This window comes from Gopherus flavomarginatus, chromosome 2, assembly GCF_025201925.1.
Source record: "Gopherus flavomarginatus isolate rGopFla2 chromosome 2, rGopFla2.mat.asm, whole genome shotgun sequence".
Lineage (NCBI taxonomy): Eukaryota > Metazoa > Chordata > Testudines > Testudinidae > Gopherus > Gopherus flavomarginatus.
The window spans coordinates 262,484,276-262,556,364 of record NC_066618.1 but is presented as its reverse complement, the minus strand read 5'-3'; the positions used below and the strand labels follow the sequence as shown (position 1 = coordinate 262,556,364).

The 72,089-nt window shown below is 43.4% G+C and overlaps 1 protein-coding gene across 4 annotated transcripts; it reads left to right on the top strand.

The window, feature by feature from the left end:
• The first annotated feature begins 34,019 nt into the window (after window positions 1–34,019).
• YWHAZ (tyrosine 3-monooxygenase/tryptophan 5-monooxygenase activation protein zeta) lies at window positions 34,020–66,552 on the top strand. 4 transcript variants are annotated; one of them, XM_050941254.1, is made up of 6 exons: window positions 34,020–34,109; window positions 38,552–38,855; window positions 60,777–60,900; window positions 63,117–63,280; window positions 63,370–63,465; window positions 65,503–66,552. In XM_050941254.1, the coding sequence occupies exons 2-6, from the start codon at window positions 38,562–38,564 to the stop codon at window positions 65,560–65,562; spliced, it is 738 nt and encodes a 245-aa protein (XP_050797211.1). In that variant the 5' UTR covers window positions 34,020–34,109; window positions 38,552–38,561; the 3' UTR covers window positions 65,563–66,552. The 4 variants fall into 4 exon arrangements, with proteins under 4 accessions (XP_050797211.1, XP_050797213.1, XP_050797214.1 ...); XM_050941256.1 differs by having other exon boundaries at window positions 34,044–34,170; XM_050941257.1 differs by lacking the exon at window positions 34,020–34,109 and adding an exon at window positions 34,890–34,987.
• Window positions 66,553–72,089: the final 5,537 nt, after the last annotated feature.

The following is a 72,089-nucleotide window of genomic DNA, read 5'->3' as shown; positions in this document are numbered from 1 at the left end:
GGATTCACTGGACGGGTGACCACTGCCAGTGGATTAAGCAGCTCAAGACTAACTACCAGAAACACAATGGATGAAAACTGCACCTCTGGGAACTCACTATTATCCTGCCACTTTTACAAGGAGTTTGATGAGGTGCTGGATACTGCACCCAGCGCCAGGCTAACAGTGCTTCACACTGGCCTGATCAGTGGACCCCCATATCCAGAAATAGTACCAGAGGGGAGTCAGTAGGTGCCCCACTGAACCAGGTGCCCGAGGAGGCTTTGCCGTTGGAGCAGCTGCAGCTTATCCCAGGACCTTTACTTGGAGGAGCTTTTGATACCCCTCTACCCATCAAGGATGGCCTGCCAAAGAAATAGCAGCAGAAACAGAAGACAACTTGCCCTGGATCCTGGTAAGTTGCTGGCTGAATGTTTTGTTTTTATTAATATAGGAATGGGAGGGATTTCTGGGTTATGAACCAATGCAAAAATTACAAGCCACGGGCAGCAGCAGGTATACACTAATGGCAAACTGCACGCCAGCACCTTGGCACTCCCCCATCTCCCACCAGATGGCACTTACAATGGAGACCAGTAAGTGTGAACAGTGAAACAAGCATTTTAAAATGCTTTACTAGAAACTTGTGCATTCTTGCTAAGATGTGTCGGTGTTTTAAAAATAAAATTTAAGTTACACCACTCTGTACTAATGCAACTTGTAATGAGACACTTGTAAACAGTGAACTGTTGGGGGTGGAAGAGACTGAAATGTAGTCCATTTACAGATGTAGTCCATTAAAGCTAAATAGAGTCATTGGGTTACAAAAATCATTTGTCCAAAACACAGCTGGAGTGGGGGAAGGGGTTGTATGAAGTCCAGAAATGTGCTGGAGGCGGCATGGGTGTGGCTGTGGTATTCGCATGTGTCTGCATGCAGTCATAAAAGGCTGAAGTGGAAGTCATGGGGAGGCAGTAATCCATGTGGATGCTAATAGCATCCTTTTGATTCCCTCATGAATTTTGACTGAATTCTCAGTGCTGAAAGCTGCAAACTTTTCCTATACCAGAAACTGCAGATAGGCAGCCACATTTTGGGTCAGGGTGTATTTTCCAGGGCTACCTCAGTAGTTGACCAGCCCACTCCACATGTAAGTGTGTTGTTCAATCATCATAAATTTGAATACTTTGGTGACATACATCGCTGGCTTGCCACTGGAAACTTGGAATAGAATCTCTTTGCCAGTCAGGAACCCCAAAAATTGTTATGGCCTCCAAAATACAGTGTGCGACAGCCACTCCCTTACCCCCAAAGACTCAGTTGGTCTGCATTTAAAAAAAAGTTTTTTTAACTTATCCTTCTCTGCATACTCTTTTCACCACTACTAACCCAGTTGTGTCCATGGAGCTTCTAGGATCTGAAGCATTTATCACATACTACGTTGAATTTCAGTTTTTACAAAGTACCCTGTTTTGCCCTTGAAATTGCACAAGGATTTATTCTGTGCCCATGCACTGAACCATGTATGAATCACTGAGAAAATAATGCAGCTTTGTATCTGCTTGCAGGCACCTCTAAGCAGAAGCCTGGGTCTCCCTACCCTCATGAACCATTCCAAGAGGAAGCATTTCCATGAACAACTTATGGTGACATTCTGTACAGGGCCAACAGGCAGTGCCAGTACCAAAGAGAGAAAGATTCATGGCAGGCAGAAAGGCACAGCAAGTCCTACACAGTACACCCTGAGGACAGAACTGCAGAGCAGAAGCGAACACTTGCATCACAATTCCTGGAACAGAAACATTGGTTGAGGGACGTTAGAGAGCACAGCAGAAAGACCTGTTTGAGCAGCTGCTTTCGCTAATGGCCAAAAGAGTGCACGCTCATGCTGTGCCTATGCTGGGACCTGAGTCCCCTCCATGAGCCCATATGCTGCATACCAGGAACACTTTAGACAATTTCATGGTTGAGTGGCCAATGCAACTGTGACTTGACTTAGCAGCTGGGCAGGGCAAATCTACTCCTAGCAGCACATTTCAACCTCCATGGTGCTCACCCCTCCCACCCCCACCACACCACCACCACCACTGCATGCAGTGAGCCCTGCACAGACCCCCTGCACCTTGGACTCTGCTACAGCCCTGTAGGCTCCTGTTCAGTGGCGACAAGCCTGTGCTAACTGCACAAGAAAGGGAAAGGAGGACATGCAACATTGGGTTTTTCTTTGATGGCACTGTTTGGATTGTTCAGTGTTTGGCTTAAGCACGTTGTTTTATTAGCGGTTGTGGTGTTGGTTTTTATTACTGCTTCAATGTTTTAGTGGCAGCTGGCCTTCCTGGCAATATTTTAATATGGTTATTTTTGTAAGACAAATAAAGGCTTTTATTTTACTAAGAAACTTTATTGCCATCACATCTTATAATGTGTATTTTGAATAATAAAGATAAACAGGATAAGGTACAGTAGACAAGTTATAACTAAATAATTTCAGTATATCTATGTACATCAATAATGTAAATACATAATCCCCCCATTACATTAACAGTTATGTCATCCAAAATAAAAATTAATGACAATCAATGCCTCCTCTCATTCATTGTGTATGACAGTACCCACTCCCATTGCACCCTGTGATGTGATAGTACCTCATTCACTGTACACACTGCTGTACAAAAAGTCAGAAATGTGCTATTCTCCTTTCTCCATAGGCCTGTGTAAGTCCATAATGTAGCAGCACAGAGCAGCCTTGATTTCTGTTGCCCAGGAACATCCTGTGCTGTGATTGGTGCACTGTCTGGTTGAGCATATTGGTTCAACAGTCCAATACTGTCATAGGTCCATTCAAGGGCAAATGGCTCATTTTTGGCTTCTTAAAGATTGTGGCTTGCTGTGCTCTTCGCAATAGTACAGAAAGTGTTGATGACACTGGAATCCAAATGCATCTATAGAGTGAAATCCTACTCGTGCTGTCTGCCAAATGCACATTCAGCCACCATTCTACAGCTGCTAAGAATGTAAATAAACCTTTTGTGGGGCCCTCTGAGATCTGGATGTGGTTTCATAAGCCAAGACAAAGAATGTAGGGTCCCCCAGAATGACAGTGAGGACAGTTACTCCATTTATGACAATGTCAATTGGTGGGAATAGTGTCCCAGCCTATCCATAAAAGTAGGCTTCTGACCGACGGAAAACCCTTGCATCATGAACCTTTTGACTACATCACATCTTGAGGTCCATAAATTGGCCTCTGTGGTCCACAAGGGCCTGCATAAACAATGGAGTACTGCTCTTTGTGGTTTATGTACTCATTTGCTCCCTGAGGAGTGCAAACTGTGGACATGAATCCCATCAATAGCCCCAGCACAGTTCGCTGGTTTTGAGAGAAAGAGCTTTCCAATCACCTCAGAAATATTGTTTACACCCACCACCACTGGGTAAATCTTACATCTGATAGCCTCAGAAACTTTCGCCACCACTTTACTCACAGTTGACTTTCCAACACTAAACTGGTTAGCAACAGATCTGTAGCAGTCTGGGGTAGCCACCTTCCAGACTGTTATAGCAAACTGCTTCAGGACTAATATGGCTGTCCTTGTACATGTGTCATGACACCAGAGGGTCAGGGCACGCTGCTCACAAAACTCCCCCCAAAACATGTAGTTTTCTTCATGTAAAAGTTCTGCAGCCACTGCTGGTCATCCCAGGTCTGCGTGATGATGTGACACCACCAGTCTGCATTTGTGGCCCTGCTCAAGAAGCACCAGTCTACATGGAGGGCATCAGCAGCTATACCAAGAGTTATGAGCAGAAGCTGCCAGTCTGAGTCTTCTATCTCTGTACTGTCACCCTCCTGCTCTGTCAGGTGCCTTTACTGGGTCAAAAAAGGCCACTGAAATGTCCACCAGCACCTCATGGAAGCCTTGCCTCTTTCCTGAAATGGGAGCAAAAGCCCAAGCAAAATAAGTTCTTCAAACTTGCCATGTTGCTGACTCTGGTTGCAGAGAGTATGCAGACCAAAATGATGGCTCAGCAGGATATGCTGGCAGGCTGCCACAACTTCCTGCAACATGCAGGGTGGAAAGTCAAGTTTTCCCACACTGCACCATGAACAAAGGGCTAAAGTGGCCACATTTCAGGAGGGTGAAATATAGTCTGTGATATGTTTGAACAAACTCAGGTCTGCATACTGCAGTCTGGATGTTGGAGTCCTGATCTGGGGTCCAAGCTCAGAAATTCATAACCCAGGATCAGCAATGAGTGTGGACATAAGCTCTAGGTTTTCATACCAAAAGCCTGTGGACCCTGGGCTTACACTGCAGTGTAGACAAACCCTAAGACAGCCACCTGGACTAGGGCTGAAATCCAGGCTACAGTGATGTCAATTGGAGCTTTGCCACTGATTTTAAATAGGCCATAGTTTTCCCACTGATTTATTTTTAGAAAATGGCTCTAAACTGAGTGAGGTAGAAGGAGGAGAGTTTGGTCATTGCTCAGGTGGAATTGATGTAACCTGAAACTATATAATTTGCACTCAGATACTAAATGAATAGACACATATTAGGAGGCTAGCTGGTTCTAGAGCAAGTTCCACTTCACAAACTTTACCACTTCACAAACTGTTTTTTTTAATTTATTAAAAATATAATGTAGAAATGAGTTTGTAAATGTTTATCATAGTTTATTATGTTGACTGATTCCCCCCATCCCATGTCAATTTTCTATTTATAAATATCCTAACCCACTGAAGACGTTCTATGCCAACATCTATTTAATATACTATCACATAGAAATATCACCTCCAGATATATTGTGATAAATAAATTGCATAGGCATGTGAAAAATACATTTCTCACATGCCTATATATTCTATTTCATGCAGTTTATCCCATACATATGTTTATAGCTCCTCCCACTAACCCAAATCCCTGGGAATGAGTCTCACATGCCAACCCCCCAAGGAACTTCAGAGAGCTGCCATTTTTAAAAAAATGTAATTATATATGTATCCTCCTTCTCCCCCTCCCCCAAGTTATGCCCATTTGAAATATTTAAAACTAACAGAAGAATCCTTCTAATTCACACCAGTAACGGGAAACCTGCTGATAGTGTTTAAATTTGTAAACGATCCAACACATTAAAATAGTGAGGCTAATGCATCACAGAATGTACTGTATTTATTTTGACAATTGCAGTTTAGTGTCAATTATTTATGACAGCATTATTTCCTAATGTACTAGTACAGGCTTTGTAGTGTTCTTTGTAAAAAGAATGAGACTTCACTACAGCACTATTTTTGTGTGCAAATTATAAAGTGTGTAGATTAGCAATGTGAGGATTGTTACGTTTCTGTTGTATTTATCTTGCAGCACCAAGGTAGCAGTAAGACCCCTGGCACATCATATAAATAGCAAAACACTTCTTAACTCCATCACAAAAGAAAAGAAAATGATCTTACATGAAAAAGTCTACATTCCAGCACATTCTTGACATTTTCATCTTTGTTGGAAAAAACGCACTCATTGTTTCCCCTCCCCCTTCCCCATAAAAACATTCCCCTCGGAATTCTAAATGTGTGAGGCATGCTGCTTAGCTGACATTAATGGCCATGTGTTCAAAGGAAGACACAACAGGTGTGCACACAAAAAGAGCATGTGCACTTGTTCCAGCAAAACCTTCCATATGACAACGTAAATGAATAATTTCCACGAGTGGTGCATTACTTACAAATGCTGGTTTTTGCATGAGCAATGAGTGAACATTTTCATAAACTCAGAGTCCAACCTCCCCTGTTTTCTTGCCTAGGAGAAATAACTGAAAGAGGAGTAGAAAGGGGAAGACAAAAAAATCTAATAAATACAGTATTTAAATTGTAAGATATCTTTTTCAAAGCCTGTAACATATGTACTTAAAAAGGCTATACTGTATACATGATAGAAGAATTTCCGCAAATTAGGCTATCCCAAGTACAACACACATACTCCCCTTTAGGCAGAAAAATTTTAAAAAATTGAATTTTCCTCCAAAGATAATATCGTTTTAAGCTACAGGGGTGGGAAAGGACCATGAACTTGAACTAGTTTTCAAGCCCTGAGAACCTAAAAAGTCATTTGAGAAGTTTACAATTTCCCAGACTTCATGAAATTCACTCATCTCTAATACCAATACCTACGGGAGGTTCAGATACTTTGTTCTTTGTTACATTGTCAATGAAGTAGCAGAGCTCAAAGGACACAGAGCTGTCTGGTGGTATAAATCATACCCCAGCAGCCACAGTGTCAGGATTCATGTTCGATGGGCCACAAATCAATGGGGGCCCTGCCTAGGTTATTGCTGCCATGGGAGGAATAGTTAGGCTCCAAAGTGAAAAGTGCAAAATTCCTAGGCATGGAGTAGGGCCAGGCAGAAGTGGAAACAAGCCACAGGAACTGGAATACATGGGGAGGAGGATGGTGGGAGAAGTGTAGCATACATAGTTTGATTGGGTGACAAAAGAAGCAGGGCATGGGAATGGTGCACTTCAATACTGTGCACACACCTGCTTTCTGTCTGGAAACTTTCTGAATATTGCTATATCCCTGGAGCTACTTTGTCTCATTGATTTGGAGCTTATCTACACAGCAAATTAGTACACAGCAAGCCAAGGTGTGAACCAGCTTAAAGCGCAGTTTACTACGCCACACTCTGGAACTTTCACTGTGCTGTAACATTGTCCACATGGTGAGACAGCGTAACACTGACAGACCCTCGTCATCAGCAGGCAGGATCGAACCTGGGGCCTCCGGAGCTTAATACATGAGTCACTACTGCATGTAGGGTGACCAGATGTCCCGATTTTATAGGGACAGTCCCGATTTTTGGGTCTTTTTCTTATATAGGCTCCCATTACCCCCCACCCCTGTCCCCATTTTTCACATTTGCTATCTGGTCACCCTAACTGCATGAGCTAAAAGCCATATGGCTGTTAGCTAAGGCTGTAGAGCACAGTTGCCAACTTTCACATGGTAAATAAGTGCCCTGCCTTTCACAATAAGCCAAAATCAAGCTAATCTCATTTCAAAACAAGGCCAAAACAAGCCAATCCCTGAGAACCCCAACACTCTATGTGACTATATCCCCCTGGCATGCAGTCTGGGACTGTGGTGGGCCTGCTGTGCACCCCTGACCCTCTCTCCTGCTTGCCAGGAGCCGATCCAAAAAAAAAAAGAAAAAAAACCAAGCTACAACAAGCAACAAGCTGAAAGGCAAAAACTAGCCAACGAGCAACTCAAAAGCCAATTAAGCCAAAAACAAGCCTGATTTCTGTATTTTTTCACAGGTTTGGCACGTTTGCTGTAGAGTAGACTCATTAATCTCTCTAAGTGGTGAGGGTACATCTACAGTACCCGCCGGATCAGCGGGTAGTGATCATTCTATCGGGGATCGATTTATCACATATAGTGTAGATGTGATAAAATTGATCCCCGATTGCGCTGCTGTTGACTCCGGAATGCCACTGTGGCGAGATACAGAAGCGGAGTTGACGGGGGAGTGGAAGCTGTTGACTCGCCGCTGTCCTCACGGCCAGGTAAATCGACCTAAGACACGCCGACTTCAGCTACTGTGTATTTTAGGTCGAAACCCCCCAATGTAGACCTAACCTGAGTGCCACTAGATAGGACGGAACACCATACCCAGAAGGTGTGTGGGTTACAGTAGCACACGGCAAGCTGGTGCACTGTAGATTTATACCCTGGCTTACGTGCACTAACTTATAGTGTAGACAACTACACTAATGGGTAGACAAACCTGAGAGAGTTGGCATTTTGGAACTAAAAGGTTCTGTGGAAGCTGGGAAAGAGGTCATGAATTGCATGAGCAGGAAGGTAGAGTGTGCCCAGCTACCACCCAAGTGTTCCTAGGAGCACCACACTGTACAAGTGTCAATAAAGGTTTTTCCTAGTTACATCTGAGCCATAGGCTCCGGGGCTGGTGCACCCATGGAAAAAAATTGCTGAGCACCCACCAGCAGCTCCACGCCCCACCTCCCTGCTCCAGCTTACCTTCACCTCCACCTTCTCCACGAGCGTGCCGCCATGTCCTGCTTCTCCCCCTTCCCTCCCAGTACTTGCCTTGCGACATGAAACAGCTGATTCATGGGGCAAAGGAGGAGGGGGAATGCAGTGTGCTGGGGGAAGAGGCGGGGCCTGGGTGGGGATTTGGGGAGGGATCCAATAGGGGCAGGGAGGGGTGGGGTCAGGACGGGGACTTTGGGGATGTGGTTGGAATGGGGTAGGGCCAGGGGTGGGGAAAGGGTGGAGTCAGGGCAGGGCTAGGGGCGGTGAAAGAGGGCGGGGGGGCACAGGCACCCACTGGTGCTGGAGAAAGTTGGCACCTATGATCTGAGTCTCTGTGTCTGATAATGTTTAATGTACACCTCTACCCTGATATAACGCAACCCGATATAACACAAATTTGGATATAACGCGGTAAAGCAGTGCTTCGGAGGGGCAAGGGGGGCTGCGCACTCTGGCGGATCAAAGCAATTTCGATATAATGCAGTTTCACCTATAACCCTATAAGATTTTTTGGCTCCTGAGGACAGCGTTATATCGGGGTAGAAGTGTAGTTTGTTTCTGGGAAATCTGAAAGGAGAGACAAACTAATCTAGTTTTGTTCCTACCTGTTGTAAGGAGCAACTTTTGTGTTTTTAAACAAGTGCATGTGCACTTAAAGTTTAAAACTCAAGGGCTTCAGAGAAATTTGATGGGGTGATCCACTCACTTCTCTGCGGAACTTCCTTGTGACTTATCTGGAGAATTAGCTCTGCCACCTGGTCAAACATTCCTTCCTGCAGTTACTCAGTCCATCATTTCACTCACTAACTCCGTAGCCTCTAATGCGCTGTTAGCAACAGCAACATCCTCTTCATAGCTTAGCCCTCCGGCCAAATCACGTTAAAGTTCTTCCCACTTCTGGGGTATCACAAGCCCTTTGAGGCCAACTGTCCCAGGTAGTCTGCTTCCCATTGCCTGGTCTGTGCCATTCCCTCAGTGGCTAGTAGAGAAACCCAGGCACACCCTCTACACCTGATTCCACTCCAGGGACCCTCAACCCAGCAACTATAGGCTTTTACTCTCCCAACCCTTACTGTTCCTTCCCTGGACCACTTCCTGCTCTTTCCCCTTGTATCAGGGAGTGCAACTTTCTCTCTTGATAGATCCTGACCAGCTCCTCCCCCAAGCTGGATTTCATCTGTAATTAGGCCATAGCATGCCCTAGGTTTCCTCCAGGTGCAGCCTAAGGTTAATTGACCTAATTTACCCCTTCAGGCTTTGTGGGGGACAGATACCCCACCAGAAGAAGCTAATAATTAGCCTTGCCTTTTCATAACTACTGCCTGGATGAGGGGGATCAGAAAACAATGATTCTGGATAGCACTGAAAAGAGAGCATGACTCTACATTACCATTCAATTCTAGCACATATCCTCCATGGAGTTCAGTGCATACTAACACATACTCTTTGCTTGAGTATCAACCATGGATTTAGTTGAAGATTTGAAAAATCTCCACCTTGTCATCTGAATTGTACATAAAAATATTCATCTCATCCTCAGAAATATCCACTGGCTTTCTAATCATTTCAGAATCCAGTACAAAAATCTCTCTCTCTCTTCACAACCCTCCATGGACTTGCATCACACATCCAATTGCTTCCTTTTCTCTAACCCAATTTCCAGCTGCTCAAACATCAGACTTCTTTTTGACCTTTTCCTGTCTCTTCATGGTGAATAGTAGAGTACTCTCTACATCTATGGCTTTTCTCTTCAGATCCTGTCCCAACACTTCACTTCTCTTTGGCCTGTAACTCCCAACTGTCTCTAGCAAAACTACTAATCCCTGGTCTTTAAGCTCCCAGTTTTCCTGAGCTCAGGCATCATCCCCAAACCTTGGCCTTTGTACTCTTTTTAAAATCATACCGCCATCATGTCTTCCTGCATGTTACATTGATATCTTCACACATTGTTCGTATTTGCATATATGGACTGTAATTGGCTATGTATCGTGTTGTGATCCTTTTGTATGAATGAGGTACACTAAAGACTGTGTTGTATAAATACTCTGGATCATCTGACTGACAGTTCTACCTGTGAAGTACAGAGACACTTTTTATTTAGAAAATAATTTACTGCTCTTATTTTCTCTTGCATATTGCTTATCAGTTGCAGTGATCCTATGATTACTAGCTATTTGTGCTCTAACTAGCCTAGCCTGAATCGTGCCAACTTTAACTTATTTGAAAAGAAATAAATGTTTAACCGAGAAGTGAGTCATTAACTATTTGAGAGGTAATAGTGCCCATAAGCATGTTAGTCTCCTCCAATAGCTTAATTTTCATCCCCTTTAAAACTGTTTCAGGTTGAAACATGAAGCACTGCCAGTAGAAGCCAGAAGTTAGAAAAGAAAGAGCACTAGCCCAGTGAGTTGCAGCCTACAGTTCTTACTCCAAAAATCTGCCACTAATCTCTGGGTCTTGAAAATCTGTCCCAGAAGAATTATCTAGGGAGTCATATGGTAAAGATGCTTTTGCGTTTAAGGCACTGAACTGGAACCTACAGAATCATGGGCAATTCCTGGCTCTGTCACATATTTTCGGTGTGACATGGGCAAGTCACTTAGATCTTGTTTACTATGAGGCTTAATTCTCCTCCTTGTCCCCTCAAGAACAGGAGCATAGGTGTAGCTGTCAGTCTGCTGCTGAACTTCAAATTCTAAAAAAAAGTAAAATTGTAACATGGTGACACTGCATACATTCCCACTAATTTCATACTTTCCGTGGCTTTATCATACAGAGACATATTCAGCTGGCTGGGAGGAGGTGGGAGACCAGATTTTGACGTTCTTGGCATGATGGTATTCATGTATTCCTTATTTTGACTTCATCTCTTCCCAGCTGATCTACTCCTGAATTCAAGGCCTGGAGACGGCACCCATAAGAACACCACTGTAGGATAAACTGTTCAACCTTATTGAGGATCCCACAGCCAAAAGTAAGTAATTTCTTTGTGTGTTCCACTAGTAAACTCACTTGCAAAAAAACAAAAACAAAAAAACAAAACCAACAACTCAGATATTATTTAAAAGCAATAAAGATGACACTTCCAGACAATTCTAAATCTCCACTCCATATAAGATTCTGAAGATTTCCTTATCTTGTGGTGAAACTAACAGTTTTAAAATTTGTACATAGATTAACAAATCCATTATTCTCATTGATACCTACAATCCGCCAAATTAGAGCCACCAATACTCCCAACCATATCACTAAAATACCAGAGGACTAAGGGGGACATGATAAGAGTCCACAAATATTTGATGAGTGTAACTAGTGAAGAAGGAGATTTAGGGTGGGACTGGGGGCTATAACAACTAGAAATGAACACTGACAATATGAAGCCACATTCTAATGGGTCAGTTGAACCTTTCTGATAATGAATGGCTATAACACTGGCTCCCAACAGTGCACTGCTGGGATCTCCTTACTAAATTACATGAACAAAATCCCTACTCCCAATATGTTCAATGGATTGGTACAGGGCTGGAAGATGTTAGCAGGGGAGAACAAAGGATAAGATGCTCTGTGGGGAGGAAGGAATGAAGAGAGGTTGTTTGGGTTGAGAGGAAAGAATGAGGGGCTGAAGGGAGGGGGAAATGATAGTTTTAAATTTCTGTTGCTCTTCAAGCCTGTAGCGGCTTTAACATTTCAGCACCAGTTTGTGGCCCTGAAAGTGTTGTTCCACTCACAATCAGCTATATAAGCTAAACTGGGAATGGCTCAATATACCAAATTTCATCTGTATATAGGAGTCAAAATTGGCTGCTGGCCTACAAACTGATATCAAACAGCAGCTGAGTTTCAATAGGTAAGGGTGTGTGGTAGCAGAGCAAACAAACAAATAAAAGACACCCACAAACAAACCAAGAGAGAGAGATTGACAGAAAGGGATTGAAAAAAAATATTAAACAAGAAATATTCAAAAAAGTAGTGATGGGTACTTAGCGTCCCCACCCACACCACCACTAGTTTCTCTTATACTGACACTATGAAAAAACGTTCTAATAAAGAATGCGACTGTACACGTGTGGGTGCCGGGGCTCGACCCTCTCCGGGGAGGAGGGGAGCCACGCCGGCCCACTCTGCTCCAGTTGGCCCGGGAAGTTAGCCCGGCAGTCCTCGCGGTACTTGCCCGCCAGGCAGGCAAGGGGCTCAGGCCCTCCGGCAGGGCTGAGCCGTAACAGTCGTGAGGCTGCTGGTTCCTACGTCAGGGCAGATAGCAACACAGAGTCAGTAGGCTCAGGCCTGAGTCAGGGCTGAGCAACAGTAATAGCTTAAGGCCCAACCCTTGGTCAGGGTCGGGCAGAAAAACACTGAGTCAATAGGCTCAGGCCTTTGGTCAGGGCTGAGCAACAGTAACAGTTTAGAGGCCCAGCCCTTGGGCAGGGCGGGGCAGCAAACGCTGGCTCAGTAGGCCCTGGCCTTTGGTCAGGGGGAGGGGGAGTCTGCCACTCCTGAGTGGGGTGGCAGGGGGTACGCAGGCCCTCCCACTCCACTGCGACCAAGCCTGGGGCCCTAACAGCGGCTGTCACTCCGCTGGTCCGTCAGTGGGGATCCTGGCCGCAACACAGTGATGTAGGCTCCGGCATCTCCGCAGTCTGACTGCGGTTGGCTGCCCCCGGGCTGCTTCCATACTCCCCCTCAGGACCTACCTGCGTCCTAACGTCGGCCTCAGCGGGGTCCAGGAGCATAGGCTCATCACGACGGGGACTGGGTGGTGGGTCCGGGAGTTCCTCGGGATACTCGGGCCACGGTAGCGCCAGCGGCTCCTCCGGGTAGCAGCAGGCGCGGGGAAGCTCAGGCGGCTCCTCCTGCTAGCGAGTGCGGGGAAGCTCCAGCCAGTCCGAGCGGCTCCCCTGGGTTGCTGGAGTCTCCCGGTTTCAAGCTCCCAGAGGGACGTCTGTTCTCTCCGGCTGCTGGGGCCTCACTGAGCTCTGAGGGTCGGCTCTTATAGTTCCAGGTTGCCGCCTGACCCTTTGAGGGGAGGGCTCAGGGCTCTGTAGCTCCACCCATTCTGGCCTCTGCCGGGGCTCGACCCTCTCCGGGGAGGAGGGGAGCCACGCCAGCCCACTACAGCAACATACATTCCAAAAACTGCTTAAGAGGGCTTTTTTTAAAAAAAGGAAAATAGCAATAAGCTATGCCAAAGGTGTTCACCAATCACTCACTAGTGCAGAGCTTGTGGATTTTTGCAGCAGTAGGGGGAATGAAATTAAGAGAGAGAAAAATTAGGGCACCTATTTAGGATACATTTCATGACAGATCAATTTGGCTGTGGAACAGACTCTCAAAAGAAGTGGAGAAAGCCCCATCACTAAGAACATTTTAAATGTGACTGGATAAAACCCTAGAAAAAGTACTGTAGAGAATAATTCTTTATTGTTAGGGAAATGGAGTGGATTAGTGTGGTTATGGACACTGGTTGCTTGAAGTCATATTCTGAGGCCAGCAGGTCTTTTCTGATTATGTCACACCCATGCACCAGCCTTAGTGATGCACAATTGGGATCAATGTAATTTTCCACAACAATATTTCTGAATAAATTCTTAAGATACTATGTCAGTGCATAGGAACTGACAGATTGGATCAGACTTCAGGTCCATCTAATCTAGTATCTTTTCTCTGCCAGCGGCCTGGAGCAGATGCTTCACAGAAAGGTGTAAGAGCCCTGCATTAGGCATCTGGAGTCTAATCTGCCCTCCACTTTAGATTTCATCCTAATCTTTAATAGCTAAAGATTAAACACTGAAGCATGAGCTTTAACAGTCACTCCAAATTTTTTGTTATCATTAGCTATTATAACTGGAGATATTCTTGTTACCCATGTAAATGTCTGATTCCTATTTGAATTTTACTAAATCCTAGGCCTCAAGGCCTTTCCTGGCAATGAATTCCACCATTTAATTAGGTGTTGTATGAAAAAGTGTTTATCAGGTTTGAAATTCCTCCTTTTTCATTTAATTGAAATTATGTTCTTGTATTATGAGACACAGAGAACCCAATATATCTTCTTTAGACCATTCAATTTATATACCTTTAACATGTTCCCTCTGATTCATTTCTTTTCTGAGGTAAACAATCCCAATCTTTTCCATTTCTCTTCATATGAGAATTTCCCAGACCCCTAATCATTCTCAGCACCCTTCTCTGAACCCTCTGTGATATTAGCAGACCAACTCTTGCCAAAGTTCCCATGTGTCCACTGAACATGGACAAATACATAGGTGGAAGCAATCTGGCTGGTGTGTTAAGTATTGTTAAAATAGATATTAGAATTATACGAACGTGTTTAGACTTTACTGAATGCTTGTGAGTTGCTGCATGCATTAATCTCACTTATAACATCTGTATCCCAAACTGCAAGGCAATATTTAATTGGTTGTACTGTGAGCATCTGTGATGGTATAAGTCACAGACAGGACAGAGACATAAACTAGTCTGAAGTGCAGATCTCCAAACGAAGGTGTTATGTCCTGCCCAATGAGAAAAGTCCATTGACACCAAATGGTCTACGGTCGGTCATTGAAGAAGACCTCTATGTGAAGATGAGTCATGCAAGTGGATTCCTCCCACCAGCTGAGTTTACAGCTCAGAGCATAAGGAAAGAGGGGGATGGAAACTCCTAATAAGAAGGAACTGGATCTCTGTGCTGCTTTGACTCAGGGGAGAAGGGCAAGGTTTCCTAGGCATAAGAAAGAGATTCCCCAGCTGCCTAACCTGGGTTAGCCCTAATGGACATGTACAGATTACTTATTATAGAAACTTCTATTACCTTTTGAAATTTAAGATTGTAACTCGTGTATATTTTTACCTGCTTTAACCTTGCAAAGAACTTGTTTCCTTTTCCTATTTAATAAATCTTTATATAGTTAATTATAGGATTGGCTACAAGCATTGTCTTTCGTGTGAGATCTAAGGTGCAATTGATCTGGGGTGACTGGTTCTTTGGGACTGAGAGTAACCGGAATATCGCTGTGATTCTTGGTGTAAGGGACCAGCTATCACCAAGGTACACTAACCTGGGTGCTAAGATAGATCAGAGTACCCAAGTGTACATAATCTGTGACTATGTTTAGACAGTTCAAGTACTTGAGGAGTTTACAATTGATAGTTGGTTAGTGAAATCTAAGTATAGAACTCACAACCTGTTTGGGATTTGTGCCCTGGTTCTTAACAGTCTGCCCAGAGGTTGGTACTCAGGCTATTGAGTCACTGAAGGCAGCATTATACCCGATATAATTGTAGAATATCCTTTTGGAGATGGGATGACTGCACACAGTACTCCGAAAGAGGCCACGCCTTTGATTTTATATGATGCCATTATACTATTCTCCATCTTATTCTCATCCCCTTCTGTTTGCATCCTAACATCTTGTTTGTGTTTTTTTTTTTTTTAGCATAGTTGCACATTAAGCAGTCTTCATTGAGCTGTAGACAGTGATGCCTAGGATCCTTTCCTGAGCTGATATGTTCATTTAAAACTCTAATGTGTACAAGTAGTTTACTTTTTTCCTTCCAAAGTGCATTACTTTGTATTTATTAACAATGAACACTGAACAAGTCCAAGTTCCAAATTCCTAATGCTTTTTCTTCTTAGAAACAATAGGCAAGAGTTCATCTTCAGTTACTAAATCCAGAGATATTTCACTGGAGTATAATGGAAGATGGAATGAATGCACCATTAGGTTCTCAGATCTGTATACTACTCACTTACGCTGTAGGGACTCATGTTTTCAGTTCTGGAGGTCCCTGGTCCAAACCTTGGTGTCAGCTACCAGGATGGCCATCACACCTTCATAGATGATAGGACATTGTATGTCATCTTCAAAAGCAGTGAAAAACCACACGTTTCCTCCTGTGGGGAGAAATGGAGAAGGAATTTCATGTGACACATGTTAGTATTTGTTTTACGTATCTTTGGAGGACATAGATATAACAGTGATAGGCCTGGTGTAAGAACCAGAAGAGAATAAAAGAGTATGATTGAAGTGATACATAGGCCTCATGCTGGTTCCTACACAGGGATATGATCTATTCTAGACACATGTTTTCAAACATTACAGCTTAGATCACCAGTAAATTACTGGAAGCCTATTTTATGACTGGCAGGTCTATTATATGACTTCTTGATGGTTCCAGTGGTAACAGTACCCACCCCAAATCCAGTTCTTCGTTTACACCCCAAAGTGGCCTAATTAGTTTAGTCAATCTAATTCTAGAGAGAGAACTTTGTTCTTCCATTTTGCATCTGATTCCCTTCAAGAATGTTAACAATCCCCAAACAACATCAAGCTGCCTGATTTTCAAACTAAGCTCCACTGGATCTAAGAATCTACCAGGCAGAGGTGAAAGTAAGCTGTACCGGTAAGAGCCAGTAAGCCATGCTGGACGGGACCAGCGTCCCCAGGCTTGCAATTTAAAGGGCCCAGGGCTCCCTGCAGCAGCGGGAGTCCTGGGGCCTTTAAATCTTAACTGAAAGGCCCTGTCTCTTCCAGTTGAGGCCACACCCCTGTTCAGGACTCTGTTGTACCGTAAGTCCTTTAACTCAGGCCTTGGCTACTCTGGAGAGTTGCAGCGCTGGTGGTGGCTTTACAGTGCTGTAACTCACTCACCGTCCACACTTGCAAGGCACATACAGCGCTGTATCTTCCTGGCTACAGTGCTGCATGTACTCCACTTCGGCCTGGGGAATAACGACTGCAGTGCTGGTGATGCAGTGCTGCTCTGCCAGTGTGGCCACCAAAAGCACTGTTATTGGCCTCCAGAGGTATTCGGAGGTATCTCAGAATGCCTGTTCAGCCACTCTGCTCATCAGTTCGAACTCTACTGCCCTGGCCTCAGGTGACCTACCTTTTAAATGCCCCGGGAATTTTAAAAATCCCCTTCCTGTTTGCTCAGCCAGGTGTGGAGTATAATCAGTGAATCTTTCCAGGTGACCATGCCTCCATGCGCCAAACGAGCCCCAGCATGGAGCAATGGCGAGTTGCTGGACCTCATCAGTGTTTGGGGGGAGGAAGCTGTGCAGTTCCAGCTGCGCTCCAGCAGTAGGAATTACGATACCTTTGGGCAGGTATCAAAGGCCATGCTGGAAAGGGGCCATGACCAGGACGCCCTGCAGTGCAGGGTTAAAGTGAAGGAGCTGCGAAGTGCCTATTGCAAAGCCCGGAGGGAAACTGCCGTTCCAGTGCTGTCCCCATGACCTGCCGTTTTTACAAAGAGCTGGACGTGATACTTGGAGGTGACCCTACCGCCAATCCAAGGACCACGATGGAAGCTTCAAAGCGGGGAGGGGGGTGAACGGGGGGGAGGAGGAAACCGAGAGTGAGGGTATTGGGGTGGAGGGGAGACACCCCAGAGTCCCTGGAGGCATGCAGCCAGGAGCTCTTCTCAAGTCAGAAGGAAGGTAGCCAGTCGCAGCAGCCGGTACTTGGTGGAGGACAAACAGAGGAGCGGGTTCCCGGTAAGCGGCTTTTATTTTCAGGATGGAAATTTTTCGGGAGAGGAGGGAGGGTTCTGCATACATGCCTAGATGTGGAATAGCGCATTGATGTGGTCTATCACGCCCCGATAATCAGCCTCAGTAATCTCTTCAAAAGTTTAAGCCAGAGCGTGGGCAATGCGCTTGCGCAAGTTTATTGGGAGAGTCACCGTGGTCCTTGTCCCAGTCAGGCTAACGTGTCCCCGCCACCGTGCCGCGAGGGGTGGGGGGACCATTGCTGCACACAGGCAAGCTGCACAGGGGCCAGGGCAGAATCCACATTGCTGTAGAAGACCTTCCCGCTCTTCCCAGGTGACCCGCAGCAGCGGGATATCTTCCAGGATCAACTCCTGTGGAAAATGTTGGGAGAGTGTTCAGTGCAGGTGCCCCCTGCAGCTGTTTGCTTTCCCCAACGCACAGAAACCCCACTACAGCCCTGATGCAATCAGTCCCCCTTACTCACCATTTCAGGGCTCCTGCGGGTTATGTGCGCTCTCTTTGGTATGGGAAAATTATGCTATTGTGAAGAATGTTACTGCTTCACTGTGTGGGAATAACTGTCTGAGATATAAACAATGCTGCCTCTGTTAAGTGTTGCCCCTTTTCCTTTCCACAAGCAACCTTGAGTTCTCGGCTGCCCGTGTTATCAACAGCTCAAAGACTCCAAAACCTCCGGAAGAAGCCGCGAAAAAGCAAAGAAGACATGCTGCAAGCAGTTATGGATCACTCTGCCACAGAGAATCAAAAAGTGCAGGACTGGAGGGAAGGGGAAAGCAGGATCCACCAGGAAAATGCAGTGACTAGGAAGAAAAGCGCAAAGCAGCTGATAAGCATTCTGGCACGCCAAGCGGACTCTATCCAGGTGCTCGTAGCCATGCAGGCAGAGCACTATCCTCGCCGGCCCCCACCCCATCCCAAAGCTCCTTCCCTTGTGCCTCAATGTCAGCTCAAAACCCCCTTCCCTAGCATCCAGGTTCTTACCACCACCAGCTGCCTCCAACACCTGGACATTCACCAACCAGCCCTGAGAACTACGACCCTTACCCTCTGCACTCAACCCCCATCATCATGCAGTATAGGCATCCTGAAATGCAGCAGTCATTGCACAGCACTCCAGACAGGACATATTCAAACCTGTGACTGTACAGTTCCCCACTCCACCCTCCTGCCCTTTTAGGTTCCCAAAATGTCGTGTGTCTGTCATTAAAGTTATTTTCTTTTCAATAAATGAATTCTTAGCTTTGAAAACATTCTTTATTATTGCAGAAAGTCAAAGATACCTTAGCCCAGGAAAGAAACAGGCACTGCAAATCAGCTTAGGAAAAACAGATTCCTACTAACATTGTAACCACTGCACTTCACTCCCGTGCAAGGCACCAAACATTACTGTTGGTTTTCAGCCTCAAATTCCTTCCTCAAGGCATCTCTAATCCTTGAATCCCTGTGCTGGGCCTCTCTAGTAGCCCTGCTCTCTGGCTGTGCAAATTCAGCCTCCAGGCGTTGAACCTTGGAGGTCCATGCCTAACTGAATCTTTCACCCTTCCTTTCACAAATATTATGGAGGGCACAGCACATGGATATAACCGCAGGGATGCTGCTTTCCCCCAAGTCTAGCTTCCCATACAGAGATCGCCAGCACCCCTTTAAACGGCCAAAAGCACACTCCACAGTCATTCGGCACCGGCTCAGCCTGTAGTTGAACCGGTCCTTGCTCCTGTCAAGCTTCCCTGTATACGGTTTCATGAGCCAAGGCATTAATGGGTAAGCGGGGTCTCCAAGGATCACAATGGGCATTTCAACATCCCCTACTGTGATCTTCCGGTCTGGGAAAAAAGTCCCTGCCTGCAGCCTCCTGAACAGGCCAGTGTTTCGAACGATGCGTGCATCATGCACCTTTCCAGGCCAGACTGTGTTAATGTCAATGAAATGCCCACTGTGATCCACAAGCGCCTGGAGAACCATAGAGAAATACCACTTCCGATTAACATACTTGGATGCTAGGTGAGGTGGTGTCAGAACAGGAATATGCGTCCCATCTATCACCCCTCCACAGTTAGGGAAACCCATTTGGGCAAAGCCATCCACAATGTTCTGCACATTCCCCATAGTCACGGTTCTTGTTAGCAGGATGCGATTAATGGCCCTGCAAACTTGCATCAACACGATTCCAACGGTCGACTTTCCCACTCCAAACTGGTTCCCGACCGATCGGTAGCTGTCTGGAGTTGCCAGCTTCCAGATTGCAATAGCCACCCGCTTCTCCACCATCAGGGCAGCTCTCAATCACGTATCCTTGCGCTGCAGGGTGAGGGTGAGGGCGAGCTCGGCACACAGTCCCATGAAAGTGGCTTTTCTCATCCGAAAGTTCTGCAGCCACTGCTCGTCATCCCAGACTTCCATGACGATGTGATCCCACCACTCAGTGGTTGTTTCCAGAGCCCAAAAGCGGCGGTCCACAGTGCTGAGCATTTCCATGAATGCCAGAAGCAATTTAGTGTCATACGTGTCAGGCGACTCTCTATCATCGTCAGACTCCTCATCACTTTGGATCTTAAGGAATAGCTCAACTGCCAAACGTGATGTGCTGGCGAGACTAGTCAGCATACTCCTCAGCAGTTCGGGCTCTATTTCCCACAGAAATCGCGCTGCACAGAAACCGTTGAGAGAGTCAAGATGGCGCCAAACGTGGACGGAAAAACAGGGACTGCTGGGATGTGAAGAGACGCATCATGGGGCATTGGGACAGGAAGCAGAATGACCTGCACCCTCCGCCCCCTTCCCACAACCCACGGTGCCAAAATGGCGCCAAAATGGGACGAGGTACTCTATGGGATAGCTGCCCACAGTGCACCACTCCCAACACCGCTGCAAATGTGGCCACACTGCAACGCTGGTAGCTGTCAGTGTGGCCACACTCCAGCGCTTTTCCTACACAGCTGTACGAAGACAGCTTTAACTTCCAGCGCTGCATACCTGCAAGCGTAGCCAAACCCTTACTTTCACCCCTACCACCAGGCTGCATAATTCCCAACTTAATATAACAGGTGCTCAGACACTGCAATAATGGAGGCCATAATAGAGCAATCCATGAATTAACAAAGTGCACATGTGACACCCATTAGAGACTTATAGACTCCATGTGACACCCATTAGAGATTTATAGACTCCTCTTCCTTCTCATCAGAGTCTGCAAATTTGCCTGCAGCCCTTCAGACTCAGCCTAGACATTCAAACGAGGTTCTATTCATCTCACATATTTATCATCACTAACAAAGGTTCTGCAGATCAAATTAAGCCCTTAGTGACACCTTTGCAAACCCACTGCCTTCAGTAGGTTTGCAAAGTTGTAACCAATTGGAACTTTTCACACACAAAACAAGAAAGAACAGAATCCAGCTTTCTCTCTCAGCTTTGTTAGCTCCGCAGTTCTAACAAGAGTGAAAAGAAGTATAAACCTAATTTTGTCACTTAGACAACTAGATAAGCTGAGTAAGAAGTTGTTTTACATCATTTCTTTTCAGAAAATAACTGCATGTTAAGGTTACAATTTATGGGTTCTATGATATTTGTCTGCAAATATTTGTTCTGTAACTGAAGAAATGGCTTTTTTTACCCACGAAAGTTTACGTCCAAATAAACCTGTTAGTCTTTAAGTGCCACTGGACTCCTTGTTTTTGTTTGCAAATGGTATGTTAAAATTCTATCGTTTTTCTTTATCACTTTCTATCATTTGCAAACAAACATTTGTAAGATATTTCCCCTCAGGGACTGGTAATTGGTTAAAAGATAGGAAACAAAGGGTATGAATAAATGGTGTTTTCAGAATGGAGAGAGGTAAATAGTGGTGTCCCATAGGGGTCTGTACTGGGTCCAGTCTTATTCAACATATTCATAAATGATCTGGGAAAAGGGGTAAGACAGTGAGGTGGCAAAATTTGCAGATGATTCAAAATTACTCAAGATAGTTAAGTCCCAGGCAGACTGTGAAGAGCTATAAAAAGATCTCTCCAAACTGGGTGACTGGGTAACAAAATGGCAGATGAAATTTAATGCTGATAAATGCAAAGTACAGGCAAGTCTTATCTTACGCAGGGGTTCCGTTCCGCGGTTATTGCGTAAAGCAAAAACCATGTATACTCAAAATTATATCCCCAAGCCCTTTAAATCCCACCCGCAGCTCCGGTGGCCTGGCCAGGGCGGCATTTAAAGGGCTCCCCCGGGCTCCCCTTTAAATGCTGCCCCACCCAGCCGCTGGAGCTGCGGGCGGGGTTTAAAGGTCTCCGCCAGGCTTCCCGCTGTGACGGGGAGCCAGGTGGAGTCCTTTAAATGCCCCCCCAGCCGCCAGAGCTGCGGGTGGGGTTTAAAGGGCTCCGCCTGGCTTCCTGCCATGGTGGGGAGCCTGGAGGAGCCCTTTAAATCCCGACCACAGCTTTGGCAGCCGGGCTGGGGCTGGCATTTAAAGGGCTTGGAGCTCCTCAGCGACTGGAGCCTCAGGCCCTTCAGTTCGCCCCAGGGGCTACCAGCCACCTCTGCAGCTGGGAGCCCCCTGGATGATTTAAAGGCCCTGGGACTCCCAGCCACAGCTGGTGCCCCAGGATTTTTAAATCTCGAGGCCACACTTCTTCCACTTGAGGCCAAGTCCTCCGACTCTGGTCATACAGCATAACGTTGAAATTGCACATGTTAAATGTGCGTAAGTTGCGACAGACCTGTAATACACATTGGAAAACACAATCCCTAATACACATATAAAATGATGGGGCCTAAATTAGTTGATCCCACTCAAGAGAGAGATCTTGGAGTCATTGTGGATAGTTCTCTGAAAACATCCACTCAATGTGCAGCGACAGTCAAAAAAGCAAACAGAATCTTGGGAATCATTAAGAAACAGATAGACAGTAAGACAGAAAATATCATATTGCCTCTATATAAATCCATGGTAGGCCCACATCTTGAATACTGTGCACAGATGTGGTCACCTCATTGCAAAAAAAATATATTGGAATTGGAAAAGGTTAAGAAAAGGGCAACAAAAATGATTAGGCGTATGGACTGTCTGCCATATGAGGAGAGATTAATAAGAATGGGACTTTTCAGCTTGGAAAAAAGACTAAGGGGGGATCTGATAGAGGTCTATAAAATTTTGACTGGTGTGGAGAAAGTAAATAATGAAGTGTTATTTACTCCTTTTCATAACACAAGAACTAGGGGCCACCAAATGAAATTAATAGGCAGCAGGCTTAAAACAAAAGGAAGTATTTTTTCACACAATGCAGTTAGTCTGTGGACTTCTTTGCCAGAGAATGCTGTGAAGGCCAAGACTGTAACTGGGTTCAAAAAAGAACTACATAAATTCATGGAGGATAGGTCCATCAATGGCGATTAGCCAGGGTGGGCAGGGATGTTGTTTCTAGCCTATATTTGCCAGAAGCTGGAAATGGGTGACAGGGTATGAATCACTTGATGATTACTTGTTCTGTTTATGCCCTTTGGAGCACCTGGCATTGGCCACTGTCAGAAAACAGGATACTGGGCTAGATGAACCTTTCGTCTGACCCACTATGGCTGTTCTTATATTCAGATAAATTGATCTCTTCTATCAGACAATGTCTGAAGTATCCCCAATGTGGACATCTGCAACCAAGATCTGGATTAATATATCACTCCATATCCAAAGTCATCTGAAGATATGACTACAAGGATTATCTAAACAGGACTTCAGGCTGTACTGGTTCTTTGTGTCTTCCGAGGAGGATGTATGTATTGTTTCTTTAAGACTTCAGGAGGAAGCCAAGCAGGAAAGAGGGGTTTGGAGAAGGTTCTAAGACAGTGGTTTTCAACTTTTTTTTGTTTGTAGACCCCTAAAAAATTTCAAATGAAGGTGCAGATCCCTTTGGAAATCTTAGTCTGCGGACCCCCCCCAAGGGGTCCTAGGCAGAAGCTTTTCAATGAAGCAGAGAGAGCAAGAATATGCATAGCTTTAGGGGTAATACGCCTCACTTTATCCTAATCCATCACTGAACAAGGAAAATGTAAAGAAGGAGCTCTTTCTGTGATTTTTTTAAACCATTGTCACACTACATGGCGTTTTCAATTGATTAGTTTTGGACCAATACAAACAGAAGGAAGAAAAAATTCAAAAACTGAATGCCCCAGAAGTTTTTTTGTTTGATCATCTGACTAAATATCCTGAGAGGAAGGAACATGTCAGTAGATTCCAAAACACAGCCAAGCTTGCCACAGAGAGTGATGAAATACAGGTCTGCTAATTAATCTACATTATGAGGAATGAGGCTGAAAATATTGTGACAAAGTTCCTCCTCTACCTTGGTGGGTCCTGCACTTATTGGCAGATTTGCTCACCTCAGTGACCTTCCCCACAGTCTGGATCAACTCCTCCTGTGTCTGATCAGGAGTTGGGAGGTTTAGGAGGAAGCCGGGCCTGCCTTCCACTCCGGGTTCCAGCCCAGGGCCCTGTGGATTGCAGCTGTCTATAGTACCTTCTGTAACAGCTGCATGACAGCTACAACTCCGTGGGCTACTTCCCCATGGCCTCCTCCAAACACCTTCTTTATCCTCACCACAGGATCTTCCTCCTGATGTCTGATAACGCTTGTACTCCTTAGTCCTCCAGCAGCACACCTTCTCACTCTCAGCTCCTTGTGCTTCTTGCTCCCAGTTCCTCACACGCACTTCCTCTCCTCTGGCTCCTCCCTGCCTGACTGGAGTGAGCTCCTTTTTAAACCCAGGTGCCCTGATTATTCTAGTGCAGCCCCTGCTCTGGTCACTCAGGGAACAGAAAACTACTCATCCAGTGACCAGTATATTTGTCCTCTACCAGACTCCTGTACTCCACTGGCCTGGGTCTGTAACAATATTTATAAATCATTAGCCTTTGCTGAGGAAGGAGATTGGAATAACGATGACACCTTCTTAAAAAGTATGAATGTTCAATTCCTAAAAGGAACGTAATACACAAACAGACATGCTGTTACTGAAGGATGCATAGAAGACTTTGTAAGGATACTATAATGTACAAGTACAGCCTTGTGACTTTAATGTCAATAAAGAACGTATAAAACACCATCTAGTAATTAGGATTTTAAGCAAGGAACTGTCAGAAAATTACAGTTAGTGTCTGACCTAACTCTACAATAGGCAGTGCCATAAGAATAGAATCATAGAACTGGAAGGGATCTCGAGAGATCATCTAATCCAGTCCCCTGCACTTGTGGCAGGACTAAGTATTATCTAGATCAGTGTTTCCCAAACTTGGGACGCCACATGTGTAGGGAAAGCCCTTGGTGGGCCGGGCTGGTTTCTTTACCTGCTGTGTCCGCAGGTTCAGCCAATCACAGCTCCCACTGGCCGCGGTTCACTGCTCCAGGCCAATGGGAGCTGCTGGAAGCGGCGCAGGTCGAGAGACATACTGGTCGCCACTTCCAGCAGCTCCCATCGGTCTGGAGCAGCAAACCGCAGCGAGTGGGAGCCGCAACTGGCTGAAGCCGAGGACGCCGCAGGTAAACAAACTGGCCTGGCCCGCCAAGGGCTTTCCCTACACAAGCGGCTCCCAAGTTTGGGAAACACTGATCAAGACCATCCCTGACAGGTGTTTGTCTAACCTGCTCTTAAAAATCTCCAATGATGGAGACTCCACAACCTCCCTAGCCAATTTATTCCAGTGCTTAACCACACTGACAGTAAGGAAGTTTTTCCTAAAGTCCAACCTAAACCTCCCTTGCTGCAATTTAAATCCATTGCTTCTTGTCCTATCCTCAGAGGTTAAGAAAAACAGTTTTTCTTTCTCCTCCTTGTAACAACCTTTTACCTACTTAAAAACTGTTAACATGTCCCCTCTCAGTCTTCTCTTTTCCAGAGAAAACAAACCCAATTTTTTCAATCTTGCCATAGGTCATGTTTTCTAGACCTTCAATCATTTTTGTTGCTCTTCTCTGGACTCTCTCCAGTTTGTCCACATCTTTCCTGAAATGTGGCACTCAGAACTTGACACAATACTTCAGTTGAGGCCTAATCAGCACGTAGTAGAGTGGAAGAATTACTTCTCGTGTCTTGCTTACAACACTCCTGCTAATACATCCCAGAATGATGCTTGCCTTTTTTGCAACAGTGTTACACTGTTGACTCATTTTTAGCTTGTGGTCCATTATGACCCCCAGATCCCTTTCCACAGTACTCCTTCCTAGGCAGTCATTTCCCATTTTGTATGTGTGCAATTGATTGTTCCTTCCTAAGTGGAGTACTTCGCATTTGTCCTTACTGAATTTCATCCTATTTACTTCAGACCATTTCTCTAGTTTGTCCAGATCATTTTGAATTATAATCCCATTCTTCAAAGTACTTGCAACCCCATCCAGCTTGACATCATCCGCAAACTTTATAAGTATCCTCTGTATGACATTATCTAAATCACTGATGAAGATATTGAACAGAACCGGACCCGGAACTGATCCCTGTGGGACCCCACTTGTTATTCCCTTCCAGTATGATTGTGATCCACTGATAACTACTCTCTGGGAATGATTTGCCAAACAGTTTTGCATCCACCTTATACCTCCATCTAGGTTGTATTTCCCTAGGTTGTTTACGAGACGATCATGTGAAACAGTATCAAAAGCTTTACAAAAGCATGACAGACCTGCTGAAACTACAGGATTGTAGACTAGACTAGATTAGACTAGAGATTTGCACACTTTTCTGGGGGACCGCTGAGAAAACACCTAGCCTCTGGGGAAATTCCCTCCAATTGGCTGCTATAAGCTATTCTTCATATTCCTGCCCCCTGGAGAAATGCAGTCAATCAAAACTGCTCCATAAACTGATGCATTCCTTACTCCCTTAGCACAGGGAGAAAGTAATGCTTCTATCTCCCAGCTGATGTGGTGGGACCCCTGTGTTTCAAGAGCCAGCTAGCAAGCAGCTGCTCCCACTGGCTTCTTGTGCTGTCAATACCAGTACAAGGCCTTCCCCAGGGGTTGGAAAAATTCAGCCCTGCGGCCCCCTCGGGAGGCCTGTGAGGAGGTGAATAGTCTTGCCCTGCTTCCCCTCTCCACCTTCTAAAAGGTTATAGTGGGAGGGAGGGGTAATAATTATGTTAGGGGAGAAATAATTAAGTATTGTGGAGGGAGGATGGTGGAATCTCCATCCTTACATGATTTTAAGGCCCAGCTTGACAAAGCCCTGGCTGGGATGATTTAGTTGGGGTTGGTCCTGCTTTGAGCAGGGGATTGGACTAGATGAACTTCCTGAGGTCTCTTCCAACCCTAACCTTCTATGAGGGAAAGAGAAGGATATTTTGGGGTCATTTTCTATCCACTCCCTTTTCCTCCCACCTACTCCCTTTGTACGTACATTTATGCAAATGCATAAGCGTATGCAAGTTTCTATAATCTTACAAATTCATGATCTACTGGTTTTTGCTTCCTGGATGTTGACAAGTATGCCTGACAGTCTGAGATAGTGAAAACACAAGTCATCCAGTAAGAAAACTGCAGAAGCATGGTGCAAAAAAGCAGCAAAGAAAAAAAATTCTCTTGAGGAAAAAGGAAGCCCCCTGTAACAGGGGATGCATACTTCTTGAGCACCGCCTGCTGCTGCATACAGTACTGCAGTCCTTTTCCTGCTCCTGGCACTCCTTGTAGGTTGTGAAACTCACTTTACTGGCTCAGACCCTTCAGCCAAGTCACAAAGCCCAAATGAACCCTTTCCAAAGTATTATAAACTCTGATAAATAATTTATTCACCTTTAGTAGGGTCTTCAGTCCTAGCTCTGGGCCCCTTTAGATACAGCCCTTTGTTTAGGCTCACAGCTCAGTCCTGCCCCCTTCATGGGGTTTACACCACTTTCTGTGAACAGCAGGGGAAGCCAGGCTCACCCACTACCCTAGGTTCCAACCCAGGGTCCCTATTATCAGCAGCCACGTACCACTCACTTCAATTCATTGCTGCTTCTTCCCTGGGCCTCTTCCTACCTGCTCCTTTCTGCTCCACCTGTACCTCAGGGTTAATGGTCTTAAGATATAGCTATATCTCTCTGCAAAACCAGCTAAGCAAAGTGCAGCCAGAAGTAGATTATGGCTACCAGTTCAGGCTTCTTTGGCCAGAGAAGGCCCTCCACTCCTAGCCAGGAACTGACTTGCTAAGGCCTTGAAGGAACTTTTATCTGAGCTCTGTAGGTTCTGATTGGCTGCTCCATGCAGCCTCTCTAGGAAAGCCTGGAAGACCCACCTTTTCTTGGCTGGAGTGTAGTAGGACCGTGGGGCCTCCAGCAGAGGGCCACGAAGGCCAAGTATACCCCATCACATCCCCTAACGTAAGTCTTTTAAGAATACCAAGTTTCCTGGACAGAAATGTAACACGCATGATAAAGTAGAACACAGGGTAGATGAGGTTTGCTGAGCCAGTGGAAGCATGCAGGAAATGTAATAATAAAGGACGGTGGTGGGAATATATCTTTTTGAAGCAAATGAATCAGGGAGGCAGCACAAACAAAGGTGAGTGATGTATATTTCCTTGGATCATCACAGCTGCAAGGGTACTAATCCCACTGCTTCTAAAATTGAAACAAGAACTAGATATGATAGAGAAGAATGGTGTAACGGAACGAACAAAGTGAAGTTCCTTTATGATGTATGCTACAAAAAAATTGAGATCTCTGTATCTTCACAGTCCTACAGAGATGCAATGAAGCAGTAAAGAGGAAAAGGTATATTCTTCAAATTTATTTTGAGCAATAATTTTTCCTCACCAGATGTAACTAGTGAATTCTGCCCCACCATTCTGAACACCTTACTTTTGTTACCTCCCATTTGGTCTCATAAGTGCTCCAGAAATCTTGCAAAGGAAAAAGAATGAGGTTTTGTGAATTCTACTTCGACAAGCAGTTGAAGAACCAACAAGAGGGGATGCCATTTTAGATTTGGTTTTGGTGAGTAGTGAGGACCTCATAGAAGAAATGGCTGTAGGGGACAACCTTGGTTTGAGTGATCATGAGCTAATTCAGTTCAAACTAGATGGAAGGATAAACAAAAATAGATCTGGGACTAGGGTTTTTTGACTTCTCAAGGGCTAACTTTAAAGAATTAAGGAAATTAGTTAGGGAAGTGGATTGGACTGAAGAACTTGTGGATCTAAATGTGGAGGAGGCCTGGAATTACTTTAAGTCACAGCTGCAGAAACTATCAGAAGCCTGCATCCCAGGAAAGGGGAAAAAAACCATAGGCAGGAGTTGTAGACCAAGCTGGATGAGCAAGCATCTCAGAGAAGTGATTAAGAAAAAGCAGAAAGCCTACAAGGAGTGGAAGAAGGGTGGGATTAGCAAGGAAAGCTACCTTAGTGAGGTCAGAACATGTAGGGATAAAGTGAGAAAGGCTAAAAGCCATGTAGAGTTGGACCTTGCAAAGGGAATTAAAACCAATAGTAAAAGGTTCTATAGCCATATAAATAAGAAGAAAACAAAGAAAGAAGTGGGACCGCTAAACACTGAGGATGGAATGCAGGTTAAGGATAACCTAGGCATGGCCCAATATCTAAATAAGTACTTTGCCTCAGTCTTTAATAAGGCTAATGAGGAGCTAAGGGATAATGGAAGGATGACAAATGGGAATGAGGTTATGGAGGTGGATATTACCACATTTGAGGTAGAAGCCAAACTTGAACATCTTAATGGGACAAAATTGGAGGGCCCAGATAATCTTCATCCAAGAATATTAAAGGAACTGGTGCATGAAATTGCAAGCCCATTAGCAAGAATTTTTAATGAATCGGTAAACTCAGGGGTTGTACTGTACGACTGGAGAATTGCTAACATAGTTCCTATCTTTAAGAAAGGGAAAAAAAGTGATCCGAGTAACTATAGGCCTGTTAGTTTGACATCTGTAGTATGTAAGGTCTTGGAAAAAATTTTGAAGGAGAAAGTAGTTAAGGACATTGAAGTCAATGGTAATTGGGACAAGTTACAACATGGTTTTACTAAAGGTAGATCAGGCCAAACCAACCTGATCTCCTTCTTTGAGAAGGTGACAGATTATTTAGACAAAGGAAATGCAGTAGATCTAATTTACCTCGATTTCAGTAAGGCATTTGACACGGTTCCACATGGGGAATTATTAGTTAAATTGGAAAGATGGGGATCAATATGAAAACTGAAAGGTGGATAAGGAACTGGTTAAAGGGGAGACTCCAACGGGTCGTACTGAAGGGTGAACTGTCAGGCTGGAAGGAGGTTACTAGTGTAGTTCCTCAAGGATCAGTTTTGGGACCAATCTTATTTAACCTTTTCATTACTGACCTTGGCACAAAAAGCAGGAATGTGCTAATAAAGTTTGCAGATGACACAAAGCTGGAGGGTATTGCTAACACAGAGAAGGACTGGGATATCATACAGGAAGATCTGGATGACCTTGTAAACTAATTACTAATAGTAATAGGATGAAATTTAATAGTGAAAAGTGCAAGGTCATGCACTTAGGGATTAATAATAAGAATTTTAGATATACATTGGGGACACTTCAGTTGGAAGCAACAGAGGAGGAGAAAGACCTTGGAGTATTGGTTGATCACAGGATGACTGTGAGCCACCAATGTGACATGGCCGTTAAAAAAGCTAATGTGGTTTTAGGATGCATTAGGCGAGATATTTCCAGCAAAGATAAGGAGGTGTTAGTACCGTTATATAAGGCGCTGGTGAGACCTCACCTGGAATACTGTGTGCAGTTCTGGTCTCCCATGTTTAAGAAGGATGAATTCAAACTGGAACAGGTTCAGAGACAGGCTACTAGGATGATCCGAGGAATGGAAAACCTGTCATATGAAAGGAGACTCAAAGAGCTTGGCTTGTTTAGTCTAGCCAAAAGAAGGCTGGGGGGGGATATGCTTGCTCTTTATAAATATATCAGAAGGATTAATATTAGGGAGGGAGAGGAATTATTTAAGCTTAGCACCAATGTAGACACAAGAACAAATGGGTATAAACTGGACACTAGGAAGTTTAGACTTGAAATTAGACGAAGGTTTCTAACCATTAGAGGAGTGAAGTTCTGGAACAGCCTTCCAAGGGGAGTAGTGGGGGCAAAAGACATATCTGGCTTCAAGACTAAGCTTGATAAGTTTATGGAAGGGATGGTTTGATGGGATAGCTTAATTTTGGCAATTGATCTTTGCTTATCAGCAGATAAGTATGCCCAGTGGTCTGTGATGGGATGTGGGATGGGATGGGATCTGAGTTACTGCAGAGAATTCTTTCCTGAGTGCTGGCTGGTGAGTCTTGCCCACATGCTCAGGGTTTAGCTGATTGCCATATTTGGGATCAGGAAGGAATTTTCCTCTGGGGCAGATTGGCAGAGGCCCTGGAGGTTTTTTGCCTTCCTCTGCAGCGTGGGGCATGGGTCACTTGCTGGTGGATTCTCTGCAGCTTGAGGTCTTCAAACCACAAATCTGAAGACTTCAATAACTCGGACATAGGTTAGGGGTTTGTTATAGAAGTGGATGGGTAGGGTTCTGTGGCCTGCTTTGTGCAGGAGTTCGGACTAGATGATCATATTGGTCCCTTCTGACCCTAAAGTCTATGAGTCTATGAAATTTTAAATGGTGACATTTTAATTTGTGGGAAATCCAAGAAAGAGTATCTTGTAAAATTAAAACAAGGTCTGAAGGCAAATGGGGTGGTCAGAATAGAACAAAATGTAAGCTAGTCTCTGACAAACCTGACTACAGTTCTTAGGGCATGTGATAAAGAAGGGGCTGTGGCAGATCAGAAAAAGTCAAAACTACTGTAGAAATGTCACCACCTAAAAATGAACAAATGTTGTTCCTTGGTATGAGTACACTTTTGAAGAGCTAAACAATCTAGAGACAACATCCTCACTTCTGTGATTTTATTGTATTTACAAGTCTACAGCCATTTCCGCGGTCCAGACAAGAAAGAGAAGGCAAGAGGACATGTCTAGAAGTTGTCTAGGGAGTGAATGGATCAACGGGACAGAGAAAGGGACACACTGATCCCCCTACATCCAAATCCCCACCCTGCCGAGCCTCACCTCCTACAATCAGACCCTCCCCACTGAATCCCATCCCCTTCATCAAGACCACTCTCCCAGTGATCCCTTTGTACTCCAACCCACGCCCTGACGAGCCCTGTGCACCCAGACCCCACCCCACCAAGCCCCATTCCCCCAGCACACAGACCCCCTGATGAGCCCCATCCCCCCCTCACCCAGATTCTCCCTCTGAGCCCCAACCATCTTCACCTGGACCACCCCCTGCATAGTCCCACTGTCCCTACCCAGAAACCCCAAATGAGCCCTGTGCATCCAGACCCCACCCCTCAGATCCCACACTGAGCCACCTGCACTCAGACTGCCCCACACAGAACCCTATACTTGTATACCCTATATCTGGATCCTCCACCCCCTCACATAGATCCTGCTGGGCTGAGCCTGCCTGGTCACACCTGGCGTGGAGGGGCAAGGCCCTGGGCAATTCTGTGGCAGGCCCTGTCCCCTTGTTGTATATCAGGGTTCAGTGCCATCTCACCTCTGAGTCTGTGTCCTGCGGTGGGGGGGGGGGTTGAAGGGATGAGTGTGGTGGAGAGGGGCTGCAGGGTGACCTCCCACCTCCATGCAGCCAGCGGCCTGTGCTCCCCATTGCCAGTCTGGAGCCTCCACATTTATTTACTGACAAAAAATAGAATGTGCAGAATTTTAAAATATTATGCTCAGAAATTTCTTTTGGTGCAGAATTCCCTTAGGAGTATTATAACCTTTGACATATTTGAAGACTGTTATGTTGTCCCCAATATTCTTTTCTCTAAGTTAAATACGCCCAATTCTTTTAACCTTTCCTCAAAACCCAGGACAACAAATGTGGGACGTGGAGCATTTTCTGGCAAGGTGATCTGGCTGTAAACCAATTGATTGGGTGGATCCAGTCTGACCATTTTTAGATAATGTTGCAATTTTTTGTCAGAGGAAGCCTTTCCATCATAAGTAATGCTCACAATTCAAACACATCTTTTATTCTCAAAACCCTTTTCAACCCTCCCCCACCCCTGCTGAAACCCGCAGCCCCATCCCCAGCAGAGGTCTGACCCCATAAAGGGAGAAGTGCCAGAGACTCCAGGAAGGCAGCTAGGGACTCTACTACTGCTATTGATTTTCTGTTTAAGGCACTCAAATCCTTCAGTGACGGGCAACAACATAAAACTCAGATCCATGGATGACAGCAGAGCATGAGCTTTGCTACAGTGAAGGGTAAAACCAGCTTTGTGCTTTAAGCTGAACTCTCCTAAGTGCTCTAAAGCAGCGTTTTTCAAAGTTCAGATTGTGACCCAGTACTGGGTTACGACATGTCAGGCACTGGGTCGCTCTGGTCAGCACCGCCAGTCCCGTCTGCAATGCTTCCCAGCTAAGGCAGGCTAGTGCCTACCTGTTCCAATACAGCGTTGCACCCTAGAAGTGGCCAGCAGCAGGTCTGGCTTCTAGGCAGAAGAGCCACAGGGCTCCATAGTGCCTGCCTCTGCACCCTGGCTGTGCCTCTGACCAGGAGCTGCGGGAGGTAAGCTTGTGCCCCAACCCGCTGCCCCAGCCTTGAGCTGCCCCTGAACCTAGAACACCTTTGTGCACCCTAAAACCCTCATCTTTGGCCCCAGCCCAGAGCCTGCACCCCCAACCCAGAGCCCTGCCCCCTCCCACATCCCAACTCCCTGTCCAAGTCCTGAGCCCCCAAAACCCAGAATCCCTTCCTATACCACAAACCTCCCATCCCCCCCACACCCTGAACCTCTCATTCACAGCGCCACCCTGAAACCCTCAACCCTACACCCCAAAACTCTGCCCCAGCCCTGAGCCCCTCCCACACCCCAAACCCCTCATCCCCAGCTCCGCTGGGTCACGGGCATCAACAATTTTCTTCAACTGGGTCCCCAGGAAATAAGTTTGAACCCCGTTGCTCTAAAGAGCTGCTGCTGCAGGGTTACTCAGAGGGCTTTGAAACGTGGTGTGCCAAACGGGAGCCGGGGCTGCAGCCAGGCAGCCCCATTTGGGGCTATTTGAACTGAGATGCGCCACCCTAGCGAGCCAGGGTACAGGATCGGGGCAGTTTCCCCACACCCCAGCGAGAGCACCTCGAACAGGTCAGCAGGAGGGAGCCCCTCTCCGACGGGAGGCGCCATTGTGGCAGGTCTGTGTGGGGGAAGGGAGAGTCGGTGCGCGGCCTCTCCCAGCGCTGCTGCCAGGGGAGCGGCGCGGACCCCGCAGGCGCTTGCTCACTCACACGCTGCAGTCGGAGGCAAAGCCGCGCGCCCGCGGCAGGGGCTGTGGCTGGGCTGGGCGTGTCCCCCGCGGTGCTGCGCGCGCCGACGCCAGCGGCGGTTGGGGTGGAGGAGAAGGCGCGGGCGCAGGCGCTCGCTCCCTCGCGGTTACCATGGCCCCGTTTGACGTCACGGGCAGTGTGGTGCCCGTGCGTTGCGGCGCTGTGATTGGCGGAGACCCCGTGTGCGGCGCCGGGAGAGAGGCTGAAGCGGAGAGAGCAGCAGGGCTAGAGAGGTACAGTCCGCGCCGGCTACCCGCCCAGAGACACTCGCGCCGCCGCTTCCTCCTTACACAGGTAACTGGGCCCACGGCATAGTCAGCCCTGCGGGGTGCCCCCCCAAGGGGGAAGGAGCTGGCGGGGTGGCGGCCTCCCCCCTCCCCGGTTCTTCTGCAGGCAGCAGGGCGGCTCCCCGCCGCGGGCGAGGCGCGGGGGAGCTGGTCCCCAGGTAACTATTCCGCTGCTGCGGACGTGGCCTCCGCTGCACAGGTGAGGCCGGATCCGCCCCTCCCTGCCCCCCCACCCCTGCTAGGTTGCTGCCTTGGAGAGGGGGAAGATGGAGTCGCTGGGGGAGGCGGGGGCAGCAGCGTGTGACCCGGGATAGGGGGTCAGCGGGGCTGCTCCTCTGGCCGGTGGCTCGTCCCCGCCGTGTCGGGGCGGGGAGGCAGCGGGGCCAGGGCCGGTGCGACCCTCCCCACCTGGGCGCGCGGGGCCCTGCCGGCACGGGGGCCGCCTGCCTGGGGCAGGGCGCGTAGCGTGGGACGCAGGCGACTCGCTGGTTGGGTGTGGTCTCCCGCCGGCAGCGCTGCGTCCGCCTGGCCGAGCTGGGTTCCTGGAGCGCCTTGCTGCGGTGGCCCCGCCCCGGATCCCGGCGCGGAGGGAGCCAGGGTGTCGCTGGGGACCCCGGCCACGGGGCGTGTAATGGGCGCTGTGCCCGGGCTCCCGAGTGGCCACGGCAGCTCCTGTAGGGCGGTGATTGCGCTGGCGCCGCGGGGCGGGGTCAGCGCCCTCTCTCTAGCCCGTGTGGCGGTGGCGCCGGGCTGCGGCTTTCCCCTCTGTCGCGCTGTGTCGGGGCGGGGGCGCGGCCGCCTCCTCCCCCCGGCGCTGGACTGAGGTGAGCGGGGTTAGCGCGCATAGTGGGTTGGGCTCTGGCACGGATCCGCCATGACAAAGAGCCTAGCGGAGACGCTGCCTGTCTCAGAGGCGGGCGGATGCGGCGGCGGCCGCAGCGCGGGAGGGGCGGCGGGAGGACTCTGGCCCGGTTGTCCCTCCTCGCCCACGCCGTGTCGATTTCATGTTGTAGTCGCCCCACTCCCCAGCGCCCCGCGCTCGGTGTAGCGTGCTGGCTGCAAGCGCGCACCGCGGCCCTGCGCTGCGGAGAGCTCCAGCAGCACCATTTTATGCTGTCAAGACGCGATCTAGTGTACAGAGGAATTGACTGGCATTTTCCGACTATCGCTGTGCTTCGAAAGTAGCTTCTCTTCTGTTAAAGCGCAGCAGTGCTGTCGAGGATCCTGCCGTGCCAGTCTGCTGGCGTTGGCTAGTCAGTAACCGCAGTTTGATCAACTGGCTTTCAGATAATGTTTTAGCCACTACTGCCCTGTCTTATCTATGCCGGATGGTAACATCGCTGTAGCTGCAACCATTCTGTAAAATGGCTTCTTAACAGTGTTTGCAGTGTGGTCAAGGCCTTAATCCACCCTAGCAAATATTACAGAGAAATGGAGCAACTGTGTTCTGCCAGGGTTGGTTCAAACAGCTACTGAAACGTCCTTCACCCTTGAGATGACCTGAGCTCTGACTTCCGCAGCGGCGAAATCTAACTTTTTTTCCGTGGACTCTATTCCCTGTAGTCTTATGTGAAATATACTTATATAAGCCAAACCAAAACTGTTGGCAAGCAATGGGATGGCAATTGGAGTAAGTTATATAAAAACACAATATGCTTGGCTAAAATGAGTTTTCACTTTTTAGCTTCATCAGTTAAGATACCAAGGAATCATAGCTAGTGCATATTGCAGGGTTTGAAATAATTACCAGATATTTCAGGAGTCTTTGGTTCATAATGACTGTGGGGGTGGTGGACTCTGACAATCCTGACATGCAGAAGGGTATATTTTAATCAAGTTAGATCAGTATATTGAAAGGGCTTGTTAAGATGCAGACCAAAATGGCTACAATGCACCCAGCTAACACTTGCATCTCAATGAGGGTTTTCACTCAAATTGGGCAATGTGCCTGCCCATCAAGCCATAACTAGTGAGGTGGAAGAGCAATGCGCAGATGAGAAGCTCAGCCCCTCCCCTTCTAGGAGGGCTGCAAGTGTATGTGGGTGTATGATTAGGGCCTAAGCCAGGGATTGGCAACCTTTCAGAAGTGCTGTGCCGTGTCTTCATTTATTCACTCTTAATTTAAGGTTTCTCATTTTAACATTTTTAGAAGGTCTCTCTCTATAAGCTATTGTTATATGTAAAGTAAACAAGTTTTTTAAAATGTTTGAGAAGCTTCATTTAAAATTAAATTAAAATGCAGATCTTATCAGTTTAGTGCAGTGGTTCTTAACCTGGGATGCATGTACGACCTGGGGCAAGGCCGGTGCAAGGATATTTTGTGCCCTAGACAAAACTTCCACCTTGCGCCGCCCCCCGCCTCCCCCCCGCCCCTGCACATTGGTTCCTTGAGGGGCAAATCCCAAAGAGCCTTTATAGACTCTAGGGGCCAGCCTGCCCAGGGGCTGCTGCCCAGACCAGGTACTCGCCCCCCACCCCTGAATTCCCCTGGAGGGTGCACAGCCCCCCCACGAGCCCACCCAACCCCAGTGGCCCCCACCCCAACACTCACTGGCTTTGCTGGGCTTGGGCCGCTGCAGCAGCTCATCAGGGAGGCACCGCATAGCCAGAGTGTCATGCTTGCGGCAGCCGTGAGCCCTAGCCATGGAGGAGCCGGTGCAGTGCAGGGGGGCAGCAGCCCTGCAAAGGCGGTGGTGTCACTAGCAGGGAGCAGCTGTGCCTCCTGCCCAGGCTGCGGCCTGGTGCCCCCCAGGGGGCTCCTGCAGGCTGCAGTGGATGTATGTGGGTGTCAGCCCCCATGCCCCTCCCCTAGCTTCCGTCTCACTCTGCCCCCATCCATTCCCTCCCATTTCCCACCCTGACTGCCCTTGTCAGAACTCCTCCCCCGCTCCTTGTCCTCTGACTGCCCCCTCCTGGGACCCCTGCCCCAACTGCCTCCCAGAACCTCACCCCCTACTTAAGCCTCCCTGCTCTTTGTCCCCTGACTGGCCCCTCCTGAGACCCCCCACCCCACCCTAACTGCCCCCCTGGGATGCTACCCCCTACCTGACCTCTGACTGCCCCAACTCTTATCCACACCCCCACCACTAGACAGACCCCCAGGACTCCCACTCCCCATCCAGCCACTCCCCTCCCCCTGACAGGACCTCCAGAACTCCTGACCCATCCAATCCTCTCCCTGACTGCCCCCTGGGACTCCCCTTACCATGCCCATCAGATGCTGGCTCCATGTGGAGTGCTGAGGGGGTGGTGGGGGGGAGCTGCAGGAGGGATGGCGGTGGCTTAAACTTCCGGGAGTCGCAGAACCTGAACGTGATGAGGGGGAGTCAGGGGGTGCGCCTGCCCGAGCTGTGGCGTGATGGGGAGGAGGAGGGAGCTTCCTGCAGCAGATGCATGCAGGCGGTGGTCCCTGTGCCCCCCCCCCCCAGCTCTCCCCCTCACCACGCTCGGGCTCTGCAGCTCCCGGGAGTGTGAGCCACTGCCACCGCCCCTCCTGCAGCAGGCTCAGGGCCCTGCAGCCCAGCAGCTCACACTCTCGGAAGCTGCGGACTCCGAGTACAGTGAGGGAGAAGCCAGGGGGCACACCTGCCGCTGCTCTGGAGTTCTGGCTGCTGGGCCCGCTCAGCCTCCTGCTGGCTGAGTGAACGGAACCCCAGGTCAGCAGGACGCTGAGCGGGGCCGATGGCCAGGACCTCGGCCAGCAGCCGCGTGCCAGACAAAATCGGCTCGCGTGCCATAGGTTGCCAGCCCCTGGCCTAAGCTGTGATACCAACCTTTGGGTAGTAAGTATCTGAACGTTAAAAACTACTTCTGGCTGCTGCAGATTATTTTTCTTCATTCTAGAGCCTAAACTTCTTGAGGGAGTTGGGAGTTTTGTGCTACTAGAAGTTGTTTGGGGTTTTTTTTGTGTTTTAATTTCTTTCATTTATTTTTTGGGCCGGTCCTCCTCTGTACTGTTTAATGGTCAACCACTGACGCTACTTCCAGTTTGTTCTCTAATTATCAGTTTCGTTATTCTGATGAACTTAATGATGCTGATGCTGCTTGGAAATAGTCTGAAGAAAACTCTGAGCAGTGGCAAGAGGCACTTGAACTGTGTACATACTTGGGACAGCACAGAAATGGTGCACCTTCGAAGTTTTATGTGATCTCTGAAATAAAAGCTTAGAAGTGCTAATTAAATAAAGGTTTGAATTTGTAGAAACATCATGGCTTGAAGACTTTTAAGTCACTGGTTTTATAAATGTCCAAGCATTGAAAGCCTTAGTTGCATAACTGACAAGCTAGAATATTTATATATTTTTAAAAAGACTCATGTTCTACATATGAGGCTAATTTGCCCTTGATGAATATTGTTTGAATAATGCCTTCCTATTTTCCCTCTTCAGAAAAATCAGCATGGATAAAAATGAGCTGGTGCAAAAGGCCAAACTGGCTGAGCAGGCTGAGAGATATGATGACATGGCAGGCTGCATGAAGTCTGTGACTGAGCAAGGAGCTGAGTTGTCCAATGAGGAGAGGAATCTTCTCTCTGTTGCTTACAAAAATGTCGTAGGAGCCCGTAGGTCATCTTGGAGAGTCGTCTCAAGTATTGAACAAAAGACGGAAGGTGCTGAGAAAAAACAGCAGATGGCCCGAGAATACAGAGAGAAAATTGAGACAGAGCTAAGAGACATCTGCAATGATGTGCTGGTGAGAGATAAATACAGTTTTATTAATCCGTGTTTGCTTAATATTGCAGGGTAAATAGTTTTGGCCCTGTTAAACAACTGTTTTTCACTCCCTTGCTAAAAACTGAGGCATTATGTGCAAAGCATCCAAAATCTCCCTGTACCACCACTTCTGAAAAACAAAATTAGATAACTGAGTGACTTCTCTTCCTTAAATACGTAATTCCAAAACTTGTATTAAAGTCTTTGTTGGCATCAACTCTAACGTTTTTGCAAACTTGTTGAAACTCTTTATTGTACATAGACTTTATATTCCATTGATCTCTTGATTATACACGTTTGTATATAAGCAAAAATATTGGCACAGTACTTACCTATGAATGAACTAATTAAGAGGCTTTGAACCTGGTTTCTTTCAAAGAAATATTTTTTTCACATAATCCAGATTACTTTTGTATCTGGAATCTTCAGTATATTGTACTGTTTGTATGAGGTTGTAATTCTCACTATGGAAATTGTGCCCCTCCCTGGGTAAGATGATGTAATGTTAGTTATGACTCAGCCATGCAGAAAACTGTCTGCACAAGGAGGCAGTAGCAAAGCTACTGATGCCCTCTTCAAGTTACAGCTTTTAGTGATTAAAAAGCTAGAACAAAGAAGATAGTCTCTAGAATTAGGCTACTTTTAAGGCTTGCAGTTTAGAATAAGACTTGTTAACATGAGGGCTGAATGTTCAAGTTTCTAATTATGATAATTCAGGTGCCAGAAACACTTTTGAAATATATAGTTACCTAAATTTTTCAAACTCTACAATAATACACACATACTAGTATACAATGAACTCATTGCTAGTGAGTCCTTTTGCATGTGTGCTGAAGTAGAAATCCTATTGCTGGTGGTAACAGCTACAGTAAATCAAGGACTTCACTGAAATTTTGTGATATAAGAATTCAAGTTAAATAAATACATATATGGAGATAAGTACATCTCCTAAAACTGGAAGGGATCCTGAAAGGTAACAGTCCAGCCCCCTGCCTTCACTAGCAGGACCAAGTACTGATTTTTGTCTCAGATCCCTAAGTGGCCCCCTCAAGGATTGAACTCTCAAACCTGGGTTTAGCAGGCTAATGCGCAAACCACTGAGCTATCCCTCTCCCCCAATGTTGTAAAATCAGCAGGATACATACAGGTGTTGATTAAAATGGTGCGCACACTTTAGCTGAACCCTTATTTTAGACTTTTATTAAGGTCACTGACACTTTAAATCTTGTCTGGTGGATAGTCACTAGATAAAATGTGATGTGATCATCCCTTAGAATGAAGTGAAATGTATGGAATACAACTTCTCCAAAGGTGTAGAAGAGAATATGGCAATTTCAGCATCATCCTGACTGTCTAGTTCTATTTAGGGTCTAACTTCCTTGGTGATTGGCACACTAGAAGTACCCATGCAGACAGGGCTGTAATATGTCTTAACATTAATATAAGGATAACTTTAAAATGCCTATGGAACTGCCTAGCTTAGACAGATGTAACACTATTAAAACAACTTTCTCAATGTGAAGTGTGCTTCAGTCTGATTAAGGACTAATACCCAGAGCTGCTAATTCCTAATTTTATTTCAGTAGGTCTCATATTGGTGGGAGAGAATAGGATTTTGAAAGGGATACTGCTTGAGCAAACTTAACACAAAACTCAGCCTTGTAAACTAGATTCATAAAACTTTAAGGCCAACAGCTTCATAAAATATTTCTTAATTCTGCTGAAAGATTTATTGCAGACAGCAGTGTTTGCAATCAAATGCTGAAATATTTTTTTTCTCAAGTATGAAAAACAAATTCTGAAACAAGGTTTTCATTGTTCCTGCTAAAAAATAAAGCAGGAAACTAAAATATTAAACTATTTCAACATGTTTTAATCTAAGGTATCTGTATGTGGAAAAATAAGCACACACACAAAAAAGCCTGTCCTTATGCTTCAGATTTTAGAAGACTTTTTAAATTGTTTGCTGTATTTGGTGATCAGAAATATAAATTATCTGTTTAGATCATTACTACTCAGCATACTTAACTGACTTCAGCCAGCTAAAATCTTACTCATCTGGGTGTGGCCAGTCCAGTTATTCTTAATCAAAACTAAACCTGTTTGGACTAAGCTACCACCCAGAAGAAACACTGCCCTGGGCAGTGACCTTTTTTAAGAAAATCACTCTTCTAAATGCTCGGTTTAAAAAAAAAAATGTTTGAATATTACTATATTATGTATCCAAGTGACTGGTTTTAAAAATGCTTTCGGTGGTGCAACCTAATTATCAAGGTTAAAAATTTTAGGTAAAGAACTAACACTTACAGCTAAACTCACTCTTCTTTCTTGACTGATAAGATGTCCCAGACAGACTCATTAATTAAACTAGTATATACCAAGAAGTTTCTGTACCAGATTCAATGACATGAGATGTGCAAACAGTAAAATCCAGCCCACGTTCGTTTTAGCTCATGTTACTAGGCGAGAGACTCACCTGCAACAGCATATTTCAGCAGCATACTCTACATAGGGATTTGCATGATGTTACTATCTGAGTGAAAATGAGAAGACTTACTGTAATTACAAATTTTTGTAGTTGGACTCTATACTAGCCTACAACTATTCACATAGCAAACTAAATATTTTCAGAGAGAAATGAGACTGACCAGAGAGCATAGTTATTGATTCTGCTTTTATATAGACAACTCGATCTTAAATGTGGATAACAAAGTTCCATTTATACAGTTCATGGCCCTTACAAAGTTCCGTGCAAAAACTACTCAGGCTCCCTATGTTTCCCTGACAAGCGCCATTTAAATTAATGAATTTGCTTTTTCGCACTCTACTTGGTCATTACATAAATGCATTTTTTAATCTGCTGCTGTCCCTCAGTATTTGCAGGGTCATTCAGGTAACACTGCAAGGTATAAAATATTGCACCACAATTCACTGTGGAAGTAATAATCAGTCTGGGGATTGCTCCTGCTTTGAGCAGGGGGTTGGACTAGATGACCTCCAGAGATCCCTTCCAACCCTGACATTCTATGATTATATGTTTTAATTGATGTCCTAATTGATAGATTAGGAAAGCCAGGGGAGGAAGCCCTTTAGGCTTATGTATTTGTGACATTACCAGAATGTGGCAGTTATTGGTTCTGCTGGAGCTTTATGATGCTATGTTTGTAATTTGCTGGGAACATATAAAAGTGGTAGATGAAAATAAATAGCATGAACACAGTCTATTTGTTGGGGCACTGCTTTGGGATTTAGGACGCCTGGGTTCTGTTCCCAGCTCTTCTGCTGACCTGCTGTGACCCTGGCATTACCAGAGTTCCATTTAAACTGGAATTATTCTGAAATGGAAGTGTGGTAAAATGGTCGTGGAATACTTTCTAAAGGATTTGGTGCTTCGTAGTATGTGTACAGGCATTGTCAAAACACTTAACAGGTGTAAGGCAACGCAGGGCTTCAGATAAGCACTGGGCTATGCCAATTGCTAGTGCTCACTTAAAACATGAGCAATAGCTGACAATTTACAATGGAAAGTAGTAATGGGGGACACATGTTTTGTAGATTCTATAGGCCTAGCACATTGCACACACTAGGGGCTCCTTGAATTCCTCCATTGCCCTCTTAAGATCCTTTTGTGCCACCTTCCCTGCTTTTCTGCTTCGGGGAGTCCCTGCAACTCTTCCATGCTTGGGTCTGTGCTCTCCATTCCCCCCTGCACCTCCCTCCCTGGGCTCTGTTTTCCCTTTCCCAATCCTTTACTGACTGCAGGTCACTGTTTCCATGCCCCCTACCTCTTTTCCTCTTCTGAGTCTTTGATTTCCCTCATCACCACTCCCACATCTCTTCCCTTGTATATCCCTCCTTTCGTCCACTCACTAGAGTTTTCTCCCACAAAACCTCCCTGTAAGACTTCGTCTGGCCTCTCACAGAAATATCTTCGTCGCACAGCAAGTTAAATTGCTGCCACTGATATGTGTAGGCAGTACCAGGAAACCTGGTTATTCTCTGAATTGGATGTCTGTGGTATTTCGGTTTACATCAAAATCAGTAGAGTTGTCTTTTGATGCCTAGAACACTCCCTGAAATTTTGGAATTGATCAATGCGATCTTCCAAAGTTACTGTTAGACAGAAAAATGCAGTTGAGTTTAGGGCCTTGTTTTGCTCAGCCAAAAAATCCAGGGACAGGTGGTCTGTCTTTGAATGAGGTAATGAGGCCTTCTTCCTCACTGTGTCTAATACAGTGCTTCTTACTAATTTCAGAGTTAAAGGTTTACAGTGGTACTTTTTCATGGAAGTGCATCTACTTACACTTGCTATAAGTACTCACTGCAACCTAAAGCTGGTTAGTAACAGAACTGAAGGAAGATGGCAGAATTGAATTATCCACCTGTATTTTTTTGGCATACAGTTCTCTGAAGTGCATATATAAAAAAACAAAATGTTATGTATTTGTGAAGGAGCATAAGTAGCTTCAGAACAGACCCAGGTGACTGCTTGTTCACCAAAAGTGCTGCAGCAGGGATGTTTGTTGCCTTAGTTCTGAGGATTGTCCATTCTGAAACAGTATTTCATATTCCATTGATAGATAGATATGTGTAAGTGGTTAATATGCTATCACCTATTCATATTTACCACATTCCATCTGTACTTAGTCATGAACAGATGATGCAGAAGTATGATTAGCATTAGCAAAAGTAACACACCCCCCACTTGGCTTTTCTAGGGAGTGAGTTGCCACTGAATGCTTTTGCAGAGGGACATACATGACTATATTTTCATTTTGTATGTTCTATCCCACTTTGTGTCCTACTTCCAGCCCATCATGCCTACTAATTTTTAGGGAACAGTGCCATAATTTTTCTGGCATGTTGACTGGTGGGCTGTAATGGTGTAATAACAGTGAAGCAGTTGGTTGAGTTCAGTGGATTTTTCAGCAGCTGCATAGCTTAACTCTTGTGATACAGTATAATTCACTATACTGTGAAAGACTTTAACAAACTTGTTGGAAAAGATATTCAGTACTTCCATGGAAGTACTATCACTGCATGTAATTCTATGGCCATTTAGCATCTTTTCTAAATGTAGACTTGATATTTAGTCTCCCTGTCAGTTCAGATTTTTTGTCTTGTATTCATAACTTTTTGGAGTACACTTCAGAAGTTTAGCTAAAACTTGTATCAGGAACTTGATTTGAATTTTCAGAGGTATCTAAAGAGTGTTATGTGCTCCAATTATTAAAATTCAGTGGGAGTTGAATGCCTAGTCCCCTTAGGCTCTCTTGAAAAATCTTAGTCATTAGCAGTCGCTTCTCGGTCACATGGCTACGATCAAGTGTAAGTAGTCTCTTGGCCTATCCAAGGCCATGATCAAGTGTCTTGATGTTTCTGGTCTTTTGGTCTCGAGATGAAAACCTAGTCTGTGTCTCTGGGACCTTGAGGTGAAAATATTATCTGAGTTATAGCTATTTTCCTGTTTTAGAACCATTAGTTTAGACTATTATATGCTAAATAATTTTAAAAATTCTAAATTCATGAATTAAATTGTTAATCTTTTGGATTTACAAGTGATGCATTGGAGGTAACCAGTATATTCCAGAGAGATTACTAGCTGTAGTTGTTCAATTTTTAGTTTTCCATTAAGACTCGAAATGAAGTCTCCCCTTGATTTAACTGTCTACAACCAGCCTTTCCATTAGGCTTCAGTGTACAGTTGTCAAAGTATTGAATAGGAGGCAGGTGCAAACTCATTGAGTCTTCTGACTTCACACTGTTGATCTTTGAGAATTACTTCCTGGTTGTAGCTGTACCTATCTGAACTCTTTTCCCTGTCACAAAGGTGTAGGAACTTGCTATGGGCTTAAATTTTATAGCGCTCTAACTTGCTGGCTCAGGGATGTGAAAAATCACCCCCATGAGCACAGCAAGTCTGAGCACTTTAAAGCACTAGTGTAGACAGGCTCCAAGCGCTGGGAGCTAATGCCCTCGTGGAGGTGGATTACCAGGAGCAGCGAGAGCACTCTCTCCTTGCGCTCATGCACGACCACACTCGCACTTCAAAGTGTGCTGCACTTTGAAGTTTCCAGTGTAGACATACCCTAAAATAACAGAATAGTTTCCCTTTAATTCTCTAACAAAAGGTTTCTAGTCAAACTTTTAATATGCTGCTAACAGCTCCAATATCACAAAGTGGAACTGAAACTCCATGTCAGTCATGGGTAGCTTTGAGTTTGAGATGGACTGCTAGCTACCCAGATCAATTTGGTGTAATATAAATCAGAAGGACTACATTTGATTCTGTCTATTAATTCTTCTGCAGATGTATGAAACTTTGGTTCACTAACAGGATAGCAAAGTGTCTGGATTCCCGCACAGTTAAGATGCGTGGCTCATTCTTAACAATAAAACTGTATGGACAAAGGAAAGGACAACTGTCAATATTGTGTGTTCTGGCCTTGGCCTAGTTAGATGTATTTGTTGCACCAGTCACCATAGTGGCTAAGTGCTAGCAGGAACATTAAAAAAGCCAGTACAAGTTTCATGGAACAGTCAGTATTTGGAAGTGAGAACACATCTTTCTGACAGCATTCGTTTTTCCCTCTTTAATTCCAGCCTGACTTTAACGTCTAGCTTGAATAGCAAGAACTACACTGTGCTTGGGACTATATGAAGGCATCCAAACAAATCTTTTCTTTAACTTTTGCAAGAACTTAAAAATGAACTTGCCAGTAACAAGTAGGAAACTGACAGCAGCAAAATCAAAATGACAAATATTTGGTCAGTTGCCTAATACTATGACTGTCTTTTTCCTTCTGACCCCCTGCCAAGAGAGGATGGGAAGCATGCTTCTGCTGTTGCTTGTAGTTTTCAGTGGATTGTTGATTAAATTATTGTAATAAAGTTGCCTTACTAATAATCCTTTATTCGTTTCTTCAGGCCACACTACCTCTAGTAACCAGTTTTGATTAATCTCAGATAAATTTCTATTTGAACAGCATATCTTAGGTGTGCCTCAGAACTAGATCCCTTTACTTGCCACACATGTTTATGTATCTGGCTTAGGCTGGACTAAACCATATTAATTCATGGTTTTTACCACTGGTGAAACTCCCCTCTATGAGCAAGTCCTGATAAAACTGGTGTTTGGCTAACTTATTATAATTGCTAGTCTGAAAAGGGTGGAAGTGTTTTACTCTACTAGCAAAGGACAGGGTAGCCTAAAACTCTTGACAGAACTCTTGTAATCAAGAGCATCTGAAGAGGCTTCTCCCTAGAAGCTTTCTGTAGCAAGGTAATGCTAAGTACATAGTATCCATGTGATCCTCAAACTAGGAGAAAACTGACATCTTAAAGATTCCTTTTTATTGGCAATAGTTTCAACTTTTGAAATAGCATTAAATGATTTTATTAATCAAGCTTCCACTGATTTGCATTTATCAGATTATACGAATTGTGTAAATTGTTTTCTCTCTCATGATGCAGAGGGAGAAAGACAAATGTATGGGAAGAAGCCAGAAAACTTGTATTTTGTAAGTGATGGCTTTCGTACTCCACAGACATAACTGACATTTAATAGTTGTGAGATGGAAAACAGTCATAAAACTACAAATCCAGTGTATATTGCAGAAGAAAATATCTAAGTTTATCATAAAATCTAATCAAGGTGAGACCCTAAAAAAGTAGATGTACAGTCCTAAAATGGGAGATCACTTGGACAGCTATAGTCCTGCATTGTTGGCATGCTCATAAGTTTAGATTTAATATAAAATTCCATTTGGAACACAGACTAGATCAAGATCTTTTCTCCTTGTGCTGTCTGTGCACAGAAAAATAACTCAACTTAGATTGTCTAACATATATTCTTTCCCTACTTCATTAATGGGGAGAAAAACCTCTTAAGCAGTGCATTTGAAACTTCACATCCATAATGCTGTAAAATATAACTTGCACTAAGGCTGCAGGGCAGTTAGTGGCACCCTTGCCTATTGTAGAATGCCTAGTTGCTATTGCTTTCAAAGGAGTCCAGATTTCAGGCAGATTGGATAATGTTGCACTTGATCTTTTGCATGGCCAGTTATTCATGTACACGGCCTACATAAGGGAAAGCGCTTATTAAAAAAGTACATTTTGCAACATAAATAACATTGGAAATTGGGGAAGCGTCTTACAGGTCTGAACTGTAATCTCTCAAAACTACGTAAGTAAATTTAAATGAGACCAAAATGTGCTACACCTTATAAAAAAAATTTGATGGACTGTCACTGATTTCCAGTTTAGAAGGGCAAATGGAGAGCCACTAATCACCCATCAACCGGCCACCCTTATTTTTTCTATCTGTTGTTTCTCTTGCTCTTTTTCCTGTCTCTTTTTATGTTCCTTTCTTACTCCAGTCCCTACTATTCTGACTTAAAGAAACACTACACTTCTTTGTAGTAGATATATCTTGCATATGGAATTAATATGATGACACGGGTCTACCATCAAGTGTGGTAGTTTTACTTGTATCTCTTTTTAGACTAAAAGCATTTTTGGGCAGGCACTCTTCCTGTTACAGTAACGCTTCTAACAGGGCCCTGATCCTGACTGGGGCTTAAGTGCTACTGCAGCTTAGATAATAGTGAAATAATCTTGGCAGTTTCTACAAAATATAGCCAGATTTAAGTACCAATGTTTGATGCTGTACAAGACACAGATCTGATTGCCTGCCTGCAGGAGTTTATAATACAGAATCAAATAAGACTCAGAAGGTGATAATAGAGCACTTGTTTATATAAAGGAAAAGTGTGGTAATGTCTGTAGGCCTTATTGAAATGGGTTTTCAGGAGGGCTTTAATTGAAGATGAGATCACAGTGCCCTGGGATGTGGAGGTCCATTTCAGAAATAGGTTGCATAAAAGACAAGTCTGGTAAGACTTAATCAGTAAAATGCAGTAAATTATCCTCCGATACTTTTAATCCCTTTCATTCTCTAGCAACATGAATTTTGAATATAACATTGTAAAATAAGTAAGTTTGGTATTAATGTTAAAAAATTGCATTGATCTTGCTGTAAACTAACATGACACTGATGTGAGTTCTTAAACTAGCTTTTTTTTATTTTCAGTCCAACACATTTACAGATGCAGGCCTTCAAATTTTTGGTCCTAAAGTTTGATGTCTTTCCAACATAAGGTCTGAGTTTTATTTTAGTACTTCTAGGAAACCTTTCATAAGTAAGGATAAGTTCTTTCAGGGTGGATTTAATTTAAATCACTAGTCAGGAAGACTCGATTTAATCATGGATTTCTGCATAAAAGTGCATTCTTGTTGGTTGTTATAACCTTAATACATATTCTTCACAACTTGGAGATAGATGTAGGTGTCATTTTTAGAAGGCACACCCTATGCATTTAAGTGATTTATTTTGAAAACTTTTCAAATTAGTTTTATAGCTATATCAGAAAATGAATGATTGTTTGGTTATTTAATTTACCAAAGAGAATTGAAGCAGATATTTATGAAGTCATTGGGAAGTAAACAATCTCCAGTTCAACAGGTTAATCATTAATATTTGGAGGATTTTCTTGCCATGCTGTATTAGGAGGAGAACCTCACCAGACAGACATTTACGTTGTTTTATTTAACTAAAACAACGTGTTATATTCTGGATTTTTTTCTTCAATAGCAAACGTACTATTTTAACAAAACAAGCATTTGAATTTAGTTAAACATTCAAGTTTTTTTTTTAAATCAGGTTTGTTTTTGTTAAAATTGTTTTTAATTAAAATAGTTAACAAAATATTTTAAAAAAAAAATCTACTGTGTCAGCCAGGTCAACATGAGAAACTTAATACTGGCTTCTGCAGGTAACTCAGTCGTCTTCACCTTCATTTTCCTGTTTGTTCATAATCTGGGGGGGGGTGGGAGGGAAAAGCTTTCCTGCTTTTTCAGGTCCCAAGCAATTTCTCAATTTTTGAATGAATTAGTCCAAAGGAAGAAAATATTCTTTCTTATACTGGCGGAAGAAGCTACTGTTAAAAGTGACAGAGTCCTGTGGCACCTTGTAGACCAACAGACATATTGAAGCATGAGCTTTCGTGGGTGAATACCCACTTCTTCGGATTCATGACGAAGTGGGTATTCACCCATGAAAGCTCATGCTCTAATACGTCTGTTAGTCTATAAGGTGCCACTGGACTCTTTTCTGCTTTTACAGATCCAGACTAACAGGGCTACCCCTCTGATACTTTGTTAAAAGTGAGATGATCACTTCAACAGTCTCTGAATCCAAGTGCTTAAGCTTTCTTTAAAACATCAGCAGCAACCATATTTCTTGAGTAGTTCACTCTTAGCTCTGAAGTTTATTATAGCTGGCATTATGGAGGGATGATTGCTGGATGTCCATGTCATAGTCAACTCCTCTTCTTCAGCAGTTAAGGTTTGACCGAGTATTGAGAATATTTGCAAGAAAATGAGCTGGAGATAGTGCTTGTTCCATTTGTTTATTAATGCCTGTAATTTAACTCTGTCATTGCATATTTCTCTCACTCAGTTCCTTCCAAATTTCAACAGCATCAGCAATAAAACGGCTATTTCCCTGCATTTTGTTCAAGGCTACAGAAATAGGCTTCAGGGTACTCAGCATGTGTTCAACATTTCTCTTAGGCCCAGTTTGGAGAACTTTGGCTGTGACGGTGCCATCTATTTTTTTCATGATTTTGTTCACAGACTTGGCCAGTGCTTGATATAGTGCTCAAAACAGTCCACTACTGAGTTTCATCACGTGTCTTGTGGGAGAGTTAGCTTGGTTCCTCCCACTTTTTTCAGAGCAGCTGCTGCAAAATGGTTGTCACAGAAGTATTTTGCAATTTCAACATGAGCCTTTATTTGTGGAACACTGAAGCCTTTGGCTAGGAGATGCATCAATGAGCACTGCAACTGTATGTTGTTAGCTTGGGACTCACTTCACTCTCTTCTAAATTTCTTCTCATCTTGGATACATTTGCAGCATTGTCTGTGACCAAGCTGTGTACTAGACATTTGCATTTTTTTTTCCACAGTTTTGTTATAGCTTTTACTGCTGTTACTTGTAAATATTCTGCTGTGTGTGTATTTCCTGATGTATCAATTGTTCCCTTCTTCCGTTTTCACACAAGCATGTACAACAGGATCATTGTGGACATTGCTCCACCCATCAAGACTCAGGTTAACAGTTTCGCCTTCCAGATCTTTTGCACACTGCTCAATTTCTCTTTCATACGCTTTATCAAGCAGTTTGCCTGCAATATCTGCTCTGTTGGGTGGACTGTATCCTGGTCTTAATGACTGAACCATGTTGATGAAGTGTGGGTTTTCAATCATACGAAAAGGCGAGTTTGTTGCATAAACAAACCAGGCATTTTTTTCATCAATTACCTCTTTTTGTAATCTGCTGGTTCTTATCTATGGTTGTTTCTAGATGATGGAGATTTTTTTTTTCTTTTTGCTACAGGTGATATATTGTGGCTATCTGACATACATGATGTGACTGAGAAACTATCATTGGCAGATAACTCTGAAACTATAGAAAATGATGATGTGGGAGGTGGATAGTCTTCAGAATCCTGTATGTTGAGGATGGATTCTCCTAAACAAAATAAGTCAATGCAGCTATTTAATTATTATTACCATACTGCTCATTTAGTATTACTCATTGCATTCACTGACACTCAGTATTACTTTAAAGGTGAAATTGTAAAAGGAAGATTGGTCCTTTTTCAGCTATTTATTTTTGTCACAACTGCATCTAAAATGATAGTACCATAGAGTAACAACTATATTTTTTTTGCTCAAACATGAGAATTCAAGAATAGTCTAGAAGGAAGACAGGCAGTCCTTAAGACACAAGAATGAAATAAAAAAGTTTTTACCAACTTGAAGATGGTGCATGTTCAGACATGTTACTTTCATCATTATCAACGCAGCTTCCTCCTGAGAAGGAACATTTTTCATGATACCGTTTCATTCGGGCAACTGGACCTTGCATTTCTTTGTTGCACTGTTTGCATTTTGCACACGTCTGTATTATCCACAGATAGTGGAACTTCATTCAAATATTCCTAAACTGGGTCTCTCTTATGGCCTGCTGCCACTATAGGTTTTCCCTTCTAGTGAGAGAATGGTATGGTAGATCTCAAATAAATGAAGGCTACACTCAGAAAGACCTCAAGACTTCTGGAATATGCTGCTCAAACAGTTTCACTTTGTTTCCACTGCCTGTCCCTCCCTTCCCATATTTATCTCCAGACTTCCTCTCCTTGTCCAGATCTATTCCACCCCCAACAATCTTCTATTCATTGAACTTTTTGAAATGTTGCACTTTTAGACAGAAATAAGGGATTGACTCTGAGAACACAAATTTGCAGGGGGACAGAAGGGTTGAGGTCTGTTATTTCTCACCTCTGTATACTATTAATTTATTTTAGAACATTTTTTCAGTTAACAAGCACGTTATCTCTGGAGACACAAATCCACAGTTTGAGAACTGCAAAACTAAGCATCTCTGATGGTATCTTCTAGACTGAGCACTGAGTCCCATTGGGTAGTATGACAGACCCAGATCAGTGAAATACAGGAGTCTGGTAGAGGGCAAATATACTGGTCACTGGATGAGTAGTTTTCTGTTCCCTGAGTGACCAGAGCAGGGGCTGCACTAGAGTAATCAGGAACCTGCTAGAACCAATTAAGGCAGACAGGCTGATGAGATCACCTGCAGCCAATCAAGGCAGGCTAATCAGGGCACCTGGGTTTTAAAAGGAGCTCACTCCAGTCAGGTGAGGAGGAGTCAGAGGAGAGGAAGTGCGTGTGAGGAGCTGGGAGCAAGAGGCACAAGGAGCTGAGAGTGAGAGGGTGTGCTGCTGGAGAACTAAGGAGTACAAGCATTATCAGACACCAGGAGGAAGGTCTTGTGGTGAGGACAAAGAATGTGTTTGGAGGAGGCCATGGGGAAGTAGCCTGGGGAGTTGTAGCTGTCATGCAGCTGTTACAAGAGGAACTATAGACAGCTGCAATCCACAGGGCCCTGGGCTGGAACCCGGAGTAGAGGGCAGGCCCTGGTTCCCCCCAAATGTCCCAACTCCTGATCAGACACAGCAGAAGTTGATCCAGACTGTGGGAAGGATCACTGAGGTGAGCAAATCTGCCAATAAGCGCAGGACCCACCAAGGTAGAGGAGGAACTTTGTCACAGTAGATCATAAATTATTTAGGTTAATCTTTCTGAGAAGCCCCTGGAACACCAGAGATTGGGTCCCCAGTCTATGAACTATGGAACTCATTCACAAAACTTTTCTTAAACATTACATGAATATATTGTCTCATGCTATAGAATTAGAATTTATAATCCCTATTCCATGATGAGATATCTTTGAGCTATAATGTATCTTAATTAAAACTATCTTTTAGATCGGATTTTTTTGATAAAATGCTGTGAGGAAAAAACCTATTTAAATTTAAAAAAAAAATCCATTTTTTTAAATCATTGATTTTTATTCTTCCTGAGTTCTTATGTATTCTTTCTCTTAAATTAGTTATATTGCTGTTAATGAGCAGCTGATATCTTTGGGACAAGTGAACCCACTCCTAATGACTTGCCCTTGTTTGTCAGAAGGGAAATACTTTTAAATAGAACTCTGTGTTGCAGTAACCTTTCTCAGGTACGATATTAATTATTCAGAATCCCCAGGTGGCAACATTCACTTTTACTGAAAGCTTCATCAACAATTTCATCAGTGTACACACTTGGAACTAGAAGCAGCTGGCCTAAGTAGGACATTGGTTTAACATCTTCTGTTGAATTAAGTAACCTGTTCCTACCAGATTAGTTTCACCAAAAGATGTGAATGAACACACTTTTCTAGAAAGGTAGTTCAGGCACCAGATGCCAGCAAAGAACTATTTTAATCTCCATGGATTGCATTCCAGTCTTCAGTTGAAGTCTAGACCACAACTTCATAACTCCAGTATGTACACTGCCTTCATGAAGGAAAAGCATTTATGTTGCAAAATGTAAGTTTTTTATTTAGTTATTTAAGAAGAACAGTAAGCATCTATGGAATAAACTTCATGTTGCTGGACCACAGAAGCAAATGCGTTAAATGACTGTAGTCCCTCGGGAAAGAACATATCTGCTACGTTTGTAGACCACCATGTAAACTTACAATATGTAGATGTTTTAGTAGTGCAAATTGAATGTGCATATTTGCCTTGATCTTCTAACTAGCTGGTGGTTTCTCAGCGGCTGGAATAGTGGAAAAATAAATCTCTTGCTTTGGTCACTTCTCAGAGTGGAACAATAAATATCTTTAAGATCACTAGTTCCAATCTAGCCTAAGCTAATAGGCAAAAAAGATGCAGTGACAGCATGCCACTGCAGATTACTGGACATTACTCCTGACTATAACAAGTGTTCCTGGCTGTTGAATCGTAAGCCTAGAAGTAGATCAGGACTGAGATTCACTGGCAGATTAGTGAAGCTTGTGCTGAAGTTGTCCATACTGTATCATTTTTTAATCTGTCTTAAATTTGTGTGTGTTGGGGGGGAAGGGGGAGATAATGAAACTCCCTGGGGTTGGGATAGAAATGTGCCAAGTTACCTCTTTAAGTGCTGGTCCTTATGTGTATTCCACATGTGAGGTACTCACACATACCATGTGCCCAAGTCTGAAGATTTTGGCAAGCAGTGTCCATTGGCCCCATATGCATAGTAGATCTCCTTGCACTTCTAAGTACGGGCATAAGAGGCAGTGCAGGTCGATGCCTGCTCAGTTCCTTCTTACCATCCCATGGCCTGACTGGGAAGCCAGCGTCCTCCTGCTTCAGCCCTTCAGAAAATCCTGTAAATAAGATTTTAAATAGTTATTCTTTTACCGTAGTATAGTAGTTTTTAGTATAGCTTGTGTAGTTTCCCCAGACTGGGTATAGTCCCTGACAGTGGGGAGGCAATGTCCAGAGTTCTGGGCTTCAAAAACTGTGTCTCCTGCCCTATGTACTTCTCCATCAGGGATGAACACCAATGTTGACTCTGCTGCCTGATGCATATTTCGACAAAGTGCAGCATTTGTTGCTTGTTTCCACTGAGAACTCTCAAAGTCCATTGGCTAAGCCTTAGAAAACACTTAGTAGAGAAGGCCATGAGACATGTCTCTGATTTGGGCCAGGCAGTACGTGTATACACACATTTCCCCCTCCCCCCCAAAATACATCAGCCTCACCAACTGAGCAGTGCCCCTCTGAGCACATGCTTAAGAGTGGAGCCCTCAGTTTCTAAGCATAAAGACTTCTTTCTCCAGGAATTCCAATAGAGCAAGGGACACTTTCATGGGCACAAGGACAAACTCGGTTGAAAACCACCCATAAGAGAAGTGCTCCTTCCCTGAGCCCACTAAGGTCAGATGACCCCTTACTCGCAGACCCCAAGGAACTGATTCTGCAAAAAAAAAAAAAAAAAAGCCCTGAGACTGGAAGAAGCAGGTACCAAAACGTAAGGACCGTGATCCACTGGTCCTGTCAATGAGTGTGGCTCCAGAATCTCCAGTACCAACTCATCTGCCCAAAGAAGACACCACGTCTAAAGATGCTCCTGTACTGTCAGTGCTGACCACCAAGACCCCCACACACCGGAGTGCAGAGAGATCTATGTGGTACTGGAGGATATCTTACTCCCCACATCTGCAGTCTCCACTCTTTGGTGCAGCCCTCCTGAAGGACGTTACTAAATGAGAAGATAATACTTTCTTATCCAGGAACCATCTCAAAACCATCAGGCAGGAACAAACCCCAGTCATATGAGAAATTGGAAAGATTAGGTGATAAGGACTATGTTAGAGGTCTACAGAATCAACAGTGGTGGAACACCTGATTCTCTTCTCATAATAATAGAACAAGGGGACATCAATGAAATTGAAGTGTAACACATTTAAAACAGATGGAAGGAAGTACTATCTGTGCTTAAATGTGGAACTCAGTGAGTTCCACTGCCCCAAGATATTGAAGCCAAAGGTTTAACTGCTTACCCAGAATAAGCTCCATGGTTAAATTATTTAGCTAGGATAACTTATAAGAGATAAATGACCTTGCTTCAGTATGTGCTTGCCCATTAACTGCCAGGGGTTGGGGAGCAATGCATAACTCCCATGTTCAGGGTGTGTTTGAGGGAATTATTACACCTTCTGAGGCATTTTATAATGGCCACTGTCCTGAACCAGAGCTAAAGAATTGTCATACCAGAGTATTGTATCCCTTTTAGATAAACTGTGTTCAGTGGGCTGGTGAGGTGTAATCTTGTACTTCTACCTAGCTCAGCATTGGAAAAGGAATTCCATTTATCTAAAGATACTCAGTATGGACAAACAATATTTTGTATCATAGTAAGAGTATATGAGTAGATCTTGAGCCTGGGATGGTAAACTTTCATGGGTCTTGCAGTGCTAAACGAAAGAATGGTGCAGTGTCTTCTGTTCTCTGCCTGCCTTTCATAAAAGTCCTGGCTGCTGGACAAACTCTTTGCTGTGTCCTAAGAATAGCACTTTTAATTACAGAAGTATTTTGTGGCCACAAGATGAGATTCTAAAGGGACGGTAGCTTACAATGTCGAGCAGTTAACGTTGAGGCACTAAACAGAGAAAAACCTAGGCAAAAGGCATTGGTTTTGCTACTTAAATATTTATTAAACTGCTGTAACAGCCTTTCTTCATCAAGTAGACTGTTGTATATGTTGTCAGTGAGCTGGCTCTTCTGTCAAATGCTTGAATTGCAAATTTTGTCATTGGCATTTTCAGTAATCCTGGTAGAAAATGATCAGTATGTTAAGTGATCTTTCATGTACTTGTCATGAGCGAAGCCTTCCTTGAAGTATATCGGGCAGTACTTTGCCCATCCTACTTGATGTTAAGAAAGGCACTCAACCTCACCATTAGAGACATGGACAGACTTTTTAACCTTGTGCTGTTCCAGAGCACTGGTAGCTAAATAACTTCTCTCATTAGCATAAGATTCTTTTTAAAAAATAGTTTGAACAATATCCTCTCTTACTTGGGTAATTTTTTCATGATATAGGATTTTCATTTTCCGAGCAGCTGGCTGCGCTGCTAACATCTCAGCTGTAGAAGAGGCTTTCTTAATTAGTAATACTTTCTACCACCAGTGCAAATATGTCCCTTCACTTGGCAGCTGGCAAACAAAACTTTTAAGCCAGGCCTGCACAACATGCGGCCTGAGGAGGTTCACTGTGCAGCCCGCGGGGGGAATTCTAAATCCCGCGCACACGGCGCTCTGTGGGCAGCCCAGAGCCCTTTGAATCCCGGCCACAGCTGGGATTTAAAGGGCTCAGGGCTCCCCGCAGCTGCGGGCAGCCCAGAGCCCTTTGAATCCGGGCCGCGGCTCCAGCGGATGGGCTGGGGCTGGGATTTAAAGAGCTCGGGTTAAATCCCTGCCCCAACCTTGCAAAGCTCCAGGGTTTCCCCCAGCCGCCAGAGCCCCGGGCCCTTTAATTTGCCCCTGAGGGCTCCCAGCCACCTCTTCAGATGGGAGCCCCTGGTTGATTTAAAATCAAGTATCACCTCTCCACCCCCAACCTTTCTTTTTGGCCCACAGCTGTTTTGGTGGGGCGGTGCTGGGGAAGGAGGGTTTGTTTCTGCAGGGCTGGGCAGTGCTGGGGTAGGGTGTTTCCACGGGGCCGGGAGGTGCTGGGGCGGTTGTTTCCGCCGGGCTGGGGAGTTTCGGCTCTCAACTGTTTTCTTTGGTGTAATGTGGCCCTCGCCACTTTAAGAGATGTGCAGGCCTGTATTAAGCAATGGGTATTTTTATAGATTTAGAATTTCACCTGGAGCTGTGGCAGTGGGGATTTGTTAATAAAGGGATATGAATGCTACTGGTTGCCAACTGCCAGACTTCATAAGAGAAGCTAGTTATTCTTCTGCATAGCTAGAACCATGTTGCAGAAAACTTCTGGGGGCTAATTCCTATTTCCTGACACTTGTAACTGAGAATGTGTAGATATGGCTTATCTGAGGGTGAGGACTCGTTTCAAAGGGTTATGTGCATACTAACTAATCTAGTAGACATTGTTTTCAGGGCTATAATTAAGAATGAGTGGACTGGCTATTTTTTTTTTAGTACTTGGAATACCTGGAATTGCCACTGAATTTAATGAAAGCTGCAAATTCTTGGCGCTTGTGAAAAATAGGTCATAAGACTAAAATTTTGAAGGGTGCCTGGTTAGAACAAATATTAGGGTGTTTTCCCTTGCTGTGGCATTAACTTGCTTTTGGGTCAGATCTCTGTCCAGGGATTGGCCCTGCTGCAACCATTCATGCCAGAGGCAAGAACCCACTGATCAATTATCTCGTGTTTTGTTACGCATCTGTAGGAGTTGATACCTACTTCACAGGAGTTAAGATGCTGTGCGAATCACTAATATTATGAAAGATGCTAGCAGTATGCAGTACTAAAACTATACTACTGGGCTTTCTTTAACCTTGTTAGAGTATAAGCAATTGACATTTTTTCTGGTCTGAGTCTTTCTTCCACCCACCCACCCACCCAACATCCTCGCTATCCCCATCTACTGGGGGATGGAGAGACATTTGGCTTAAAGTAGTTTTTCATCTTGAATTTGGGTGGAGTTGGTCTTCAAGTCGTATTAAATGTCATGACTCGTGAAAATTAACAGCGACACTTTTTAAGAGTATTGCTACATCCTTTTATTGGTTCATTCCTCCCTTATCACTTTACTCAATGACACACGTTTTTTCCTGCTACTTCACTTGCTGTTTGCTAAATCTGGTACCAAAGGAGCCAGTATAAGAATTTGTTACAAGTGTGTTCTGAATATGGGGATAATGCCCCTCCCAAGAGGGAAACATGCATGTTGCTTCTGCTCCAACTAATCTCCTAACTCAGCCATGTAGTAGTAAGTGCTGCAAAACTGTTCATAGTTCTGGAGTCTTGAACACACACACATCCAATTCTATCATGAGTTTGAAAGGATAATCTGAGAACAGTGTTAGATAAAGTTGAAATGTTAGTTTTTTGTAGAAGTTAGGTAGCAGAAGAGTTACCGTTAATGAATAGTCTCTTGCCAAACTTTAACATTATGTACCACAGATATCCTTAAATTATAACATGTGTAACTGCCTCTAAAATCTCACTCAACTTTAGACACATCCTTTGCCCAACTTTTTCAACTTGAGTGTTATACACCTAAAGAAGTGGGCTCCACTTTTCAAAGAAAACTGAGTCGTTTATGTAGGTGCCTAACTTTAAGCACCCAATTTGGGGGAGAAAACTTGACTACCATGCTAAATCTGAAATGTCCTGGAAAGTCAAGGAAGACAAGTACTAGAGATGACTAATTTGTCTTTGCTTTTCCACCATAATAAAACTGGCTAAGTGGCTACACTTCAGCCAAAAACATGCTAGGGTGTTTTATTAACATAATTATAAACATGCCCCATTAAATGATGTAAGACTCATAGACTCATAGACTCTAGGACTGGAAGGGACCTCGAGAGGTCATCGAGTCCAGTCCCCTGCCCTCATGGCAGGACCAAATACTGTCTAGACCATCCCTGATAGACATTTATCTAACCTACTCTTAAATATCTCCAGAGATGGAGATTCCACAACTTCCCTAGGCAATCTATTCCAGTGTTTAACTACCCTGACAGTTAGGAACTTTTTCCTAATGTCCAACCTAAATCTCCCTTGCTGCAGTTTAAGCCCATTGCTTCTTGTTCTATCATTGGAGGCTAAGGTGAACAAGTTTTCTCCCTCCTCCTGATGACACCCTTTTAGATACCTGAAAACTGCTATCATGTCCCCTCTCAGTCTTCTCTTTTCCAAACTAAACAAACCCAATTCCTTCAGCCTTCCTTCATAGGTCATGTTCTCAAGACCTTTAATCATTCTTGTTGCTCTTCTCTGGACCCTCTCCAATTTCTCCACATCTTTCTTGAAATGCGGTGCCCAGAACTGGACACAATACTCCAGTTGGGGCCTAACCAGCGCAGAGTAAAGCGGAAGAATGACTTCTCGTGTCTTGTTTACAACACACCTGTTAATGCATCCCAGAATCACGTTTGCTTTTTTTGCAACAGTATCACACTGTTGACTCATATTAAGCTTGTGGTCCACTATGACCCCTAGATCTCTTTCTGCCATACTCCTTCCTAGACAGTCTCCTCCCATTCTGTATGTGTGAAACTGATTGTTCCTTCCTAAGTGGAGCACTTTGCATTTATCTTTATTGAACTTCATCCTGTTTACCTCAGACCTTTCTCCAACTTGTCCAGATCATTTTGAATTTTGACCCTGTCCTCCAAAGCAGTTGCAATCCCTCCCAGTTTGGTATCATCTGCAAACTTAATAAGCGTACTTTCTATGCCAACATCTAAATCGTTGATGAAGATATTGAACAGAACCGGTCCCAAAACAGAACCCTGCGGAACCCCACTTGTTATACCTTTCCAGCAGGATTGGGAGCCATTAACAACTACTCTCTGAGTACGGTTATCCAGCCAGTTATGCACCCACCTTATAGTAGCCCCATCTAAATTGTACTTTCCTAGCTTATCTATAAGAATATCATGCGAGACTGTATCAAATGCCTTACTGAAGTCTAGATATATCACATCCACCGCTTCTCCCTTATCCACAAGGCTCGTTATCCTATCAAAGAATGTTATCAGATTAGTTTGACATGATTTGTTCTTTACAAATCCATGCTGGCTATTCCCGATCACCTTACCACCTTCCAAGTGTTTGCAGATGATTTCTTTGATTACCTGCTCCATTATCTTCCCTGGCACAGAAGTTAAACTAACTGGTCTGTAGTTTCCTGGGTTGTTTTTATTTCCCTTTTTATAGATGGGCACTATATTTGCCCCCTTCCAGTCTTCTGGAATCTCCCCCGTCTCCCATGATTTCCCAAAGATAATAGCTAGAGGCTCAGATACCTCTTCTATTATAAGATATTGCTAGGATGATAATGTCCCAGTGTAACATACAGCTAATACTACTAGGTACAAAAGTGTCAAGCTGAATAGTTGCATTGAGCCAAGTACTTAAATAGTGCTTCTGTTCCGCTACTGATCAAAATCTAATTTACTCTGAACTTGGGGGTTTTAGTGATGTCTGGAACAACAATTGAGAACCAATGTTTGTAACATTGTTTCCATCTTTCTGTTAAAATTTTAGGCTGTGTATGCAGACATACTGTCCTCAGTCTAAGATTCCATTATGAGAATAATTTACAGCTAGCTAAATGGAATTATATTCAGATTGAAGTAGAGAGGTTATAAAACCAAGGATTAACTAGAATTTTTTTGTAATCCACTGTCTTATGTGAAGTATAAATATATTGCACCTCTTCAAGTCACTGTTACTCATTCCTTCCCAGATAACCCATTTTAAATCAGAGTTAAGGAAGAATATGCTGGAACGACAGTCAGGAATTAAGTATGGCATGTTACACAGATAAGTTTTAGGTACTCTAATAAGTGACTTCAAACACATGTAAAATTGTTGTGTAGCCTGGGAGGTAGATGCCACATTGTTGCTATGTAAGCGCTAATACTGCCTTAGCTGAAGAAAAATTTCCCAGTTTGCCTATGACACTCCACTTTCTGGAAGAATAAGCATTACAGTTACCCTACATTTCAGTTATTTAGGTGTGTTGTACTGTTGAACATTCTGTACCTAAAACAATTCCTTCTGCAGATGGCAACATGGCATATTCAGCAAAGAAGTGGATAAAAGCTAGGCTGACTAAAGCTTATCAGAACCAAGTTTTCTTGACTTTTTGAAAAACCTGCAATATAACTAATTTGATGGCTCTACAATACTATTGAAAGGTATGGTTGTATAAAACTGAGTACTCTTTGTTTTGATTTTAGTCTCTGTTGGAAAAGTTCTTGATTCCTAACGCTTCTCAAGCAGAAAGTAAAGTTTTCTATTTGAAAATGAAAGGAGACTACTACCGTTACTTGGCTGAGGTTGCTGCTGGGGATGACAAGAAAGGTACAGTATGTCAGCTTCTTGTTAAATTTGTCAAAAAATGGGCTTGCTTTAAATGGGATAGTGCCCTTCTCTGATTCTGGGAGATGATTAATGTTAAATAGCATTAAAAGGTGGTTTAGCTCTGTGGTTATAGAAATTCCCAGTTTATTGCCTAAATGTGGTAGGTCAATAGGTCTCAAACAAGTGTCACCAGGGATTCTCCCTTAAAGTGTGCTTTGCAGATTCCCACTGTAGCACACATGTGGTTGGTTATGAAACACTCCTGAAGCAGTCAACCATTATGCTTCTATATGTGTATATCCCTAGTTTCAGAATTGAGATATGAGTTCCCTTTGCCCCAGCCATCTCTGTTCATATTTCTGCCTTTGGGTGGAGAGTCAGTACCCTACCCTTTCTCCGCAAGGCTTAATATTTAGTTTTATTGCTAGACTTACTACACTTCTACAGTATTTTTTTAAGAATAGCAGACAAACTAGGTATTGACCCTCAAGGAGGCTGGAACCTACCTTGGAATGGAAGGGGCTAATGATCCAGACTCATGATGTACTGGAATGAGAATTGTTGTCTTGAGCTAAGACAGACCTAACCTCCAATTTATTTGGCGACCTTTAATGTCTCAGCAACCTTGAGTCTTCAGATGAAACTGGTTTGTCCCCTCAAACTGCAGGTAGTTGGCTACGTTCACCTGAACTTCAGTATAAACACTGGAATGTGTTAACTAAATACCTGTGAAGGGTACCAGAGCTATTGCCTAAAAGGTCTAAAGGCTTGACCGAACAAGACCTGAGTTGCTTTGATTATTTCAGCATAGACTCCTTGGATAGGGTGCTCAGATCAGATTGTCCCACCCTTGGAGGTTGTAGAATTGTACATATAGCTGGCCATTTCTACCAGTTGTACAAAAATGTTCAGATTCTTCTCTCTCTGTCCTTCAATTCATGAACCTACTAGTTTTATCTTCAGTGTTAAAACTTGTTTTGACAATTTTGCATCTGTGAATTAAATTTAAAGCCTAGGTACATTCATTTCATCTGTGACAGGCTCTCCATATATTATGTTGACTTGTGAGAATTAAGCCTGGGGAACTTAATGGTCATGATCAATTGCCATCAAACACCATTAGTAGTCTCAGAATTCCAAATAATTCTTTCAACCACTGGGAACCAAGTAGCAGCATCAGAGTGAAGTGTCTAGATCTGGGAATTGTATTGTGATCCCATAAATTGGATTGCTTATTGTTTTAGAAACTAATTTTACCTATCTGCTGTATCTACATAGATAAAAACATGTAACAACCTAGTAGACATATTAGCAAGCGTAAGCAGTACCCTTATAGCTTAGTCTCTTAGTCCTTGAGGGTCCAAACACCTAGTTTGTCAGCTATTTTTTTAAAATACTGTAGAATTGTAGCAAGTCTAGCCAAAAAAAGGTTGTCCTTCTAATTCTAAATTTGTACCCTCACAGTTCATGGTAAGTCTCTTCTTCTGCTTTGTTTGCAAACTATTCAGAACCGACTTTGCATTCAACCCTAACTGAATAGTGTATGGGTCCAGTGCAAAGGCACCAAAACAGTACCCAGAGACTGACTGGCTTCCCTCAACAAAAAGAAGATTCCCCGAGTTACATATTAGTACCCACGTTACATAATAGTAGCATATTAGTTATTTGTGTAGGAGAAATAGTTTTACAAAGTTTTATAAGCAGTTGCAAACAGGGGCTTATGGTAAATGTGGGAGCAACATTAATCTGCAGTGCTGCCAGCCCTGTCTGTAATAAAAGGTAGATTTAATACAGCATTAAAGAGACACTATCAGATGAAATTGTAGCCTTATACATATAGGCTAGATACCAGAATTCTTAAACTTATGCTAAACTTTTTGTACCTTACCTCTTCATTCTTTATTAAGAACTATTAAAATGCTGCAACGCTTGGGTGGCAAATTCAGCTTTACATATTGACCAGCTATCTCCATCAAGTTTTAATGCGTATTTTGGGCCAAAACTTATTTGGCCATGTTGCTTTGATAACTGGCTAATTCTGCAAAACTGTTTTAAAAACAGTACTATGCTGTGAAAATATTTGTGAAGCTCAGATCTCCTTATTAATGAGGAAACGAAACCCTACCATATTACTCATGTTATGTACATAATAAAAACATAAGTCTTGAACACAGCTGTGTAAATGCATCTAAATTATTTACATGTTTTTCTTGAAGGGATAGTGGAGCAGTCACAACAGGCGTATCAAGAAGCTTTTGAAATCAGTAAAAAGGAGATGCAGCCAACACATCCAATCAGATTAGGTCTGGCTCTGAACTTCTCTGTGTTTTACTATGAGATTCTGAATTCCCCGGAGAAAGCCTGTTCCCTTGCAAAGACTGTAAGTTTTTTAAAAAGAATCAAAAGCTTAAATGCTTTATGTAACCTGTACTATATGGGCAATAATTTTTTTTTCTTTAAACCCTCTAGGCTTTTGATGAAGCCATTGCTGAACTTGATACATTAAGTGAAGAGTCATACAAAGACAGCACGCTAATAATGCAATTACTGAGAGACAACTTGACAGTAAGTACCATTAAAACTTGTTTGTTAAGCAAGGAATTTTATTACATGTCACCATGAATAGAGCATTTTGTTCATTGCTTGACTCTAACTAAAGCATATGAACAGTTAACTGGTGGCTACTATTTTATGTCTAACATGTAAGTAAATCATATTTGTTAGTAGCAAGTTGTAATACTCCTGAACTTAAATTTTGTTCACACTTTTCCTCGCAAGGTCAATTGACACAACTTTCAGTTTTCTGTGCTCCCACAATTGGCAAATCCACTACATCATTGAATAACTAACTACACTTTCTGGCTTATGTAAGGAATCTAGCATTTTTAAAAACAAGCTGCAATGTAGGTTAACTTTTAACTTGTTATATCCCCTAAAAATGGTATTGTTAGCTTTGACTAACAGTGCAATCTTTACATCCTTTTGAAAAAAAATTTTAGAGCTACTCTTCACCTTTGTGTAATGAGTCCACCCTGATCACATGCATAAGGCATGGACCCAAAAAGAGAGAGTCCCTAGTGTAATTCTAAATGGCTAAATATCTAGTGTCAGTTGCCTCAGCAGTAAGATTTTTTTTTTAATATCCACCAAATAGTTTTCTTGCTCATGTTCCACCCTGCCTCCCGCTTATTTGATATTTATGCAAACAAATATTTTGTGAGGTAGATATACTAGAACTTAGTACTAAGACCAGTATAAATAAGCTTGTTTCCTTTTTTGGCCATGTTGGTTTTTGATTTGAAACTTCTCTAGATTCAATGTTATCCAGAAGATTTGCAGGTGAGCCACAGAACGGCAACTTCTAATTCATGGTTACTCAAACTGACTGCTATTCACAGCATGAATCTAGATTGGCTTGCGAGTTTTCTGAAATTGTTTCCTGGTAGATGTCATGACTCAGCACATCTGTCATATATTTTCTGGTCAGTTTTAGGTATTTTCCTGCTGCTTAAAGTTTAAGCAAGGAGCATTCACCGTGTGGCATCTGCACAGCATTCAGGCCAGGAACAAGGCTGCAGATCCTGCATAGGATTCTCCACTGCCTTGCGCCCCTTACACATATGCAAAGAGAGTGTAAACTTCTGCTGTTCTGAATTTGTAGCATTTTATACTGTCTTTGCACAAGAGTGAATGTTGATTTAAGATGTGTTCAAGGCAGTGAAGAATTAAACCCTTTAAGGTCTTTCTACTTGAGAGGGCCTTGGCAGCTAAGGGATCCAATTGGAGTGCCACCTTTTGAAGTAGAGAGATGCTCCAAATCACATTGCACTAGCAATGACTTTGAAAGACTGCCTGTAGAGGAAATGAGAGAGAGTGGGTGAGATAATATCTCTTATCCCTGGAGGAAAATAGATGCATTTAAACTTTGTGACTCAAAATATTTTGGTGATCCCTGTTCTGGTTCTGTGTCTGAAAGCATTGGTGTCTAGCTGCGGTCTTGAATTCTGGACTCTGAGAGACATTTCTGTGAAGATTTGTGATGCTTACTCCTTATCGTGTAACTAGGAGGAGAACTTTCTGTACCTGGCACTTCCTTTCAGAGCAGGACCTGATTGCTTCTCCCTTAAAAAGGACCAATTTGAGGGGATGTTTGTCTGTGGCATTGAACCTCATAAGGAAGCACATCCACATTTAGTCTTGAATGTGGGCCTGGTGATAACTTAAGTCTAATTTTCCTCTTGGCCTTCCGTAGTAGGAAGGATATCTGACTTCAAATTAAAGGTCTTAAAGGGAGGGATAATTCTGCGTGACTAAATTTGAGAGGATGTTTGTTACAGGCTTAATGCTACATGTTTCAGTGGGTTGCGGGGGAGGGCTTGCTGACCAGCCGATAGTTAAAACTCCCAGAGGAGCAGCAAACTCCCAATGACAAAGCCTTTAAAAAGTAATACCATTCAAGGTAGGAAGAGCTTACCCCTTGAAGAAAAGTAGAAATACTACTTATCCTCTTACTAAATATTATGAGTAGAAGAAACCGGAATCAGAGTGGGTTTTCAGCATGCTTGCAAATGCAAACACTTTACTCCATTTTCTGTCAAACAGTTGTGGACATCGGATACCCAAGGAGATGAAGCTGAAGCAGGAGAAGGAGGGGAGAATTAACCAGCCTTCCAACTTTCGTCTGCCTCATTCTAAAATTTACACAGTAGACCATTTGTCATTCATGCTGTCCCACAAATAGTTTTTGTTTACGATTTATGACAGGTTTATGTTACTTCTATTTGGATTTCTATATTTCCCATGTGGTTTTATGTTTAATATTAGGGGAATAGAGCCAGTTAACATTTGGGGAATTTATCTGTTTTCATCTGAGGTGGCCAATATAGGGTTGTGAAATTTTTATACAAGTTTTACATGCTTGGCATAGTACTTTTGGTACACTGTGGCTTCCCACAAGGTGGCCAGGGTTAAACAACTTCCTATGTTGAGCAAAGAAAACTGCTTGCATATTGGTCTGTCATGATGGGAAAAAAGGGATAATCAGTTGCAGCCACAGATGTAGTTAGTGTGAGTACTTCAAAGCTGAAGCATACCATGGCTGTGGGGGAACAGATGTCCCATGGATATTGCATGTCAAGCATGTGAAATCCTATGGAATATATAATCAAGTGTACATCTTTGATTGCAGCTGAAAAGCGTTCCTTAAGATAGTTTTGATCACCCAGTCAACTTTCTCTAGAGAAGGGCAGAAACGGTTCACATTCCATTATTTGTAAAGTTACCTGCTGTTGCTTTCATTATTTTTGCTACACATTTTATTTGTATTTAAATGGTTTAGGCAACCTAAGAACAAATGTACAAGTAAAGATGCAGTAAAAATGAAATGCTTGATATCCATAACTACACTGTATATTGAGCACAGCAGTAAAACAAAAACCCATGTATTTAACTTTTTTAGGTTTTTTGCTTTTGTGATTTTTTTGATACTTGCCTAACATGCATGTGCTGTAAAAATAGTTAACAGGGAAATAACTTGAGATGATGGCTAGCTTTGTTTAATGTCTTATGAAATTTTCATGAACAATCCAAGCATAACTGTTAAGAACATGTGTATTAAGTTGATGTAAGTGGAATAAAAGTTTTATGAATGGACTTTTCAACTACCTTCTCTGTAGCTTTCATGTAAATCTGTCTTCCTGCTCTGAATTTTTTTAGAGTATCAATAGGGATTCTAGAGAAACTTCACTAAAACAAGAAGCATGGTGAAATATCTTCACTATTCCAATGTCAGTTTTCCCCTGATTAAATGATTCTCTGCATCCAGATTTTGGTTCACTTTCCGCAGGAAATAAAGTAGCAAGATTAAGAGCTCGTCTTAACTATCTTGAAGGCTGAAACTATATACACTTTTACCCTGTTATAATCAGTCCGATATAACGCAAATTTGGATATAAGGCGGTAAAGCAGCGCTCCGGGGGATGGGGCTGCTTTACCTTGTTATATCCGAATTCATGTTATCACAAGCGGTTCCTCTGCACCCACCCGTTACTTGCTGCAGCCTTCCCCGGGGCCCTCCTGCCCCAGCTCACCTCCACTCTGCCTCCTCCCACGAGCACGCCGCAGTGCTGCTTCTCCTCCCTCCCATGCTTGCTGCACCAAACAGCTGATTGGCACAGCAAGCCTGGGAGGGAGGGAGAAGCGGAGCAGCAGCGGCGTGCTCAGGGAGGATGCGGAGGTGAGCTGGGGCGGGGAGCGGTTCCTCTCCCTAGCCCGATATAAGGTGGTCTCCCCTATAACACAGTGAGATTTTTTGGCTCCTGAGGGCCATGTTATATCGGGGTAGAGGTGTAAATGCTAAAGTATGTAATACACACTTGAAGAGGTTGTGGCTGGGGCTGCAGAAGACTTGTGAGTGTCCCAATGATACGCCCATAAAGGCATTTAAAGCCATGGAAGAGAGTATTACAAAAGTGCAACCAATACAGAAAAGACCTGGGGGATTGGGGACATTATCTTCAAGACACAAAAATTCCATGTACACCAGAGCATGACCAGAACTGACTTTTGGAGCAGATCCAGAATCTGACCATCACATTGACTCCCTCCATTTGCTTTTGTGTTCTCGCTCTTAAATGGAGCCTTAGAGAGTCTTGACAGTTACTCGGAACCCTCAGAGCACTTCACTATTTAATTCTGGGAAAGGATCTGGAGTCTAATTCTTTCTCTTCCTTCCCCTAGCATAGGCCCCCTGTAAGAGCTGCATTGACAGCATACCTCTGGCAAGTATCTTCATTACCCTCAGGGATGTCAATCTGAACTTTACATAATTGAGACAGGAGAAGCACCTCTTGATCCACATTTGCTGTTCCACTGAGGGCAGAAACCACATTAATTTCATTTCTAACATTCTGTGGAATTACAGAATAAATGAAAATATTTTAGAGTGAAGCTAGGTAAAAACTAAAATCAAATGGGGATAAAAACTACACTACACAGAGAACTCAACAGTACTGTATCTTTAAGCACAGCTTAACATGCTATTTATATTCACTTTTTGTAGCATTTTTTACACCAAATAATGGATGCCTCACTGTGGTAGAAACAGTGAGATCTTGAAGGATGAAGTGAACTGAGTTGCTGGATTAGACACATACTTTCCAGAATACACTAGATTTTATCAAATGACAGAGCCTATGTAGAAGTATCCTCCCTTCTTTCCCTCTTACAAATTACTCTGTTGTCTTCTATCCTAGTCAACTGAATAGCAAATTCAAAATGGCCTGAGAAATCTCTAGAAATAGCGGAGACCCACACCCAACAGTATAACAAACACAACTAATGGAAGAGGGTGGGGAGGGATAATCTCCATGTTAAATTTATAAATGTTATGAGTATCTAGGCTCACAGGTTAAGAATCTACTTTTTCTAATTAGGGTTCAGAACAAAATCATACAAAGGTGGGAGAATGCAAATGAGAGCAAATAGACAGCAGGGAAAAGTAAGTGTGAACAAGTTCCCTTATTAAAAGGAACAGCTGACAAATCACCCAAGATCACTGCCAAGAGAACTTTTAGATAATGTTTTCACCTCTTTGCTCAGAGACCTGAGAAGCGAAGAATTCCATTCTTTTCTGTAGTGTTGCCGACACAGAAGTGCCAGAGGCAAGCAACAGCGGTTTGTTGCCCAGAGTGCTTAGCGCCAATAAACACACCAGGGTGGAGAAGCAAACAGCCAAGTTTATTTGAGCTTAAATAAGGTGCAAGGGAGAAAATTTTAAATTTTTACCTTTAAGACAAGCAGGTTTTTTTATATTTTAGTTTATTACAAAACTTTTTTGTGCTGACTAGCTGATTTCTTACTCCCCCCTCCTTTTCCATCCAGCTGCAGTATCTTTTTTTTATTCAATTTTTTGTTTTTTCCCTTCCTCCCCCCTCTCCGCTGCTGAGACATGTATACAGTATTTTAAAACGGCCTTGAGCGTGCTTTAGCCTAGCTTTAATGTATTACAGCAGAAAACTGGCTGTTACAACCAAAAACTAACTGCTAACACTACATTTTTACAGCTATTAGTACATTAGGTTACACAAAGTGTTTAACATGGAGGAACAATGGTTCATTGAGGCCTACAAAAGGAGGGCTTCATTGACACTTGTGGTCTACCACCCTTCCGAGTTACCTAGGGTTATGCCAGAGTGACACCAACAACTCCCTCCTTTGAGAATACTCAACAAACTTTTGGCTGAGTATTTTCACATTTAAAGGCTAACATGTGATTAAGCTCTAGGGAGCTGGAGTGCTTTACAGCAAGCAAGCAAGAGAAGAGTAACAATACACAACACCACACCAGTGAGCAGGAGGTGAACAATGCCTTCCCCTAGTTCTTCCAGGTTGAGCAACCAGCCCCAGATGGAATCAGAAATAGTAGGTTTTTTTTTCCTGGGCCTTTCACTGTTTAAAAGCCTGTTTGGCTGACAGGATGTGCTTGTTAATATCCTGTGCGCTTTCTGGGACATAAGTACAGTATTTATTCCCTATAAGGGCGCACACCCTGCCCTGGGAAGCCACACTTCCACCCAGGAAGTGTCCACGTATGTCTCCATGATTACAGATCAGATGGTATTCCTGTTGCGTCTGTAAGGGCAATGGGCCAAGTCTGGTACTCAAGATTACTCCGAATGGCCATCAGCTGGTTATTCAGGAAATCCCGAATTTTTAAACATACTAAATTCCACTGCAATGCCTTCCCAGCCTTACTTATATTTAATACTATTTTTTTTTGGTGTAGTACTATATAATACACCTGTTATTTAACTATTTTTAGGTATTGTTTAAAAGGCATTTTCATTAATAGCATACATTATTAGTTACTGGAATGGTTTTAATATGGGTAAAATTTTTAGTAGCAGAACAAACTTTTTGGGTACTGGTTATTTAAAATTCAATTAGAGAGAGCAATACATGCTGAAGGATTTATTCAGAACACAGGGTGTAGCCTGTAGAATAAACCCCAAAACCCAATCAATACCACATTCCCAAGCATGGGTCCCACAAATGTCCTTTCACCAGTGTATAATTTTTTGTTTTTTTACCAGGGTTAGTTTTTAATGTCCTTTTTAGTTAGGAATTTCTGGACTTTGGCAATTTTAGTGGAGTGAGTGTTTCTTTTTTTTTTTTTTTTTTTTTTTAAACAGTTGTGGTGCAGCATTTTATAGGGGAGAGGTTACTAGCACATCACCCTGTAATGGTTTTGATTTTTTTAGAAAAATTCAAAGGCACAGTAGATCTGTCAGTGGACAAGGGAGAGGTTACTAGCACTTCACCTTGTACTTTTTCCCTACTGTCCAGAAGGCACAGTGGAGCTAGAAGCTGAAATAGGCTAATCATCAGTAGGAGAATTCTCCCGATGTGGAGGGGTTTTTTTGCAGTGAGAATCTTGGGTCCAAGCAGTTAGTCTTTGGCACTTCACAGCGGTGTTGGTAGTCAACGGGACTTAATAAGGGCCTTTCCAGGGTGGAGCCAAAGCAGTCTTTCATTGGTGGACCTTTACATCAATCCCGTCTTCTGGTTCCAAGGAGTGGCAGGGCTGCTAGGGTCTTTGGGTAGTGCTTTTTTACCTGTGAGAAAATAAACTTAACACATTTTATTAGTGCCTGGCAGTGTTTTTTAGATCTCATAGCTGCGTGGGCAAATTTAAGCCCTTTTTATTTTGATTGTTAGCCAAGTCTTAACTGTGAGCAGTGTCTTTGAATGGAGTTATTGTTTTATTTATAGCCTGAGCTTGCTATTTTATTTTATTTTATTTAGTTAATTTATTTTGTTTTTTGGGTTTTTTTGGCTTTTTTTAATCTGCAAAGGAAACTTATTTTTTACTTATACACTTTTTTTAACAATGAAGACACAAACATTGTTATTATACAGTACATTAGTTTTATTATTTAATATATGCCACACACACCCTTTTACTAAAATAATTTTATTACAGAACTTAGGAGCAACAAGCCAGGACAAGCACACCCACTTTGAGGAGTTCATTTAATTTAACCTTTAGTTTAATAGCTTTTTACCATTTCCAGCCTTCTGGCTAGAAATCTGAGGTAGCCAGAAGGATTCCATGTACAATATGGGGAATGGGTTAACTTTTCGTGTCCTTGCTTTTAAAGACTGTTGGTATGCAAAAATTAACAACAATTTTTGCAATTAACAGTTTGACCAATGAAGTTTTTTTTCCTTACTTAAGGAAATGCATTAGACTTTAGTATATTACATTTTTTTGATTTAAACACTTTGTATTTTGAGTTGAAAAAACAAGTATTTGCATTTTAATTTAACCTTTTTTATTTGATTTTAAATTAGACTATTTTATAAAAATATTAAACACAAAAATTCCGGCTACAAGACAAACACTACAAGACAGAACATAAAACACAAAACATAATTTTTATTGTGCCAGTAAATGCATGGTACGTTGAATGCTGTTCAGCTGGCATTAGTTTTTTTTGATTATTTGAAAGACAAAAAAAAACCAGATTTACCCCTTCTGGGCAGTTAATTATCACTTAAAATATACAAATACCCTTGTTGACTTCAGGCAAAACAGAGGAATTACCCCATATTTTTTTGTATTTGTTTTATAGGCAGCCTAGGTTTTTAATTACATAACACTGTATACATTTTTTAGCTAATTTAACTAAATTGTTTATAGCCAAACCAAATGATTGCAATTTAATAATTTTTTTGCCTGAATTTATTTACAAACATTTTATAGATACCAAGAACTTTTTTTTTAGCATTTTTACAAAGTTTAACTGCTGGTTTTTTTTAGCAACTACTGAGTTAACTTTTTACTTTTTTTTAAATCACTTGCTTGTTTCCCAACAGCCACTTTTATTAACTTAACTTACCATTTCAAGTAAGTCCTAGGTATTTTAAATTTCCATGCTCACATTTATTGATTTTTTTTTTTTTACTACACTCTTAAAGTTTTTTAACCCATTTTTCAATCTCTCTGTCTGTTGCATGCCCGCCTGGGCCCGATCCTGCTTCTTTTGCTGAACCATCCCTTCCATGGGCACCAACTTGTTTCACTACCAGTTTAGCTAGGATGGTGGGCTTCTTAACTAGCCCCCACTCCTCCTGGTTTCTTCCCTTAAACATTTTTACTTACAAGACTACCCAAGTCCTCCTTCATG

Bases quoted from the DNA above. Each gene is read 5' to 3' on its own strand.
- YWHAZ (XM_050941255.1), top strand. The intron at 38,856-60,776 runs GTGAGAGATAAA...TTTTGATTTTAG, and splicing joins ACATCTGCAATGATGTGCTG to TCTCTGTTGGAAAAGTTCTT. The intron at 63,281-63,369 runs GTAAGTTTTTTA...TAAACCCTCTAG, and splicing joins CCTGTTCCCTTGCAAAGACT to GCTTTTGATGAAGCCATTGC.